The sequence below is a fragment of the Miscanthus floridulus genome, chromosome 8 (genome assembly GCF_019320115.1).
Source record: "Miscanthus floridulus cultivar M001 chromosome 8, ASM1932011v1, whole genome shotgun sequence".
NCBI classification, from domain to species: Eukaryota; Viridiplantae; Streptophyta; class Magnoliopsida; order Poales; family Poaceae; genus Miscanthus; species Miscanthus floridulus.
This window is the reverse complement of record NC_089587.1, coordinates 194,264,983-194,334,347: the sequence shown is the minus strand read 5'-3', so window position 1 is coordinate 194,334,347 and position 69,365 is coordinate 194,264,983. Positions and strand designations below refer to the sequence as shown.

At 45.1% G+C, this 69,365-nt stretch overlaps 6 protein-coding genes, 1 long non-coding RNA gene and 1 pseudogene across 10 annotated transcripts; 6 read left to right on the top strand and 2 right to left on the bottom strand.

Annotated features, from left to right (window-relative positions):
• Positions 1-9,988: 9,988 nt before the first annotated feature.
• On the top strand, positions 9,989-11,509 carry LOC136474419 (CBS domain-containing protein CBSX5-like; annotated as a pseudogene).
• Positions 11,510-17,889: 6,380 nt separating this feature from the next.
• Positions 17,890-22,699, top strand: LOC136477822 (expansin-B16-like). Of its 2 annotated transcripts, XM_066476082.1 has the most exons (5): positions 17,890-18,338; positions 19,560-19,866; positions 20,506-20,635; positions 21,705-21,825; positions 21,908-22,699. In XM_066476082.1, the coding sequence occupies exons 1-5, from the start codon at positions 18,137-18,139 to the stop codon at positions 22,156-22,158; spliced, it is 1,011 nt and encodes a 336-aa protein (XP_066332179.1). In that variant the 5' UTR covers positions 17,890-18,136; the 3' UTR covers positions 22,159-22,699. The 2 variants fall into 2 exon arrangements, with proteins under 2 accessions (XP_066332179.1, XP_066332180.1); XM_066476083.1 differs by lacking the exon at positions 21,705-21,825 and having other exon boundaries at positions 17,898-18,338; positions 21,908-22,691.
• Positions 22,700-25,244: 2,545 nt separating this feature from the next.
• Positions 25,245-32,101, top strand: LOC136477821 (putative nuclear RNA export factor SDE5). Its single transcript, XM_066476081.1, has 11 exons — positions 25,245-25,341; positions 27,067-27,702; positions 27,792-27,817; positions 28,043-28,117; positions 28,614-28,887; positions 30,073-30,158; positions 30,278-30,334; positions 30,586-30,653; positions 30,756-30,862; positions 30,945-31,015; positions 31,660-32,101. Exons 2-11 carry the CDS (start codon positions 27,093-27,095, stop codon positions 31,762-31,764), a joined length of 1,479 nt encoding a protein of 492 aa, XP_066332178.1. The 5' UTR covers positions 25,245-25,341; positions 27,067-27,092; the 3' UTR covers positions 31,765-32,101.
• A 302-nt stretch (positions 32,102-32,403) lies between these two features.
• On the bottom strand, positions 32,404-36,154 carry LOC136474418 (E3 ubiquitin-protein ligase RMA2-like). 2 transcript variants are annotated; one of them, XM_066471994.1, is made up of 2 exons: positions 35,998-36,154; positions 32,404-33,436 (listed from the first exon to the last, which is right to left on the bottom strand). In XM_066471994.1, the coding sequence occupies exon 2, from the start codon at positions 33,334-33,336 to the stop codon at positions 32,578-32,580; it is 759 nt and encodes a 252-aa protein (XP_066328091.1). In that variant the 5' UTR covers positions 33,337-33,436; positions 35,998-36,154; the 3' UTR covers positions 32,404-32,577. The 2 variants fall into 2 exon arrangements, with proteins under 2 accessions (XP_066328091.1, XP_066328092.1); XM_066471995.1 differs by lacking the exon at positions 35,998-36,154 and adding an exon at positions 33,528-35,983.
• An 8,535-nt stretch (positions 36,155-44,689) lies between these two features.
• Positions 44,690-47,553, bottom strand: LOC136474417 (thioredoxin M1, chloroplastic-like). The gene is made up of 2 exons (XM_066471993.1): positions 47,219-47,553; positions 44,690-45,162 (listed from the first exon to the last, which is right to left on the bottom strand). Exons 1-2 carry the CDS (start codon positions 47,424-47,426, stop codon positions 44,840-44,842), a joined length of 531 nt encoding a protein of 176 aa, XP_066328090.1. The 5' UTR covers positions 47,427-47,553; the 3' UTR covers positions 44,690-44,839.
• Positions 47,554-47,900: 347 nt separating this feature from the next.
• LOC136474416 (elicitor-responsive protein 3-like) lies at positions 47,901-51,676 on the top strand. The gene is made up of 5 exons (XM_066471992.1): positions 47,901-48,198; positions 48,729-48,794; positions 49,610-49,736; positions 49,912-50,026; positions 51,343-51,676. The coding sequence occupies exons 1-5, from the start codon at positions 48,132-48,134 to the stop codon at positions 51,397-51,399; spliced, it is 432 nt and encodes a 143-aa protein (XP_066328089.1). The 5' UTR covers positions 47,901-48,131; the 3' UTR covers positions 51,400-51,676.
• Positions 51,677-57,524: 5,848 nt separating this feature from the next.
• Positions 57,525-60,558, top strand: LOC136474415 (uncharacterized). 2 transcript variants are annotated; one of them, XR_010762923.1, is made up of 4 exons: positions 57,525-57,818; positions 59,841-59,960; positions 60,097-60,174; positions 60,288-60,558. It is a non-coding gene; the product is annotated as an uncharacterized lncRNA (long non-coding RNA). The 2 variants fall into 2 exon arrangements; XR_010762922.1 differs by lacking the exon at positions 57,525-57,818 and having other exon boundaries at positions 58,764-59,960.
• Positions 60,559-60,852: 294 nt separating this feature from the next.
• LOC136474414 (potassium transporter 18-like) lies at positions 60,853-65,762 on the top strand. The gene is made up of 8 exons (XM_066471991.1): positions 60,853-61,006; positions 61,233-61,318; positions 61,394-61,494; positions 61,849-61,932; positions 64,606-64,863; positions 64,950-65,002; positions 65,279-65,393; positions 65,467-65,762. Exons 5-8 carry the CDS (start codon positions 64,653-64,655, stop codon positions 65,604-65,606), a joined length of 519 nt encoding a protein of 172 aa, XP_066328088.1. The 5' UTR covers positions 60,853-61,006; positions 61,233-61,318; positions 61,394-61,494; positions 61,849-61,932; positions 64,606-64,652; the 3' UTR covers positions 65,607-65,762.
• Positions 65,763-69,365: the final 3,603 nt, after the last annotated feature.

Here is a 69,365-nt window from a genome sequence, read left to right as displayed (position 1 = left end):
CCCCGCGCGTTGCTGCGGTATTTAGAAAGTGATGTCTTATGAATGACAAATGAATTAATCATGCAAGAAACTGCTTTAGAATTTCATGAAAATGGTACCTTGAATGCCATTGTCGACTTGCACAAAAGTGAAATAAAACGTTATAGTATTACAGGTGAGTTGATCCATCAAAGTAGTACATATACATGAAGATCAATGTCAAATAAGTCAAGTAATTCCCCAGGGCTGAAGCTAATTACAACTATGAAATGACCCAATAGGATTGATACGAAAAGTTACGTGGAAGAAACACTAACTGTTGAAAACTCTTACAAACATATCTATCATAATCTTCCTGAGATGCTGCAACATGTGTGGGCAAGGTACTTCTCCTTGTGCTAATTTTGGCCCTGGGAAACAACAGTGAAAAAAAAGAACCATCAGCACAAAAGTAGAATTATCGATCTCACACCTTCAAAACTCTGAAACCAACATGAAGAAGAAACATAAGCTCTAAGCATTTGCCTGTGGTTTGTCCCCTTCCTTTTGTGTGTAGCACTGTATATATAGACTGAGAAGCTGAATGAAGTATTATAGTGGAAAATAATGGCAGCTGGCCATGCATTAGTGGAGGAAGTGGAGGAGTGGAATTGCATGTTGCATGCGTAATAGTAGATAGAATATGAAGATCAAACGTAAACCATGAAAAGGCACGATGAATTGTCATGCGGCAAGAATGTAGCAATAGAATAGAAAGGCAGGATGGAAATTAAATAAATTGTCAGTGCATGCTGCATGCATGTAGCAGTAGAATAGAAAAGGATTCTACATAAAGCATGCTTGAGTTAATGACACCAAGTGCTAGGAATAAATTATTCGTGCCATCGTTAACAATTGTTGGAAAAAAGGATTTTCAACAGGTGGGACAAGGAAGGCCTTTGTCTAGTCGAATGCCCTGGGCGAAGGTATGAGAAGCGGATGGTGGGCTCAAGCTTGAATAGGGTTTCAAAAACTCATCTAACCACACCTTGTACAGAGTTTTGGTCCCCTTTTATAGGGCACTGCTTGCTATGGCTACTCTTTATAATTCTACCCCTCGTCGGTTATAGTACATTCTCGGAATATTCCTATACTAATACAACCCGCTAGAGGTACTTTGGGTACCTTCTTTTCCAACCGCCTTTGCTTGATGGGCCGCTATCGTGAGTCCGTTTGCGGCCCACGGCCCGGCACCGCCTGCCCTGCGAGAAGGCCCCCGGCTCTTGGAACCTCTGCCCGATCCTTCGCGCCGACTCCTGTAGCCTCCGCAGGTATCGCCCGAGCCTTCGCCTTTGGCCCTATTCGGGCGCCTTCATCGCAGTTCCCGGATCTTCGCTCATGGCGCCTGACCAGGCGGAGGTTCTGTCCTTTTCCCTACACAATGCTCACAGAGTCATGGTTAATCGTTAGTTCTTAGCGCCGCTGCGATCCTTGGAGCCTCCGTGGCTCGTAACCGTGTCCCAACAACAATAGAGGTGGAAATGGAAACTGAAGACAAATGATGTTCCTGATGAGTTATTTCTGTTACATGTCATGAGGTGGAGGTAGATGCGTGTGCCAGCAGGGAACGATGATGTGGAGGGCCGTGGAACAAGAAAAATAGGCCAGTGGGGTTTTACTTTATAAGAGTTTAAGATTTGAAACGGAAAGAAAGTTGGAACTGTGGTGTTGTGCCTGTGCGTCCTTCTGCGGGCCAAGAGTCCGTTTGGCTGGGTAAAATCGGCTGGCTGGGCCGCTGTTCGCTGGGCTGATCAGCCCAGCCATTCGGCTGGCCCAAGTCTAGCCGAACGGCTGTAAAGCCAGCATCCCTCCGCGTCCCTGAGTCGCTCACTCACTCACTCCGAATAGGCAGCGTAGTCCTCCCACCCTCCCTCCGTCCCCCGTGCCCCCACGCCTAGGGTTCTCCGTTCCTTCCCCGGCGCCGTCGAAACCTCCCACACTCTGGACTCCACTTCGTCCCCGACGAGCCCTCCACGCCGATCTAGTACTCGCTGCTCCCTCCCTCTCTCTCCTCACTCCTCTCCACACCACTGCCTTTCTCTTGTTGATCCTCGCAAGAAAAAGGCAAAAAATCCTATGCAAATCCATCATCCTCTCCCCCACCGAACCTTCTGGGTCCTCCTCGCCGCCGCTACGTGTTAGATCTGCTTGCCGGCGTCGGTAAGTAGCCCAAAGATCCCTGCTTTTTTCCCAAGTCTTCTTGTCCCCCTCGTTGGTTTCCTTGTACTGTTTTCTTCGAGGCCGTGGGGGGGAAATGGTGTGGCCGGTGGCTGCGCCCGCGGTTCCTTGCTCCGTCCCTATTTTCCGGGTAGCTATGGGATTGGCGCTTGCTCGGCCAGCATAGCACGGCGCGGTTCAAGCGGTTAGGCCTTTAGCCTTTACCCCGCAGGTGGTTTCTCTGTGACCCGCCTTGCGGATCCGACGCCGCCGTCGTCCCCCCACCCCCACCCCCACTGGATCTAACACCCACGTGCTCCTATTGCAGCTGAGGCCGCCCCGTGCCCACGGATCCACCTGTCAGTTCGCCGGATTCGCCAGCCTTCTCGCCGGATCCGACACACTGGCAGCTTCGTCCGCTTCGTCCTGCTCCTCTCCTGAAGGCAGGCACTGCATCCACCATTCAAAACGCGCGAGGACTTCTGGCAAGGCAAGTCCCCTTGCATTACAACCTAAATCCCCTGTTTGTCACTATTACAATTGCTGCAAATTTGCTTGTATGCTGCAATCATCATAGCATACAATTTCAAAATGCCAACAGATGTCCACTGACCGTGCTAACTGGGATGAAGCCACCTTGAGGATCTTTCTCGAATTAGTCATAGAACAGAAAAACCTCTTGCACTGGAGCCAACGAGGCCTCACGACCGTCGGGTGGAACAACCTGTACCCATAATTCAAAAACAAAACAAAGTTGGGTTATGACAAGAAGCAGCTTCAGAACAAGTTGAGTGACCTGAAGCGGTCATATTTCGCTTGGCGTGACCTTCAAACCCACACTGGCCTGGGCCGTGACCCGATCAAAGGAGGCGTCGCAGTTGACCCCTCATTTTTTGAGGATGGCAACGGGGTACTTCCTTCAACCTTTTTTCTTTCTAACCCACTGACTACCAAGTAGTACGGATGGTCCTATTCTATTTGGCCTAACTTGTGGAACCATGGCACGTGTGCTGAAAACTAGCCAATCGGCTGCGCAGCGGACCAAAGTTCCCAAATGCCTTGACCTACTAGTCACTCTTTGGGGACGCACCCCCCGTGAAAGGGGCACCCTGCTCGCTGCTGGTGGCCATCATCGCGAGAGGACACCGAGTACTCCTACCAATGCAAGTCCACATGATATGTCCCAAGAACCTATAGGTACACACAGTGTCGGCCAGTCCTCCAAACGAACCAATAGAGAACATTCCATCAACAGCCCTCCTAGTAAGAAACTGTTTCCATTGAAGAGTGCCTTGAAGACCTGACCCAGTTCATTAAGAACCAGCAGCAGTAGAAGGCGGGGTCAAGCAAGCACGAGGAGGAGATGGCCAAAGTGAAGCAACTTATGAAAGAAGATGGGGTCACCGAGTCTAATCCTGCGTTTGCTCATGCTTTAGTTGTGTTCAAGAACACAGTTGACCATAGGAACTTTCTGACCATAGAAATGAAAGAGGGCCGCATGAACTTGATTGAGGCCTGCTGGGAGGTTCTGAGAGCTAGATCCAAGTAGTCGTTATCCCAACAAACGTTCCTACTGCGGCAGTCTATCTAGTTTTATGTTCGAATTGTCCATGTTGAGGATGTATGTTTGCCCTATGTTCGTTTCATTTTATATTGTCATTTGTAATGTTCCCTGGACATTGTTTGCTTAGTTGCATCGATGTGTTGTGGCCTGTGGCCTAAACTTTGTGTACTCGTTTTTTTTCGCTAATCAAAATAAATTGTGTTCTGTGATGTACATGCGTTGGTTGTAGGTTCACCTACAACTTGTAACAAGACAAGACTCTATTAATTGGAGTTGTATGTTACCTTGCTAACTCTCTTATTGTGACTTCTCACATTATCCTACTTATCTAGTTTGTAGCGCTGGTGCTGTTTCTCTGGGCCATCCCCTCGGCTGTTGTGGTGCACTTTGAAAAACTAAAGGTATTTGTGTCTGCAGTGCCATTCTTAAGCAAATCCAAAGTATTTCAGTTTAGTTTCATTATTTTCATTGCCTTTTAGGTCAGTGTCAGTGTGGTTGACGGGGAGCACATTTAGGTATGAGTTCAGATCCTTGCTTTTCTATTTGCTTTCTTTGTGTTTCTGTCCATGTTGCAATAACTTCTTTTTTGTGCTTTGCTCTTTTTTAGGTCATCAGCCCAAGGCTTATTGCTTTGGTTTTTAGATCAGCAGTCAGTCACAGAAATTAATAATATTTTGTTCTCTTCCTCACTGTTGGGTGTGTATTCATATACAGTTCAGGTATTATTGTCTCAACCATTGTCAGTTTACTGAGACATATTAGGTTCAGCTTTATTCTCTCAATTAAGTTCAATTGTCAGTTTTATTTTTGTTCAGTTTCATTATTTTTAGTTATCAGTTTTTCAATTGTCATGTTTTAGTCTCAGTGTGTGGTGTCATCACTGTCTTTTATTTTCCCTATATTTTTCCATCTTGTTTTTTAGTATCTGTTAGTATTTGTCAGTATATGTCAGTTTTTAGTATTCAGTATGTCTAAGTATTTGTCGGTAGTAGTCATTACAACATATTTTTTCTCAGTATCTTGCACTGAAACTGGACTAGATTCAACCTAGATTGTACTAATATGCACAGCTTAGCAATAGAATGCTTGTGGAAAGGTGTTGTCAAGCCGCTGGCTCGACAGGCCCTGTCACCGTCAAGCAACAAGGAGAATGTGCCACCAGTGGGAGCTGTGAGGGGTGCACCAAAGAGGAGCCTGACAATTTAAACGTGCTTAAATTTACAGAAATATTCAGTAGTCAATAAGTCCAGTTAAATCTAAATTTATTGTTCTCCCTTTTACTTAATGTTATCCCTTTCAATATTGGCAGTGATTTAGATTTTGTGGCAATTTTATCTTTATGTTGAGAAAATCTGTGTTAGCTACTTTCTGGACTGAACATTGACTCAAAATGTGCTTACTTGTCTATTTCTTTTAATTTATTGTCAGAAGTTTTATACTTAGATGTATATCATGCTACTTTGTGGACTGCTATTTTGTTTGTCAGCCATACCTAATTTGTAAATCATGCTCTTGCAGATGAGCAGCTCTGAGGACTCCGACATCAGTGACACCTCGAGCGAAGGAACGGCAACTTACAACGTAGCGGTTGCTGCTGTCCTCCTTGCACGGTTAAAAGCAGCAGTGGACAATACGGTTCCAATGGTGAACCCAACCGTCCCCTTCCCAAAGATGACCGGGCGTTAGTGGATGGAACTCAATCTGCAAAACGAACAAAGGTGCAAAGAAAACCTGCGTATGTCTCCTGATGCTTTCCTGCATTTGCACAACATTTTAGTTGAGTATGAATTGAAGGGTACACAACAGACTGGATCCATATAAACTTTAGGTTTGTATGTGTGGACTTGTGCTCACAACGGGGCAGCTAGAAGGAGCAAGGATAGATTTGAACGGTCTTTAGATACAGTAAGCAGGAAGGTTACTCAAGTGGCTGAGATTGTTAGTAGATGGGCAGATAGTATTTTAGTTCCAATTGATAGTACTTATGCTGGAGTGCACGCTCAGTTTGCAACATATGCACCATTTTTTGATGGGTGCATTGGGGCGTTGGATGGAACTCATATTAAAGTGTCGGTGAACAAGGAGGCCAAACTTGACTACATAAACAGAAAAGGAGATGTGACAATTAATGTTTGTGCCATTGTGGACATGGATATGCGCTTCACGTTTGTGGGGGCCGGGATGGCGGGGTCAGTGCATGACATGGCCGTACTAAGAGAATGTTGGCAGCAACCATCATTCCCGCATCCACCAGTAGGTTAGTAAGTAGTGCCATGCAATACTTGTCCCATTTTTGTTACTTGCCTTTGAGGAAACCAAAACTGTTTCAAACTTACATGTTGCATGTGTTGCAGGACGCTACTATTTGGTGGACGCTGGATATGCGCTGGACACTGGCTACTTGGCTCCATTCAAAAATACAAGGTACCATCTGGACGATTTTAGGGGTGTAGACATGGTCACATTATCTAGACAAGAGAAATTTAACTTCACTCATTCAAGCCTACGCAATGTCGTTGAAAGGTCATTTGGGGTTCTCAAAGCCCGTTGGCATATATTGAATGGGGTACCGTTCTGTCATAGAGAAAAGCAAAAGATGATTATTATGTCATGCTTTGTATTGCACAATTTTTTACGCAATCGTGAGATTGGAGTTGGTTCGCCTACATACCCACCGTCGGATTGGGTTCAGATCAATGCTAATTCCACTATGACATTAGTGAGGGAGTACATATCTGTGGCTCTCTGAGGGCCAATGATGCACCACAGGTAATTTGTGTCGTCCCATGTATTTGTGCCATTCATAAAGACTGGGTTATGCTGCCCTTAGTGGCCATTAATATAGGATGGGTTCTTCTTTTGTTTTATAGGTTGCCCAGGAGACACTTGTGGTGCTGCATAGGCTGCTTTGCAAAGGTGATCCTCATTCTGTGAATAGTTTCCTTTTTGGCTGTAGTTGCATTTTGTACACTTTCGGTGTTTCATGGTTTAATTAATTCGACTCGAATGCTTGTCTAAAGAGGGGGTTAAAGGTTTAGTTACCAGTGTTGATAGGTGGTGCATTATTCGTGGTTCTTGTATATGTTACTTTTCAACATGAGGCAGCGCCCATTTAACTATCAACTATGTTGTGTTTGTGAGTGGGAATGTTCTCCTGTTTGTTGCATTGATACGAATTTGGGTGAAATGAAGTCTATTAAAAGATGCGGAAAATATGGGTGCTTTGTTTTGCCAAATCTTTGTTATCATTGACGTACCCAAGTGGACTGTTAACCTTTACTTTATCAATGTATCATCTTTGAGTGTACCAGCTCTTTTGTTTTTTGCCACTGTCATGTTTGTTTGCCATTGTGACTTTACTCAACGTAATATGTTTTTGTCCATAATTATATAAAATTATCCCAGCATTTCTTATACATAATGGTAATTCATCTAAAAAGTAATTACATTTCTAGGATTTTGCTCTCTTCGCCCTAAGGGCATTACTGAGTACAGACAAGCATGTGTTTATCCACTCATGTTCGTTGTATCATAGTTCAGTGGGTGGAATATGCTGCTACATCCAAAGGAATTATCTCGTTCTTGAGAAAACAAGTGTGTCTAAATGCAATGTTGTTTTGAGTTGTTTTTTTTTGGCACCACAGTGAATTAGATGCATGTTTGACTTAGTTTTCGACCAATCCTACCTTGGCTTTGTCAGTGGTAGCCATTAATTGAAACATTGTACTTTGTGTTTGCATGTGTGTTTTTTTTGCTCTATTACAATGACCTGAATCTGCTAAACATAATTAGCATCTTTGCATGGACATGTTAAAGGTTTTGTTTATTGTTCCCATGTTAAAGTTTGGAAATTATACCGCTACTTGCTAAGCATACATTGTTCATGAAATATAAGATGTAAACCATTTGTGGCAATTGCATAGGTTGGGTCACAAAGCAGTGATAATGCATTTCTCAGTTCTTCGACAAACACCTTTGCAAGCATAATGCATTGCTCAGTTCTTTGCTTGCAACCAACTGAGCATCTTGTTTGTGCCATGCATCTTGATCGGTTAACACGTCGTGCTCATGGATTCTTGTTTTACTCCTGATTTCCAACAGGCCATGGTTCCTGCAAGTTCTCTATCTCGTTGGAACGTTGATTGCCTGCCTTAGAGGACAGAGGTGGCAAGAAGACGGAATTCGAGTCTTCATTTTTGTGTAACCTGCAGTCTATATGATTTGTGAGCAAGAATTGTAATTTGAATTGTTGTGTGTAATTTGAACTATTGTATAAGTGCTTGCAGGCATCAGTTATGTGTAGTGAACTTGTACTGGATTAGCTTCTAATGGACTGTTAGTAGCCCCCAAGTTGACTGTTATTTGAGATGTTGTATTTTTATTTGAATGGATGCTGGGTTTGGCGCCATTGAATGGAAGAGCTGTTGGTGCCATTTTTTTGCCGGGGCTGGATGTGCTGTTGGCGCCATGTGTTTGAAATGAGCTGTGCATGTGTGCTGGCTGGATGGAACTGTGATGGCTGGTTTTCCCTGTGCCAGCTGGTTTCCAGCACCAGCCGGTTCTTACCAGCCGAACAGGTTGCAATTGTCATGGTGCTCATGCATGGGCCCATCATGGCCCAGTTACAAAAATGGTCTGCTGACCAAAAATGGATCGGATGGATTTGTGGTCTTCCTAGGGCGGGCCTACCGAGCGGCGTGAATTGGGTTTCCATATGATGGCCCGTTCTAGATTGGTCGGCATTGCCTCTCGTCGTCTCCCATCGTCCATCTTCTGTGTCAATGTGTGCCGTGTGCGTGGCTGCTGCACGTACTCACCTCGCTTGGGGGGGCTTGCGTACGGGAGGCACGGATCAGGTGGATCAGGGGAGAAGCACGGCTCCTTATCTGTCACCTCTCGCTCTCGGAGACTGGACGGACGATATACCTCGCCGCCCACCTGAACACGGAAGGCAAGGGAAGCTCCGCGGAAGGCGATAAGCGCCTACGAGGCTACTATTTTCCGATCCAACTCACGGGTCAGTAGGCATGGTGTGTGTGTGGAAACGTGGAAGAACGGGGACCGAGCCGAGCCAAAGATAGAGGCATCTCGCATCGCGGCGCCGCCGTCCCATCCCTCGTCGCGTAGCGATACGGCAGCTCAAGCCCCTCCAACTCCAACCGCAGCCATGTGATCCGCCGGTGGCCGTCTCGATACGTACGGCGCGCCAAGCTGTTCCCGCACGGCTCGCCGACGTGTCCCATGGCACCACCGCACCAGGGCTCGGCCGCTTTCGAAGACGCCGCAACTTCATCTTGCCGCCGAATTTTGTATCGCGCTTTCAGTACTTGGGGGTTTGGAGGCTAATGCGTTTCGGGGGGACAGGCGCATCTTTCATGTGTTTAGACAGCGGATCTGTCGTGACGAATGGAGTATTTAATTAAGTGCTTGTAACAAGTTTCAACCAGCCCCGTTCGGCTGGCTGAATTTTAGCTGAAAACACTGTTCTGGCTGAATTGTTGTGAGAGAAAAGCACTGTTCCGGCTGAAAAAGAAGCCGAACAAACTGAATATGGAGTAAGCCGAACAGATCCATGTATAAGCACAGCAACACATGCATAAAAGACGAAAGAATTAGGTCTGCTTATATAGCCTGTAAATGAAGGGCCTGAATGCCATGTGTGAGACCACGTGCGTGCATGGTTGAATACTGAAACCTGACGGTGTGTTTATCAAATGACATTCAGCTGCGCTATCTGTTTTTAACCGTCGTCTCGTCCAACTGATCGTGATAGAATTACCTCGATTTTGATGACGGCATGTGTCCTGTTCGCTTGGCTGATAAGTTATGGATGAAAGTATTGTTGGTTGAGTTGTTGTGAGAGAAAAATACTATTCGTTGGCTGAAAAAGTACGGCTTATAAGCCAAGCGAACCAGACGATGATCGATATATGGGCACATTGTGAATTTGTGATTCGTCATGGTAAGATGGGATGTTCATGTTCTACAGTAACAATGTATATTTCTCCACCTCACGCAAGGGCATACTTCAAGGTATTCATAAAACCGATCGAAGAACATTATCAGAGATTGACAAAGATATAGCATATCAGCTATACCTAACCTACTACCGGCCAAACACGAGCGTCGTTCCAAAATTACAACTCACTGCCCACCGGACACCACGCCAGCACGTTCGTCTTCTCTGCCACTGCCAGTTATTATAAATAGCCTGCACTGGCTCATGCGCTCTCCAACACACCACACGGTTGCCCAAGCACACACACGGACACACCTTCTCTTCTCCGCGCGCAGCAGGTGTCTTCGCTCCCTCTCCCGCCGCGATCCGTCCCCCGAGCGACCTGAGCGTGCATGGCGGCGACCCTCCTATCCCACGTCGTCTCCGACCTCTGCATCGGCAGGCCGAGGGTGCTCACGCTGCTACCGTCCACTCCCATCACGGCGCCGGAGCCGCCCCGTTCGTCTTCGTGGACGCCGAACCGACCGCCTCCCGCGCGAAGACGACCACGGTGTACGTGAAGGTCAGCGTTGCGGACATCCTCTGCTACGTCTGCGGCGACGCGGGCAACCTCAGGGACCCCGCAGCCGCGCTCGGCCGCCCCGTGGCTGTGGTCGTCGCGGCCGCCGTTGCTGCCGGCCACGGCGTCACCCACCGAGTCGACCCCCAGACAAGGTACGCGACGCAGCCGGCGCGCCATCGTTTCTGGTTCCTGTTTTGTTCCGAGTCCTCCTCCTTCTCAGTCGTTGACTACGAGGACACTATACTAACGACGGCGGCTATACTGTTTGGTCAAACTTTGCAGGCTGCTGGACGCCATTGACGTGCTGCTGACCGACGGCTGCCAAGGCCTGCTCGTCCCTCTCCCCGCGCGCGCCCGCAAGAGGCACCACCAGGCCCCCTCCTCCGATGCCGCTGGCGCCGGCGCCTTGGCCACGGCCGACTGCTGCTGCGTGCTGACACGGGAGGACATCGTCCGCCACCTATTCGGCTCCATCTCCCACTTCTCCCCGGTGGCCGCGCTCACCGTCGCCTCGCTCGGCCTCGTCCGCCGCGACGTGCACGCGGTCCACGTCGACGACGACGGGCTCGACGTGATCCCGCTCCTGCGGAGAGCCGTCTCGGACGGCACGGCCGTGGCCGTCGTCGCCAACGACGACAGCGCGTTGATCGGCGAGATCTGCCCCGGCGTGCTCGCCTCGTGCGACGTCGCGACGGTGTCGACCGCCTTCGCGGCGCTCTCCGCTGGCGACGCTATGGCGTACATCGACTGCTCGCTCTCGCACTCGCCGCCGGAGTTCTTGGTCCGCGCCATCAGAGCCCAGCTCGCCGGAAAGGGACTGGACGCCATGGCCGGGCTCATGGAATGCGCTGGGAAGGACGCTGCCTCCCTTACCTTGTCCCCGTCGTCGTCGTTGTCGTCGACATCATCCTCCGACGAGGACTCGTCGCCGTTGGGACGCGCACGACGCCCAAGGAGGATGTCATCTGGGAGCTTCGGGTGGCGGTCCACGGAGGACGTGGTGGCATGCCACTCTGGGAGTTCGCTTGTGGCCGTCATGGCCCAGGCGCTTGCGCACCGTGTAGGGTACATCTGGGTCGCTGATGAGACCAGCGGCGCGCTCGTCGGGGTAGTGAGATTCGCCGACGTCCTCGCCGTACTCCGGGAGCATCTCCGGCCACATCCCAGGTGCTATGCAGATAGGTAGCGATCTGCGTTTCAGCACATGTTCGCCCAAGAATCAAGATCCCCAACGCTTAGACAGTTGGTAGTTGTTTATATTCTTCCGTGTCAATCCGTCCCGGTCAAATTCGAACTGAAGATGTGCAAAGTTTGTTTCGACGAGAGCGAGCTGGAACTCGGCCGACGAGCACTTTTAGCCCAAAGAAGTTGGAAAGGCCCAAGATATCGATTCCCCGGAAGGCCGGAAGCCGCAATACGGCCCCGTGGATCGTGGGCTCTCACTTCTTTTGTGCAGTGGCGAAGCCGGGGAATCACCAAGACTGGCTATTTGAAATTTCAATTACATACCATTTTTTCTGAGAAAAAGAGTATTTTTATTACTCAGAAATCAGTTTAAAAAAAACAATTACTCAGAAATGACAGTGTTATGTTCCCGAGAAAGTATTTACTCAACATATGTTGGCACGTTGAAATACCACACCACATAGTACCCGTACAACGAATAAGATGAAAGCATACAGACAGTGATAGAAAAAGATCTAACTAATGATGAATTGGTTTATTCTCGTGTCTTATATCTTCATCAATAATACTCCATGTATTTCAAATTATAAGATACTAGAAGATACCCTCACGTTGCTGAGGGGTTGCAAAGAATTTGAAATGAAATTAAGTCGAGATGACGTGGATAGCTTGTATTAATTGTGGAAGTTAGTGGGATGACATGACTATTAGTAGAAGATGATATGGATAGTTAGTGGGAGATGATGTGGATGGCTTGCATGTTGAGATAGATTTCTAATGGGGATTAGCTTTCTAAGAGATATATATTTTAGATTTTCTAGATAAATCGCTTTAACTATATGTATCTAGAAAAGCCAAAATATTTTATAATTTAGAACAGATGGAGTAGTATATATATGTGGAGCTAAACCTACACACTTAAGTAGGGTGTGCTTAAAAGATTTCTAATGTTATGAAAATTTGCAAAACTAAAATAATCTCTCACATCAGCAATGAATATATCAACTTGTTGTCTAGATATGACTAAAAGGTCTTGCTGCAAAAAGTAAGCATCATAAATCTTAGCCAATTATATATTTTTTCCTTTATAATATCTGGCAGAAGAATTTCTTAGGTTTAGACAAACATTGCATCTCAATAACTAAATAGACCTTTGATCAAAGTGATTGTTCAATTCATTTGTCATGCACCACATTAATAAAAAGGTTTCGTATGTTGAAATGGACAAATGGTGAGAGTAAGTCTTCCTTCTAGACCCACATGAGCGACAACTAATTATTGCTGTGTAAGCCATATTTGATATGATGATGTTACGCTGGAGACAAAAAGATATTTACCTCCTCAAATACCAAACCATTATCATGTATCTCATTAATTTTTTTACAACGAGGCCCAGTCAACCTTACAAGTTACAACACAAGCAATGTATGCTTTGATCTTTCCTTATGTATGCATTGTGAGAAATCATTAGTTTCGTCCAGTAATTTAGTCATAGGTTGTACAATAAGCACAAAATTCAAAACTCTCCATCAGTTGCAACAAACCCGAAGCCATATGTTTTATTTCCTCATCAGAGCCATCATCGGCCACATTACCTAGCACCTCAACAACGATAACCCACATTAGTTGCTCGCTCCAGCATGAGCATCATTTCGGGTTTGTGCACCACATTCTGCTCCAACATGAGCATTTCTTGCGCTCCGTACGAAGGGCCCGCATTATGACCTTGTGTATCTATCCAAAGGCGTTTTCAGATCGCAGGAGCTAGTGAGACGAAAGTGAGCACACCGTGCCTCTTTTGAGCACAGCCGGTCAAATTGTCGCGGATCAGCCGGTGACTGCCGTGCCGCAAGCACGCCAAAAGCCGCTGCACCCGTTCATCACCGCCGCACGCGGCGCCGCGCTCTTTTGCTCTTTGCCTCTTTCCCAACCAAAAAAAAGGGGCTAAAGGGCATCGCCCCCCAGCTGTGTCTCCTTGACCCGAGGTCCCGAGCCAGAGAGCTACTACTGCGCGCGCCTCAAGCAGCCCCGCCGGCGGCTGTGGAAACCCGTCAGAATTCACACGAAGTACCGTCTCATCTCGGATAATAAAAGAAACAACGCTGTGAAAACGAGCCTCGAGTGTCCACGATCAGATCGAAACATCTGCATCATTCGGTTTTCACGTGGATACACGGCAGGGTCACAGGGATCGATTTCGAGCTAGCCGCCCGTGCAGCCGACGTGCTCGGGAAAAAGGACGGGCCGAGCACGTACGGCATGAATGGATGGATTCACGCGGTGGACCCTCCTTCCTTCGTAGTGTCGTCTTCTCTAAGAAAGCTCTCACTGTTTTCGCGGGAGAACACACCACCACCATTTGTTTGCACTCAGCTCACGTCGTCCTTGCCGAGTTTAATTAAGGGAGCTGCCTGAACAACTTTGCCGCTGTCGCATTTACTCTCCCTTGCTTATTAGTGGCTCGGTGACTCGGTCCAGAAATCTTAACCGTGCTTGCAATGCAACCACGAAAGCAGAGCTAGCAGGGACAGAGGACTTGGAAATGGAGGCAACCTGATGGCACTTCCATTCCAGAAGCTTGGGAGTTTGGAGAGCTTTCAGCTCGATGATGGTGTGGGCCTGTAGATGCAGGTGCAGCCTTGAGCCTTCATTGTGCTGCGTCGTTCTGGGATCTGACGATGCCTTTGACAGCAAGTTAGGAGTACACGCGCACCAGCTGCCATGCATCATCGTCCGTCCGGGGTCCGGCGTAGTAGTAACTGCGCAGCACCGACTCCCTTTTGTCTTTTCCCTTACGCACCAGTAAAGTCTTCTTCGGATCGAATGAACAGCATGCTGCGATGCTGCATGCAACGCAATTGCCTGGTCCCAGAACATGTGCTGTTTGGACGTGACCATCTCTGCCGACAAATGCAGTATACTAGCAGTAGTGGACGATGGTGCCGTTCTTCTGATATCAGATTATAAGGGCCAGGGCCAGGTAGAAACTAAACTACAATGCGTCCAACGAAATTAAAGGTTAGAAGAAGGATCATGAAAGGGTTCCATTTCTGAATGCTCAGCAGCTGCTAGCCTGCAATGAAAATCAGTGGCATGGGAAGTGTAATAATCCAACCCTAGGGGCGTGGAGCATCGAACGATAATTAGACAGAGGAATTTTTTATTCAACGGACGACTGCATAACGATCGCACGAATCTTATCCAATAATGCCAGTGGCAAAAGCAAACCGATAATAAACTACTAAAGTAAACGATTCGAATAAATAATGGAGTGGGCATTGTAAATAATTAGACAGAGGAATTTAATTTAGGATAAAGCTAATACGACACGTAGGGAACACCATCTCTTGGAACACTGTTGCCGCTTGCCCGATCGTTTTTTCACGGGGTGAACAGGTAGGCACCACAAACGTACCCTCACTTACCTACCGTCTTCACTCGACTATACTCCCCCCGTTCCCGTATGTGCACGGGCAGCTGGCTGTGTAGGATAGGACTTGCCCAAGCTCCGCGGCAGCTTCACGTCTCGAGCCCGGCGGCAAGACGAACAAAGCCCTTGTCGGGGGTGGTGACATCGACCCGCCACCTAACCCGAGCTCGCCCCGACGTCCCCCGGCTCCAACGCTCCCGCGGCCAGCCCCCCACCAACCACCGGACCACGGCCACCAACGCGCGCGTCGCGACTCGCGCAAACACCCGCACCCGGCCACGGGCCAACACCCCGCGCGACGCGAGCACCCGCGCCACGAGTCCACGACCGACGCTGCGGCCGCCACGCCCCACGTGTCATGGGCGCTCGGCAACGTTCGGGCGAGCGGCAACCCCGCGCCGTCGCCGATACGGCGGGGCGCGCGGATTCTGGACGGTAGCAGCCGCAACGGGCGCTCGCACATGGGGGGTGGGGAGAAGCGGCCGAAGGGGGCAAACCGCGACGCAACTTGACAAGATGGGCGCGGCACGGGTCGGAAGCCTAGGAGGAGGGTAATAACAGCGTGTCGACACTGGTGCTTGGCCCGGTGGCCGTACACGTGCTTGGGCCGCGCCTGCATGCGCCACCATCCACAGCGTCGTCACGCCGTGCTTTCCCAATCACATCATGTTGCACTCAGATTTGGGGCGTTCGTCCATGCTTCCATCTGCCTGCCATCCCATTCTGGAATCTGGATCTGGGTGGATTCATGCGTGCGGCTTTGATGATATACGAGTATACCGTTGGTTTGGGTACGTGTGTGTCTCGCGCCTTTACCACCGGACTTCAAGGTCTTGGAACCGCAGCCATATTGGATGGCACAACTCGTCATCTTCTACTTCTGATTTTGAAGTACGTAGGGGTAACTTTTTTTTATCACAAACATTTTTTTAGTGGGTGTGGCAGTTGATCAAGACTCCTCCTCCCGTGTGTTTGGTTTGCGGGTTCAAGTGGATATCCCGGGTCCGTCCCATGATCTGCTGTTTGGTTGAGGAATCATGTGGGTTTGGGTCCAACCCAGAAGGGAATATATCCTCAGATACGGGTTGGAATGGTTCCTCCGATTCGAGGGGACGAGCTCAACCCACATCGATGCCGTTCTGCTTCCGTCTCGTAGGGGCGACTGGCCGGCGCGGACGCTAGTGGAGGTGGCGTCGGCCCGGGGTGCTCGGGGAGGTGGTGGCGGGCGCGGGCGAGCTCGGGATGCACGGGCTGAGTGTCGTCTGCTAGAGAAGGGCAGCGCGGGGCAGGGCGTGGAGGCCAGATGCGCAGAGCGAGCTCGGCCCTCCGGCCATGGCGGCGTGGGGCGAGCTCCAGCCCCAGCCATGGTAGCGCGCGATGAGATCCCGACAAGCCGTGGTGCGGGGCGAGCCGGCGTGGGTCGAGCTGGCGGCGGCGCGAGTTTGGCCTGGGCCGCTGGAGCTGGTAGCGGCGTGAGTCCGGCCTGGGCCACAGCGGTGGTCTATTGTGCAGTGCTCTGTTCGAAGTGAGGTGGAAGAAGATGGCTCCATCCCCTAACCAAACGCGAGGTGGGTTCAACCCAACCCAAAAAAACTGGAATGGATCCAACCCAAAACTTACGGCTCATCAATCGGCATGAGGACTTGTATCGAGAAAGAAATATCTGCTCTTTGTACAGAAAATCTTGGCTTATTATATGTAGGGCCCAAAAACAAAAACTACTACTGGTACCTTTGTATATGGTGCACAGGTAGTATTTATCCGCACTAACTTTGCATTGACAATTGATTTAAGAAAACTATTTTGCCCCTCAACAACAAGGCGCCGTTTGGGAACAATTGATTTAAGAAGCAATGGGACCTGGCAGGTTACCGTCGTTTAAGGTCGCTGCTCGACCTCTGTCGCTGAATTCTGTTTGGGAATTAACTAGCTGTCCTTTTCCTTTCTAGAGCTTGCTTTCTGCGTTTCTTTCAAATGTTTATTTCTTGGGGTTACCTCCTATTGCCGTGCTTTTAACTCGTTGTAACTTACACTTTCACCTCTTAATGAAAAATGTGTCTCATGGCACGGTTGAAAAAAAGGTGTAACTTGTCAATCTCAAAGTTATTTGGCTACATTTATTGAAATAGGGTTGTATGCTCATATAATCATATGGGTGAGTGCGCATGTCAAAAAAATATAATAAAGTGAGCACATGAGTAGATTTGTCTATCTTACAATATCAAATAGTCACTTCACCTATTTGCTTGATAGATAATGCTGGTTGTGCGAACCAAGCACAACTTAGTTGGTTCAACACTTTTGTGGTGAAGCCAGCTCAATAGGATTAAGTTTTAGATTTGGCATGGGTGCTCGTAATTTTTTATAGATTTTTATTCAGAAAATAACACTGTTCCTTTAGTAGTATGTGACATAGACGTCAATAACAAGAAGATTGTGGTGACTCACTATCTGTGGTAACTTTGTCAGTCTCAAAATCCGATAACATGCCATACTCATAGGGGCGGGCAGAGTGTGCTTGCGTACGTTCTTAGAGTGAGCGCGTATATATGAATGTTTGTAACTTGTACTTTGTTTCACAAAAATGATGAAATCTACCTGTTGTTGATCATCTTGGTGTCCAAAATTAATATTATGTTTTTCGAACGAATAAAAGCACGGAGTAGTATTCTTTTGGAGAGGTCAACACCACTTGATTACTTGTTTAAAAGTAATGGAGTAGTTTACCTTTAGTGAAAACTTTAACCTATGGAAACCATGCATGATGTGCACCAACAAGCAAGGCCACTGGCCACCCCTCATCACGTGGCAAAGGCCAAGAGCTCTCCAATCTCCATCATAGCAAAAACAGAAACCGGATGCCACTGGGACTGGGCTGTACTCGTATCAAACAGCTAGCCATGCAGAAAAGCTAAAACGCTGCTAGTCTTTCACTACGGCCCTTGCCCTTGTCCACATTATAAGTCCAGGCACAGCTCACCACCACCCTAGTACCCTACTCGTGCATTCCCATTGTCCCTTCCCGGCTTCCCCGCCATTTGTGCAGGGGGCCAGCTCTGAGCACTCAGCACGTCGGGGACTGGGGCTTCTCGAAGCCTTAAAAGCCATCCCAGAGAGAGGAGGAAGTACCACCACCACTCGAGCGACTGAGCGAGGCCGGCCATTTCTGCACAGGACAGCAAGAGTGTCGGTAGGGTGTTCGCTGCCTGGCTGTGCCGCCGCGGCTGTTCTCTGCTCTTCACGTACGTGCGCGCGCGCGCCATGGCCGGCGCCTCCTCGAGCTGCTCTGCCGCCTGCCGCGGCTTCTCCATCCGCGCGGCGCTCCTCGCGTCGTCGCTCGTGTGCGCCGCGTGCCTCTTCGGCTCCGTGGAGGCTTCGGGGGCGGCGCACAGGGTGGTCGACCCCGAGTGGCACCCGGCCACCGCCACCTGGTACGGCAGCGCCGAGGGCGACGGCAGCGACGGTAATATATATACCCCCATGGCTCTATGCTCAATTCTCATTTCCCACCTCCATCGTCCTGGATAGAAGAGAGTATATGATGACACTCTCTCTATGCAAAGAATTAACAATGGCGAATGCATTGCACTTGCACCTTCACTGCATCCAAACTTGTGATCCTTTTTTTTATTTTGCTGTAAATGAGCAGTAAGCATTACACTTAACCTTTCGATTCGCAGCATGACTAGTATTTTTTTTTTCTTTTTCTTCCAAGTAAATACTTCTTCCCATTGCCACATTTTGGCGTTACATCGGCCGGCGTATCCCTTGAAGTCCGATAGAGCAAGGACCGTGGCTTGCCACGTAGATTAAAGACAAATATTGTCAAGCGGAGAGAGCCTTTAAGATTCGTGCATAGGATGGTGGCCGGCAATGGAGCCTGTAGCCAATAGCCATGGTCGTGCTCCACTGTGTCGGGTCCTTAACTCGCCGCTTTTACCAGGAACCAACAACGACCGTATCGCGTCGGGTTTAATCCACCGACACTCCGACGACGTATTTTCAGCCTGACACGTACAAAATGGGCTGACACACTGACAGACATGTATATATAGAGGTGAATTCACTTGCAAGTCCAATATTACTGCTATATACGGAGTACTATATACTCCGTATAGCTTTTGTTACGTACGAGTACAATGGTCAATGGATGAACTGCGGAGTGCGCAGACGAGAGTACTGAGTTCACTTGCAAGTCAAATATTACATGTATATATTGAGCTTGTTCGCTTGTTAGTTTCAGCCAGCCCAAATCAGCCAGCCAACAGTATTTTTCTCTCACAATAAACCAGCACCAGCTAGCCTAAACCAGCCCAGAAACCAACCAGCGAATATGCCGATTTTTTTTATTACAACGAGGCCAGGTTGCATTTCAGTATTTTTATTTTTTTATTTTACCCTGACCATGTGAACCAGTGTGGGAACGGTCCAATTTTCGATCATTTCTCAACGGAACTGCTGCCGTGTCCATACCTGAGAGCTAGCTGCATTTCTCTGCGTCCTTACAAATATTCTGTTGCCCGTTTGGCTAGTGTTGGTTAGATCTGGCCACGCAGTAAGTAGGACCTTTTGTCCACGTGCATGCCGCGCTGGTTTCACCTTTTTGTAGCTTATTATATATGTACTGTACGGAACTGTCAATAGTAATTACCGTGTTCATTAACAATAATTAACCACGCACCAGGCGGCGCGTGCGGGTACGGGACGCTGGTGGACGTGGTGCCGATGAAGGCGCGCGTGGGCGCCGTGAGCCCCGTGCTGTTCAAGTCCGGGGAGGGCTGCGGCGCCTGCTACAAGGTCCGGTGCCTCGACCACGGCATCTGCTCGCGCCGCGCCGTCACGGTCATCGTCACCGACGAGTGCCCCGGCGGGGTCTGCGCGGGCGGCCGCACGCACTTCGACCTCAGCGGCGCCGCTTTCGGCCGCCTCGCCGTGGCCGGCGCCGGCAGCCAGCTGCGCAACCGGGGCGAGATCAACGTCGTGTTCCGCAGGTACGCTGAACCAGCTGAACATGCATCATGCATGCGCAGATCTGTTGTTACTGGTCGTCAAGGCAACTGTACTATGTAGTACGGCAGAGATGAATGCTGCAAAGGGTAAAAGCACGCGAAGGGGACGGCTGTAGGTCAACCGTATCGGGGGGCGAACTGCATTATGCCTTGCTTCTGACGTTACTAGAAACGCGGACACTAGAACTCTGTCAAAACGAAAAAAAGAGATTCTACAGTCCTGCATTCTTCCTGGCCGGCAGTGGTACCGGGGTCCGGGGGAGCCGGGGAGGGTAGACAGAAGGTTAAAAATGTGACGCTGTCAGATGAGGACCACCATGGGGGCCGGGTATGCAGTAGTAGTTGGATCTTGGAACGTGCCATGGCCATGCCATGCATTCCCTCTCTTCGCTGAATTCAAAGAACACAGTGGGCACGCCATGCCCAAGCAGAAATCAATGTGCGTCAGGACAGCCGACAGAGCTCACACTGTCCGTACTCGCTCATGGCGTGCGATGGAATGCACACAGAAGCGGAGAAGCCACAGTTGTTTACAATGAGCTAGCAACGACCCCTGCCGCCGGTGAATCGTACGTACCGACGGATGGGGTTCATAAATTTACCGCCGGTGTTTGTATGCAGGACGGCGTGCAGGTACGGGGGCGAGAACATCGCCTTCCACGTGAACGAGGGCTCCACTAGCTTCTGGCTCTCCCTCCTGGTGGAGTTCGAGGATGGCGACGGCGACATCGGATCCATGCAGCTCAAACAGGTAATAACGCTAACACATCAATGCAAGCTTGCTTTTTCCTTCACAGTTCACACCACATCCATAAGTCTCCACTCGACCACGGCACGTCGGCACCATGGTTGCGTATAGCGGTGCAGTGCAACAAGGGCTTTTTCCTCAGTGATATGTGGGAAGGTGTTGGCGTTTCTTTCCATAGGGACGGACATGCGGGTGTTTGTGGGGCAGTGCTAGTGCTGCAGCATGCCAGCATGTGAGTGGGATCCCCGGCTTTTTCACATGCGGCTAGGGACATGGGCGATGGTTTTCTGGACGCCTGGGCCGCCGCAACTAGGCTTCTGTCTGTTTCCCTTGTGTGTCCCGTCGCGTCCATTAGCCATTGCTGGTGGGAATGTGTCATCTAGGGTTCTAGAATCACATGCATGTATGTCCTCTCTCAGTCACACAAAACAACACCACGGCTAGGAAAGGGAGCTATATTAGCTAGACTAACTTGATACTGTCTGCGGCGTTTTGCCGTCAACTCTAGTGGTACGGCACACGTCAGAGTTTTGCTATCTTAGGGCCAGTTTGGTTGCCAAAAAATTTAGCAAAATGCTACTGTAGCGTTTTCGTTGTTATTTAGTAATTAGTGTCCAATCATAGTCTAACTAGGCTTAAAAGATTCGTCTCATGGATTTCGTCTAAACTGTGTAATTAGTTTTATTTTTTATTTATATTTAATACTTCATGCATGTGTCCAAAGATTCGATGTGACGAGGAATCTTGAAAAATTTGGCGTTTTGGAGGGGAACTAAACAGACCCTTATTAGTAATAAACTGTAGTATCTTCGCCAAAAAAAAAGTAATAAATTGCAGTACTAACTAGTTTTGCCAAAGCCATGATTATCGGTTCAACTCCAAAGAACTTCAGTAGAAGTCCTTCACAGCAGTTCGGTTTATTTTTCCTGCGACGGTGGCAGCAGCTGGGTTGCCAGTTACACATGCATGCCCCTGTTCATTTTGTCAGGAGTTAACAATAATCTCTTCCTTTTTCCCTACAGACTACAGTGTGTGCTTCTGCTTGTACAATAATTCTAGTATCTTTTAACAGTGCTACTCCATCATGTGGCCGGGTGAACCTGTCCTTCTGGTCTCACAAGCAATGTTGTCCCCACTGCCTGTACCAGCATTGTCAAACTCTGTGCTTATTAATTACTCTAGCTGTTATTGGAGTAATTACTAAAACGAAAACTATTTCTTTTTGTCTTCGGTGTTATTTGGAGTGACTGAAGTTGGCCTTCGATGTGGACGCAGGCCAACTCGGCGCAGTGGCGAGACATGCAGCACGTCTGGGGGGCCACGTGGAGCCTCACCCCGGGCCCGCTTGTCGGACCCTTCTCCGTGCGGCTGACGACCCTGTCCGGCAAGCAGACCCTTACGGCCCAGGACGTCATCCCCAAGAACTGGGCCCCCAAGGCCACCTACACCTCCCGGCTCAATTTCGCGTAGAGGGCGCCTGCCGGGCCCGCGTATTATCGGCCCGGGAGGTGGTCGATTGGGCTTAGATATCGTCATTTGGAGGCCACATTGTTCTGTGCAGTTTGATGTCGCGTGAAAGAAGTGTGTGAAGTGAAGAAGATAAGCAGGTATAGTAGTGGATAAACCTGGTATTATGTCCCAGGTAGCTCCTCTCCAAACTGTAGAGAGAGCGTCTGATTGGTTGGTGTGGGCCGCATGCTTCCTGGAGGCTGGAAATGGGAGCTCCGGTGAAGAGCGGCTGGGGAACCAAAGGCGTGGCTCCTCTTTGATGGACTCATGCAGTACTTATTTCTGCGTTTTCTCTCATAACTTAATCTATTATTGTTATCGTGCCCTTGGTACATGGGTTGTGTAACTTGTGACTTATGCACCGTAAACTATAGGGTGCTTAAACTATAATCCTGTATTGATCGTTCATGTTAGCTATCAACGACTGTTTCCATTTTGATTTTTTTTTTTGCAAACTCAAATGATCATTTGTAATACTCCGTAGCTCACTGTTCAGGAACCAGGTACCTCTGCTGTTTTATGTATGTTGCCGCCTAGATGTTTGCAATTATGTAAGTGAAATGGAGGACTGCCTTTTTTCACACTTTGGTAGCTGGAAAGTGCTATCTAATTACGACTGAAGCCAAGTTTCCGTGTCCTTCACTTCCTCAATGAATTGAATGGGCACATCAAAATCGTATAAACCGCTGTAAATTAAACTGAGATAGCAGTGTCACGTTATGTGTGCACTGTGCAGAACTTCACCGGGAATTGATCCGTTCCTCGTCACTTTCCAGTGACCAGTGCAATCACGCCGGATGCGCTGCACACGTACTCCCTCCATATCATATTTAGATGATGTTTAGGACATGAGTACGCTTACCAAGGAGAGATTAATTAGGGAGTAATTTTCCATGTCTACCCTTATTAAATGGGGCTGCAGTTGTCCCCTGTACAGAAAAGATGCGTTGCTCTAGTGGCTAGCTCTTGGGTGCCCAATGAAGCAGGTCACCGGTTCGAGTCCCCGCAGCTCGCTTATTTTTTATATGTGATGCATTTTGCATGGCACTGTACATGAATGCATTTCGTTTGCCGTGGTGGCTGCTCGTGCGCGCGCGTTTTGGCCGTCGGCGGCAACATTTTGGCCGTCGGTCTCCATGCCGAGCGTGATGTGAGGAAGATGAACTGGTGGGCGACTTTGCTGTTAGGCGGCGAGGGATGGCAGGAGCGTGATGGATGGCGGGCAAGCGGGCTGCATGCGGAGATGAAGGAAGGCGGCGCGCGATTAATGCAGTGTCGAGCGGATAACCGGGCCGAGCGTGCGAACCCAAGCGGCAGGGGCAAACGAGTCAAAATTCCATCCCACGAGCCGCAACGTCTTCCTTTCGCGCAAACGACTATGACGCCAGAACGTCATCTAAAACGGATACGGAGGGAGTACGAGACTACGAGTCAGTTCCTACTCTGGTACAGTGGTACTTCCTCCGTAAAAATAAAATAATTATGACTTCCGACTCGGTCAAACTAGCTAAAATTCAACTAAATTTATAATAAATAATATTAGCATCTACATCTTTAAATAAATTTATTATAAAAATATATTATACAATTATTTTAATAGTAATTATTTTGTATCATAATTATTACTAGATTTTTTTATATAGTTTTGGTCAAAGCTTAAATCAGTTGACTTCTTAAAAACGATAATTGGAGGGAGTATGTTGCAACCGCTGCTTATGTCCTCATCAGCCTGGCAAATTATAGCCTTGATTAGCTGCACTACTTCAGCTGCTGCTGGCCTGATCGTTTGAACTTATCAGCCGGCTTATCAGCTAGAATTTATAGTATTTTTCTCTCACAACAAATCAGCGTCAACCGGCTTATCAGTCGGCTTTAATACCAGCCGAACAGGCCGTTCACGAATGCACTGTTACTTGCTATATTGTAGTACTAAGTGCAACTACAACTGGAGGAGTGCTGCCGATTAGGGTGTATATCAATGGCGAACGCACTCACGGCGGAGTGGTAGTACCTCTCTCGAATAGCAAATGATGCATGTAAACATCACAATTGTATTCTCTACAGAAATTTTCCTCACTGAATCCTCCTTTTCTTACCTAGTCTCGGAATCCCTTTTCTTTTCCAAGGAGGTCCGTTTGAACAGGTTAAAGATTTTGGGATTTTGATTTTTTTTAAAAAATTGTGCCCTATCCAAACAGGTAAGATAGTGAAGCAGATTCTTAAGTCTTACCCCTCCAAGTTTTAAAATCTTAGAATCCTCTTGGTACTAGATAATCCAGATTTCTATAATCCTTTAGGGCGCACGGAATCAAGTCCCGGAACCGATCCGGCCTGGAACATTGTTGTATTTTATACAGCCAAGCATTAGAGCCTCTTTGGTTCCTGGGGTTTCGTGGCCTGGAATCACTCTGGCCAGGATTGCTTCGGTGATTTATAGTGAGCTTTCACCGGGAATAATTCCTCCCGAGAATCACCCCTAAGGCCTCATTCGCTTCATGGGGAACGAGCCCCCAGAAGAATTGTGGCCTGAAACCATTCATTAATTTATATAAGATTTTCATGTCCAGAATACTTCCTCCCATAATATCGGCTAACCGAACGGAGCCCTTACTTGGAACCGTTCTGGCTAGGATTTAGCCTAACCCAACAGGCCCTTAGTTATCCAAATCCAATGTTCCAAACAGCGTTTGAGGCGTCGACCTAACAACTCCGTCTTCTGCTTAGAGATTTCTCGCCGGTCCGAGGATCGGGACATTATTGACATCCTGGTTCTAATGCGAAAATAACTGATAATTCTTTTTTCGATTAGTTTTTGTTTTTGTGTTTCCATGCTGGAAACTGAACCGTGGGTACAGTGAACCCAAACCGAATGACAGCTATCACCTACTATCACAGTACGAACAGCGGCAAAATGGGGAAAGGCGGAAAGCAGTCCCGAATGAACACCTAGACCTGGTTCAGTAGACCACGATGGGGTCCATCAGATTCCCGACGCAGGCGCACAGACGGCTTGGATCACCTCGTTTTGTAGACCTCGACCACCACCTCCAGGTGGGCCAGACCCCTTCTTCTTCTCCCTTTAAATCCCCGGCGTACACGCGAAACCAACCGGAAAGGGCCGCGGCGAGCAGCAGCGAAGGCGGAGTGGGCAGTGCCGCAGTGGAGCGGCCCGCGTGCGGCGAGGGTCGCCCCTAGAAGCCGTAAGCCCCCTCCCTCCCTCCCTCCCTCCAGAACCTTCTAGAATGCACTCGAACGGTCGAACCCCACTGCGGCCTTGCTTTGTTTGGGGGTGGAGGTTGATCTCGTGCGCTTGCTCCGCCATGGTGTCCCGTGTTTGGTTGGTTCAATGTCGGGGTTGCCGGCTCGTTTCCGATCGAGCCCGTCTTCGTCGGTGTCGATGGGTCATGCTGTTTCGTAATTTCTCCGATTTTAGTTTCCAGCGGGGGCTCGATTTCAGTTTTGGTGCTCGTGTTGTGTCAGTGTGTCCACCCGTGGTCGTTTGGTTCGACATTGGAGGGTTTGGGTGTGGGTTCTCTTATTAGATGGCACCCGCGGCGGTTTGATTCGAAACTGAAGGGTTTGGGCATGGGTTCTCTGATTAGATGGTTATATGGCGCATCGGAGTAGGTGGCTAGTGTTTTTTTCCCCGTCTCTGGGTGACTTGTAAATAATTTTACTGCCCAAGCAGGCTGAGTCCTGGCAATGTCGTTTCTATCTGCTTTGATTCGGCCCTTGTTAATTAAACTCTTGATCGATCATTCGATTTGTCACAGTTTTTCCCCCATTTATGTTAAACTATTGGACCCAAATTCTGTAAGAAGACGTGTGAAGCTGTGGTTACATTTCATTTGTTGGTTATTTGCGTACCCTATTCGGACATGCTAGTATTTCTGATGCTTGGATTCCTCTCTTATTCGACTGTTCCGGTGGGTGTATTTGTAGTTTGGGTAAGGTTAGGCCTTACGGAGTGGGTAGTGCTGCGCTGCAACATTGCTTGCACACTTGCATTGGAGTGTGATGATCATCTGTCCACTAGGAATTTATTGCTCACCTGTGCTTGAACCATACAGAGACAAACTGACAAAGTGATATCCAATTTTTCCATGTTGCTTGGATTTATCCCTTCTCTTTTCAATTTTAGATTTGGGTTTGTTTTAACATTTTGATTACCGGTCCTGTTACTTACTTCAGGAGGCAACTCTATCTGCCGTTTTCTGATCCTGATTATTCTATACCAATTTCGGCAGTATTTATCTCCATCGATAGTGTTTTCGTTAATGTGCGATTAGTTGATGAATGTGTTGAGAGGAATGCTTATCATGCTTTTACTGTGACCCTTCATTTTTATCTGTGATGATTTCTAAGATCATGTCAATTCTTCAAGGATTAGAAGTTGCTTCCCAGAAATTATGATCACAGGCAAATAGTCTGTACTTTGCACAGAGTGGTTTGATACCTTCAATTTTGCTATTATACCTATGCACAAGTGGTTCCTGTACCATTTTCTCAAACCAAAAAATACCTTAAAAGAACTAAGAAACACAACAGCTTATCAGACCCTGTTGAACATTTTCTGCTAAGCTTAGTTTGTTAGCCTGTTTAGTGTCTTACTCTCTCCATTCCAAATTATAAGACATGTTGGCTTTTCTAGATACATAGCTTTTGCTATGTACTTAGATATACACTATGTCTAGATACATAGTAAAAGCAATGTATCTAGAAAGGCCAAAACGTCTTATAATTTGGAACGGAGGGAGTAATATATAAATCAGTTTACCATGAAATTGGCACTTTATCATGTATTTAAGCAACTCAACCATCGTTGTTCACAATTCTCAATAGTTTCTTGTGCTGATAAGTGATAACGCCAATGCTACACTTTGTGTCATACTTATCATGTGATGAACACTTCTTTTGTTGGGCAGGTCTGACAGTGGATCTGTCCCATGCGATGACTTCATCCAGTGACGATGAAACCAGGGCACTTAGTACATTGCTTGATGTGTTCAGCTGTGCCTTTTCACTTGATGATATAGCTGACGCATATATCAAAGCAAATGGCGATGCCAACAAAGCTGGAGATTTCTTAACCGACCTTCAACTTTCGTTGCCTCATATCAATGATGTTGAGTCAAGTGTCGAGACTAACCTTTCCCATACTGACAAGGCAGTTGAAGAAAACTGTATGGACAATTCAAGCCAACCAAGAACTCTTCCCTGGACTGAGCAGGCAGTTGAAGAAAAGCATATCGAGAATTCAGATCAAACAAAAATGCCAGAAAAGTTGCATAAGTCTAGTGCTGCATTTGGTACTGTCTCCAGCATGTTAGGAAAAGAACCTACCAGGGCTACAACAACAGCGAGTACAGCATCAAAAAGAGACAAACCTCTTAGGGTTGAACTGCCAGAGTACATGCGGGATGATTTTAAGATGAAATCTGATGAATCTGACTCTGCACCAAGGAGAGAGACTGTGAATGACAGGGATGTTGAGGAGTTTTTGTTTTGCATGCTTGGTGAAGGATTTAAGCTCAGTATGGAATTGATCCGTGAAGTTCTAGGTTAGCATGTCTTCTATCTGACCTGTATTTTCGCCCATTCATTTCATATACCAAGAAATGTCTTGATTGTTTAAAATTTCCTTTTGCAGGCAGCTGTGGATATGATATTAAGAAGGTACTGATGTAATTGTTGTTTATTATATATTTTCTGCCACTCCCAACTGTCGCAAATGAGTGAAAGGGTTTAACATTTAGGCTTTATCATTTAGAGTTTATAGGACATAGTTTCATCTGTTATTACATTTTCCTTTTGGCTTACTAATATAGCTGTGCATACATATTTCAATTTGTTATTTCATTTCTTATTGGCCTACTAATGGAGCTGTGCTGTTGTATGTAGAGCATGGAGGAATTGATGTCATTTTCGGAAAAAGATCCAGACAAAAAGGCAGAAAGCAAACATGACGCGATACAAGTAAGACTACTTCTGCCTCTTCACCTGTATACTTCTGAACTGTACTCCTGTATATGTGCAACTTGTTAATCACTCTGTAATGTTCATCTGAATTCTTTTGAGGACTGTTTGTTCTTTACATGTTTTGATTCTTTATTACATGTTTGGTGTTTCGTTGACCTGAACTCTGAATATAGCATTTTACTTTCTTTCTTTCTTTCTTTCTTTTTTTGCCAGATTGGATTGATCAGTGTTCACCATTTCTTGTGCTGATATATTGATCTTTAGCATATATCGCTTAGGTCCGCCCTTTTTAGCCTGACATGGTATCTGATTTGTCACGTGAGTTATTTTTGTTTTAATTTCTTGTGTCCTTTTAATTTTTAAATGGTAGCTCACCCAGTCAACTTCTACTGTGCTAGTTTATATATGAATTTTCATTTGAATGCATTTGGCATTTGTTTCGTTTGGTATAGGTGTTTGAATGATTGTGGCCCGTAATATATTGATGGTGCAGGATGTGGCAGTAGAATGTTCTGTTCCAAAGGGAAGATGCTTAGGCTCGCAGTCAACAGAGGGAACGCAGAGGTCAAAGCCAAAGATTTCTCCAGGAGAGTTGATAGAAGCAATCTTCACTGTACCTGAACGATTGGAGGAGCCAAAATTAAAACGATATGAATTAGGCGCAAATCGAAACAGAGTCCCATATCAGAAACCAGTCCTGAAACCTCTTGAGGACATTTCAACATATTCTACTGAGTTTCCCATCAAAGTTATCTTAGGTAGCAAAGGTATACTCAGCTTACTAGTGCTCTCTTTGTTTTCAGAATTTAGGTTTTTATACGAACATACTGAGTGCAAAATCTTTGTCCAGTTGTCTGCTGCTTTTTCTACATTTTCAATCTTTTGTGCCAACATATTCAGTTAAGCCTGTAACACATTTTCTGTATAGACTTGAAAACGAACAATGTAAGATCTTTAAAGTGAGCAGATAAAACCAACCATAATACAACCTTATCGATGGCTTGAAACATTATGCCGATGTATTCTAAACGCACAATGAAAGCCAACATATGTATCCTCTCAGTCATTTAGTTCTTTGTATCTGCATTTTGTACTGAATTTATGTGTGATCCATTTACATGCCCACTCTAAACGCACAATGAAAGCCAACATATGTATCCTCTCAGTCATTTAGTTCTTTGTATCTGCATTTTGTACTGAATTTATGTGTGATCCATTTACATGCCCATCCACTTGCAATGTGTGGTACGAAAAAGTAAAGTTAGTGTTTGTTTCTTACCTGTTGTGTATTTAACCAGTTGAGTATTGATATCGTAACAAAATGTTATCTGAACGCTTAGTTATCTGCAGGGGCTTTGGCTAAACAAATTTCATACTTTCCAATGACAAGTTACAACTGTGGGATATGTAGGATGGCTTTTTTTTTTCTACTGAAGTCTGGAGGAACTTAGCAAATACTACCTCCTGTATCGCAGTGACATTTTGGTTTTGCCCTAAGTCAAAATATTTTAAGTTTGACCAAGTTTATAGAGAAAATTATCAACATTTATAACACCAAATAGATTTTCTATGAAATTTATTGTATGATGAATTTAGTGATATTTATTTGGTATCATAAATATTGATATGTTTTCGTATAAACTTGGTCAAACTTACGATTGTTTGACATATGACAAAACCAGAATGACACTCTTTGTGGGACGGACGTTGGAGCAAGTTCTAATCTGTGTTCTATGCTTTCTCAAAGTGTATTAAGGTTGCTTGTGTTTACAGCACAAAACATGTGTCTCGAATCAGAACAAGAGCTTAAATGTTTTTTTAGCAACATGTTGATAACTTTTGAGATAAAACAGCTAGCATGAAATCCCCTAAAGAAATGTAAAGCCTATGTTTGTACTATGTATCATAGCGAAATGTTTAACTTATTCTGAGTTGTTTGGATTTATATGTAGCACCATCTGTGAATGAGGAGGAATACCAGAACTACCGCAGGGCTGCAAAGCAGCATTGGGATATGATGAAACAGTACTATGAGAAGGTGGTTCCAAGATGATGTTGATTTTTTTGAGCACACATATGATGCCCTTTGTTTAATTTGTTTCCACTAAATATATTGTGTTTATTTATTGCTTGTGTTATGTTCTGCTGAAATTGCAGGCTACTGATGCTTTTAGGGAGGGTAACCAGAAAGAAGTCGATTATCTTATACAGGAAGTAAGTGTCACACTTCTTTATTTTTTTGGGGGAAAGATAATGTGTGGAGATTACATGTCGAAGAGTTTTTTGGCCTGCTTAATACCTTAGAGCTACACGATTCTAATAAAAAGTGAATGATGTGACTGTGGTCATAATTATTAAATATAAAACATTGGAAGGTTTTGTCTGCTTGTTTTATTATGATGGCTACATAGAGACCAGAATTCAAGAAAACATATTACTAACTAAAATACTCTCTGGATATCAAGGGCAAGCGCTGTTATCAGATGGCTCGATGGGCTGATGAGAAATCTGCTGGGGAGATTATCAAGCCCAAGTAAGTGTAATGTTTATGTCGAATGGAATTATTGGACTGTTTTTTTATTTTTTGTAGCCTCAGAATGTGTACTTATAAGATCAAGTTATCGGCTTCCTGCAGGGAAACAGAGTCAAAAAATGAATTTTGTCTTGATCTACGCAAACAAGATGCAGCAAATGTATCTAATCTCTTGAGACTCCATCTTAAACAGTTGGCAAACATTCCATGTAATATTGGTTCATGACTCTTTGAGTTTATCAGTTCCTCTGTTGGGAATTATCTTATTTCTCTGATGTTTCGTGTTTACAGCTTTTGATTATCTGAAAGTTATCATTGGTGTTGATGACGGCAGTTTCAAGATGGGACAAAGAAGAAGAAAGGTGTGAATCTGCTAGCTAACTATTACTTCTGATTTTTGCACTATACCTGCTGCTTAGCTGGATACATGATTTTGAAGTCAATCCTTGGGTTGCACCTTGAGTTTTCATCCGAAATACTAATATTGACATAAAACTCCTACTTTATTATGATATTAGTAAAATGCTTCATACCAACATTTTATACTTCATTCTGTTTTGCACTTTGTACAGTATCCTATTAAATTCTTCATTTCGATCCCTCTTGCCCATAGCTATATAGAGAATAGGTCTCTAGACAAAGTGTGTCAAGAAAACATTACATATTTTGTAGCACGGAAATGAATAAATAAAACATGCTACATCTTTAGCATATATCTGTGCATAGTCAATATACAGGTATTGTATATGGTATAAGTCTACTGTCTACTCACCATGATTGATGTTTCATGCAATTTTGCCTTCACCCTTCTTTGTCTTCCATTGAATGGACATGGATGCGTTGTATCGAGGTTTTCCAGAATCAGATGTTCTGTCAAGTATGTGGCATTCATACAGAATGCCTTAAAATTCTATGTTTAACAGACTCTTGTGTAGCTCACATTGATGCTGTTTTAGGTCTTCACCTGAGGATGATGATTTTGACTGTTTGACTTTGAATATGATAGGTGATGAAGTATGTGGAAAAGAATTCACTCCATTGGACTGAAGAAGAGCCCCGCTCTGGGAACATCCTTATCCGGATTAATCAGGTGGAAAATCAGCAGGGATAGGTTCATGTATACAAAGGTGGCGTGACACAACGTGACAGAAGATGATCATAGACCGTAATACATCTTAAGTGCCGTTTTGAATCAAGGTGCTGTTGTTCTTTTGGCAAAGGGAGTCATGTAAGCTGCCATGAATGGCATTCTTTTTGTGCACACATTGCAGACGTTTCGAGTTAATTGCTGCATTGCTGGTGACCACAGAGATAGTGAACACAGGTGATCAAAGGGCTGAAAAGGTAGCGTGACAGTTAGATACTCAAACATTGATCTGACGCTCTATGTTACCAGTACCTTATGTGTTACTGTTTGCGCATGAACATGTGGACAATGGTTTCTGATATACCTCAAGGGTCCTTTGCAGTTTCGAAACCGATTTCTTCTTTCTAGGATCAGAACTCAGAAGCTGGTTTTCAATTTAACATCTTGAACGCCGTCACGCAACCACAAAGCTCTATTACGGCCTTGTTTAGTTTTAAAAAGTTTTCCCAAAAAGTGCTGCAGTAGCCATCACATCGAATCCTACGATACGTATATGATAATTAAATATAGACGAAAAAAAACTAATTGCACAGTTTGGTTGAAAATCGTGAGACGAATGCTTTGAGCCTAATTAGTTCATGATTGAATACTAGTTGTCAAATAAAAATGAAAGTGTTACGGTAGCCAAATTCTCAAATTTCACCCCACTAAACACAGCCACATTTACATGACCCTACGCACATACGTCACTGCCGCATCATATTCATATCGCACCGTCAACCCTTTACTATGTACAGAGCACGTCACATGGCGCGCATTCATGCCCTGCTTCAGAAATCAGAACAAGAGCAAGCACAGCGCCACGAACACGAAGAGGAAGAACCATAACTGATGCAGGGACCTCTCTACCTCCATATGCCACCGTCTCTGCCTGGGGTTCATCAGATGGTAAGTGCCCGAGTAGTACATGCCCGGCGGCTGCGCCTGCCCACGGAGCACCAGCGGGAGGACGGCCACCGCCATCCCTCCGAGCATCCCTCCGGCCGTCGAGTGCATCATGCCGCGGTCCCCGAACGGCGTGGGGAGGAGGGCGTCGAACTGCGCGGCGTGGGCGTCGGCGGGGTGCCGCGGCGTCCGGGCTGGCGCGTCGGTCTCGGCGTGCCGATGGTGGTGGCCGCCGTCGCCGCCGCTGTCTTGCGCGCTCTGTCGCAGGGCCGGGCGGCGCGGGATGCTGGCCAGGCCGCGCGGCGGCTTCTTGGCGTCGGAGCTCCCGCCGCGGCCGTAGAGCGGCACGAGCGCGTCCGGGGACACCGCGGCCTTGCACACGGGGCACTGCCGCCTCGCCGAGCTCATGGCGTCGGCTTCGGCGTCGGGGCGCAGCCACTCGTAGATGCAGGGCCAGCAGTAGATGTGGCCGCAGAGCGTGACCACCGGCTCCGTGGCGCACTCGAGGCAGATGTTGCAGTCGAAGCAGCCAAAGCCAGACTCCGCCGCCGCCGCCGCGGGCACGTCTGTGCCGATGATCCTCTTCGCCGGTTCCTCGCCGGGAGCCCCCCTGGGCTGCTCACCGGCACCGCCCGTGCGCGTCTGCTCCATGTACTAGTAGCTGACTAGTTCATGCACTTCCAGGGAGCACAGGGCTGGTCTCTGGCACTCCGTCTCTCCCTGTCCTCTCCTCAGCTGTTCGTTCGCGGCACTGCAAAACAAAGCAGGAAGGCCATATATTCGATCACCATGACGAATCGGAGCAAATAAATACAAGCATCGGTTTGAATGCCGAATCTCACCAATCAAGAAATACGATCGAAACTGTCCGAGGCGAATGGTCAAGACCTCAGCAGCAAAACAAAGGAGAAAGATAAAGCACGCCACGTAACTGACTGCACGTCTGTGGGCTGTGGCCTCGCCGCCGTACTGGGTGATGTGCAAGATGCACTATGTGCTGTAGTAGCCTGTAGCACGGAGTGAGTGCGCGCGTGTGGGGGTGTCACCTAAAAGGAGGAGCGAATCTATCTATACAAGATGAGTAGCGATGGGATTGATGGGTCCAGAAACTTTCAGGTTCAGTCAGATGTTGTTCAGCAGCCTATCCACAATTCAGAGGGCCCTAATCAAGCATTCATTCAAGATACATTGCTCCAGATGAGTAGACAGCAACGCTGACAACTACACTGCTCCAGGCTAAATGGCCAATGGTAATTTGCCAAAGAAGACGTGTGTTAACGGTAATCATTCTTGCTGACGCAGAGGCGTCCTTGATTGAAACGATTAGGATCCACAGGCCAGGTCAACACTCGACACCTAGCAATCAAAATTTACTACCTCGAGATGAAAGCAGAAGAAAGGTACCGGCACTCTACTACTCCTTGATCCGATCGGTTAAACATGTCCTCGTGATTTGATTTCGGACAACGATGTTGGGCAATTGGACAGTGACAGGATTAAATCCTAGTTTTCTTACGGGAGCAAGAAAAGACCAATGGAGCAGCGTTGACCACACAAACAACCGGTGGGAGGGAAAAGATAGACCATGCATCTGCACTCTAATCTTCAACTTGATCCTAGTCATTAGTCAAGCAATTATTTCTATAGGAATAATTGACAAACAACGACAAGGTACGACGCTTAACTACCCCTAGGTTGTAAACAATTATTAGTATGAGCTAACTCGAGTTTGGAACACTAGATATTCAACGGAGATAAGCGCAACAAAAAGGCTCGTTTTTAAGCATATCTACTGATCAGAGAAGACAATAACAAAAGGCGAAGATAACGATTTCCAGCTTGAGATAAGATCCCGAAACAGGAATATTTTGCTCAACAACTATGATGAATTTTTATTCCTTGGACCGTAAAAGCTCCATACTCACATAGTCACAGTGCATACACGCTGACAAAAACAAAAGTGTGATAGGATCGGGAAACCATCAATGATTTGGCCAGCAACTTGGAGGAACTTTTCTTAAATAATAAAAGATAGGCTCCACACCCGTATAGAGGCATTCAGCCTGTTCGTTTTGGTTTATTCGCTCGTATCTGGGTTATAATCCACGGATTGAACAATGTTTTTCTCTCACACCAAATCAGCCAGCAGTACTTTCAGCCATGGCTTATAAGTTAATTCAGCCGAAACGAACATGCTGATTGATTTAACTGTCAACATAGTAGATTTTCGTTGTCTTATCCTAATTGTGCATTCTCCATTGCTATTCTAATCCAAGGAGTAACTCGGAACAAGCAGCATGTACATATATTGTAATCGACTAGCGTTTTGACTTTATGATGAATCAGACGACGACAGATCAACAGGCGAAGCACACGGATTCAGTCAAGTTTGATGGCTTACACAGCTAGTTAATTACCAAAGGGCAGATAGTTTAGTGCACTCGAGATACCAAAACCGATGCATAGAAAGTTATAACCCACACGCATCACGTTTCATGGATTTGTATCTAGTTAAGCTTAGCAGTTAGCACACGGTGCCCGCAAAACAAGGTACCGTTAGCCTTTCAGCTTTTTGTTTGGCGCACTCAACATATGGCCGATCCGATCATTTTTAAGAATGAAGCAACATCCTGAAGCTTTCCTCTACTCTAGTATATACTGTGGAGTCGATTGCATTTCATAAAAAAAAATAATGCATAAACAAAAGCACGCACAATTCAATACGGCCTTTTCAAATAGGATGCGAATCCATACATGAAAAACGTGATCATATTAAAGAAACTCGTAAGTATGAACTGCAATGTACCGAATGGTAGTTGCCAACAGACATTTGGTTTCCTCGCGAAAGAGAGAGACAGAGGAGAGAAGACCAACATTTGGCGTTGACAGAGAGAGATTTGCTGCATCCCTCGAACAACAGGACCAAGAAAAGAAAGCTAAAAAGAAGAGCCACTACTAGAGCAACAAGTGAGATGACAAACCGAGTTACCAGATCCATGGCGATTCGCTTGGAAGCCAGAAGGTGGGTATCGAAATGGCGCAGGACCTTTGTTGGGAGAGGCAATCATGTCCAAAAGGGGACAAGAACAGAGATGGAAACAACCCCACGAACACCCCTTGAATGGAAGCAATAATAGCACTGGAGCAGCCAAAGCAGCTGATCTACACCATGAACACAGGCAGAGCACCCTGGATACTACATATCAAGCAGCGCATACTCGGATCGTCGCATCACCCGGAGCCAATAAGAACACGAGAACTGACCGCAACCAAGAAGAACATGAGAATTGACGGTGGCGAGTGGCAACTGACCTGCGGCGGCAGGATGCAGAGTGCAGCCGACGTCCCCCTCTCTTTCTGTTCCCGGCGGGGGTCCAGGCTGAGGACTGACTGAGGAGTTGGCGCAGGCAAGATCACAACAGTGGCGCACAAAATAGGCTAACAGCTTTTATGATTGCCCTTGGGGCTCGCAAGGAAGAGATGAGATGAGGAGGGCGGCGGCGGATGCGTCGACGTCAGTAGGGGGCATGGGGGGTGTTGGATCCGAGACTAAAGTTTATTTCTCGTCACATCGAACGTTCATATACTAATTAGAAGGACTCAATATGAGTTAATTATAAAACTAATTACATAGACGGAGACTAATTTATGGGATGAATCTATTAAGCCTAATTAATCCATCATTAGCACATATATTACTGTAGCAACACGTTGTTAAATCATGGAGTAATTAGGCTTAGTAGATTCGTCTCGATCTATACAGTTAGTTTTATAATTAGTCTATATTTAATACTTTAAATTAGTATCTAAACATCCGATGTGACAGGGACTAAAATTTAGTTCGTGGAACCAAACACCCCGAGAAGAGATGGAGGAGCGGCGGCGGTGCAGGCAGAGGAGGCAGAAGCGGACGCTTCGCTTGTTGGAACTCGGGAGCAATTGGTTGGTTGGATGGGTGCAGATCCTCTCCTTTTTTCACCTAGATATACTAGACCTAGTAATAGTATTATTCTTTCTTTTCGTAAGCAGCAGTTTCGGGGGTGATTTTATCGCCCAATTTTTTTTTTTGCTATTTGGTCTTTTTTTTGAAGAAAATTTACGTTTAGCTCTCTGGGAGATGTAAACACGTCTTCGGACCCTTGAGGTCGGCACCAGAACTCATGGCTTCGAGGTAACACGTATCGGCGTCAGTACCTATGGCGCCTAGGTTCCTGGCCGCGCACACCTGCGCATGTGAGGCGGCGCTGACGTGGCTGGTACCTCGGAGCCACAAATCTTGGCTCCGAGCTCGGCACCAAGATCTATGGCTCCGAGCTCGGCACCAAGATCTATGGCTCCGAGCTCAGCGCCGTGGATCTCGGCTCCGAGCTCAGAGCCGTGGATCTCGGCTCCGAGCATGGATTCAAAACCCACGGCTGCTTTCATTTCTTCCTCCTCCCTCTCGGGCTCTTCCTCTCCCTAACCCGCCTAATCTCTTGAATCGACGAATTTGACCTTGGATACTTGAATTTGATCCATACATCTTCGTAAGCAAGGTATCCTCTCTCCCCTTATCATTTTATGCATTGATTTGGTATATATTACGTCTATTTTACAACCCTAGATACGTTATTACCTAATGTTTGAAGTGATTTTTTATTTTTTATATTATGTAACGGTAGGATGCCAAGGCGTGGTAAAACTAGTAAGCCAAGGTAATCTCTTATCATCGTGTTATATTATGTTTTCATTTATGTGCAACAAATGAAAAAACCCTAGGTTTTGGGTTTAATATTCATTGCTTTCGGTTCTTAGAACAAATTTGGTTCAATTGTAGTTATGGTCAGATGACCAGAAATGTCTTCGACCCATTGCCTCTGCCTAGTGGTGTTCCAGTGCCCATGTGCTGGTGTGGTAATCCTTGCATGGTAGCCAAGTTCGATGAAGAGGACACGTATAGACAGATGTATTGGATGTGTGCCAATTTTGCGTTTGAGCCTACACTTCGTCAGCACCGCATTAACAAGATGGTGAGAAATTGATGTTGTGAAATAATTATTTTGTGTCAAATGAAGTCTTACATGATTTATTTGTTTTGTAACAATTGCATTTGTTGCAGACCCCTCCACCGCTCTGTGATTTTGAGCAGTGGATCAACACTGATATCAAGCCGGAAGACAAGGAGTGGATGCAGAACTATTATGGTGGGAGGCAGAGGATAAGGAAATGATGGAGAAGAGACGCAGAAAGGAGGCTCTAGAAAAGGAGCACAAGGAAGAGGAGGAAAGGAGGCATGTTGCTGCGTACAGGGAGGAGAGGGAGAGGAAGCTTGAGCGTGCGCTCCGAGCGAAGGCAGCGATGGAGGAGAATCCCGATGCCCAAAGAAAGGGAAAGTAGCCTCGTTGCACTCAGTAGTCTTCATGACTTGCTAGTTCTATGGTTTATTCATAAACAATGTGGTCTAATATTGGACTTTGCATTGTGTTGTCATGTAATGCACTTTAAGTATGGACGTACCTAGGACATGTTCTATGTTATTTAGTTTATCGTCATGTACTTCAAATGTTGTTATGTTGATTAATGTGCTCTATTATTGGACCTTTTATAGTGTTGTTGGTTTCATTATTTGTTGTCATAATATTAAGTTTAATATTGCATAGGTAGTGAAACGAGCTCACGTAGTGCAAATAAAACATAACGAAGTAGTGGATTACCTAATACAACACACACAACATGTCGGGTTCATAAATCAGGGGTCCCTCATGGACCTGCTTCCCAGCAAAAGGTCAGCCCAGCAAACGACATTGCGAACGACACGCAACTCCTGGGCTGGCTCCAAATACCTAACGATAGGACAGAAGGGCGATCCAAACTCCGACCGGAAGGCCTGGCTAAGAGGAACGGTGCCCGCTTCCGACTCCGACCCGCCTCTCCGACCAAAAGGTCTGGCTGAGAAGGAACAACGCTTGCTTCCGACTCCGGCCTGCCTCTCCGACCGAAAGGCCTGGCCAAAGGAGGAATGTCGCTCGCTTCTGACTCCGGTCCGCCTCTCCGACCGAAAGGCCTGGCCGAGAAGGAACAACGCTCGCTTTCGACTCCGACCCACCTCTTCGATCGGAAGGCCAGGCCAAAGGAGGAACGTCGCTCGCTTCCGACCCCGACCCGCCTATCCGACCGGGGATGCACCGAACCTTTGCTTACAACTCTTCTCAAACTGGCACAGTCGGAGCCGACTGGGACCAACCGACCGGGGACGCCCGCTCGATGAGGACCTAGAAAACGGATGGAGCAAGAAAGGTAGGGTGCTCAAGTCAACCACAACACCAAGGACCGTACCCTGTACACCTGCAGTACCGACAGGACATGTTAGAAGGGTGCCCTGCAACCTTCTAGGCATGTTAGAACCCAAGCAGTATTGTGGGCACCGATGTTTTGCCCTACAGTGTTATGGGCGCCATCAATCCCCATACTAGGCAAACATGGTAAGCCTCCCCACATGTCTCTGGGCATCAACAGTGTTATGGACGCCGTCATTTGCCATACATGGTGAATGCGGTAAAAACCTCCCACATGCGTCTGACATAAACAATATTGTGGGCGCCTACCATCATCTCGTACCCGACGGCATGGGCAACAAGACTTAGTAGGCATACTCTCTCTCTCTCTCTCTCTTTTCACTTGTAAGGTCGTCCCCTTCATCTATAAAAGGAGATGCGCTCTCTCCCAACACGGAGGATAAATCACACAGATACACAGAGCACACGCTCGAATACTTAGCGCATGTAGGAGCTCCCGTTACTCTCGGTCCTTCAGTCCGGAGTTCGACCGGGCCTCTTGCACCCCCGATCTTTCTCCATCTCGTTTGTAACCCCACAACAAACTTTGAGCACCTGGGCTCAGGAATAAAGTCACCGATCGACTCAAACTGGACGTAGGGCACGTTGCCTGAACCAGTATAAACCCTGTGTCATCGAGTGCTAGGCCACATCCGATCACAACGTACGACAAAACTATAAATATTTACGTGTTGGTCATTTTCAGTACCGACACAACACATGAAATAGCATGTGATAACATGTACCAAACTATGGTACAGAGGTCCTGGACTAAACCTAACATGCCTTAGGTAATTGAAGCAAAGAACAAGCACATGAAATAACATGTGAGAACATGTGCCAAACAAGGGTATATAGTTCCTTCTCCTTAGGTGATTAAACAAAAAAACACATGAATGTGGCCCGTTAAAAAGATTGGTTTGTCCTAGTAGTGTGGCCACATAGCAAACTGTGTTGCATCTTCTCTACAATATCCTTCTATTGTTGGTGGTGGTGGCGACGGGGGTGGCAGCAGAGGCCCCTTGTTCATGTGATTAGGGCAGGTGCAATATGGATCATTGCAGAGTGTCTTCTGTGAACCGACACCATTGTTGTTGTTGTTGTCCTGTTCGTCGTCCTTGTAACCGCTGCTAACTTTCCTTTCTAGATCGAAGATACGGTCCTGCATGTAGTAGATGTACTCCGCATACAGATAAATAGGTCGAGGATCCAAACCTCTACTTGTGCACGTCATAATATTCAATAAAATATACAACAGTTCAAAGACGCTTACTTGTGCAAGTCTATTGACGTCGAGAACGGCTCCACGGGCCACTCCTGCCTCAACCCAAATTGGCGTGCAACCCGACGTGGCAGGTAGAACTCAACCGCGTAGAAACAGATCAATGGGCACCGCATTAGTACATGTCTTCGTCCATCTTACACATGACGCTGAACCCAATGTGCTCGTACTGTTCGTCGTCGTACGAGTCCCAACTAACCCGCGTTAGATTCTTTAGTCAAGTAGTGCTTACATCGGAAAAATAAATTAGTATGTGAAATACAGCTAACTCATCAGCCCTAACGTGAGTGCATTGAGCTCGTTCGCAAACTCGATGTAGGCGCGTTTACTCTGGGCGAAGAGACCCTTAACCTAGTCCCAAAGGTAGGCATACGTTGGCCGACGTCGAAGGCCATGCACCTCGAACCAGGGACGAGGATCAAGAACTTTGAGCCGACCGACAGGTAGACAAGACTACACGTACTAACTAGCTAACTAAATTAATAAGTAACTAACTCCCTAATTATGTCTCTAACAATCTAATCTAACTAAATAAGCTACATACATATATTCCAAAGTATATAATATAACTAAATAAATAAGCATCTAACTTTCTACCTATGTAATTAAATTTGCTAACTAAATTTGCTAAATATTCTAAAAAAATTACTAACTAAATTACCTAAAGTAGATTAACTAATTTAACTTAACTAAAAAATTACCTTGCTGGAGGTACCGGAGGAGCTGGGGGCATAGAGGAGTGGGGCGACGATGCGGGCGCCGGAGGGGCAGGGGGGCGTAGGGCCCGGAGGCCCGCCGGCCAGCGGTGGCGGGCCGCCCTCATCGTCGGACAGCGAGGAGGGAAGGGGCAACGAGGGTGGCCAGGAATGGCACGACGATGGGGGGCGCGGCGGCGGCCTGCTGCGGTGGAGCGGGCGACAACCTGGGGAGGAGGCGTGGGCGACGGCGGGGCTGGCTGGCGGCGGCGCTGGGAGAGACAGAGAGGGAGAGACAGAGCCGCGCGAGAGAGAGCTGCGGCGGCCGCGCCCTGTTTAGGATTTGTATCTCGGCGCCAGAGTACGTGACTCCGAGCTCGGAGCCACAGATCTTGGCTCCGAGCTCGGCGCCAAGATCTGTGGCCCCGACCTCGGAGCCACGTATTCTGGCGTCGAGGTACCGGCCACGTCAGCGCCGTCTTAGATGTGCAGGTGTGCGCGGCCAGGAACCTGGGCGCCATAGGTACTAGTGCCGATACGTGTTACCTCGTAGCCAAATTTTCTTTAAAAAAGGACCAAATTACAAAAAAAAAATTTTGGGGTTTTATCACTCGGCGATAAGTGACTGATAAGATCTTTTTTGGTTGGTGCTGGAAAACCTTTTCCTCGAGTGATGATGCCAGGAGATAGCTTTGCGTCCGCGTACAAAAGCACTTCCCTTGTTCCGTTCCAAAAAAAAACCACTTTGCCTTGCGTGAGAGCCTGGGCATCAGTTCATGCACGCCACTTTGTCCGGCTGCGACGCGCAATAATACGGTAGGGGATTCAGCCGATCAGCACAGCTCGAGCGCGCCGTGCGGCCGCTTGCCCGCGTCATCGTCTCTCCTCGCTGCAACGGCATCTTTCGGTTGGCAGCTCAGCTCCGCGCCGCGCGCGGCTGCATCAACGTCATCGCCCGCACTGGAGTACGTTAAAGTCGGTCGCCTTTTCCACTTTGCGCTGCAGGTCCCACGGATCACGACTTGACGAGCGACAGCGACCCCAACCCCGCCCGGCCGCCCGACCCGAGTGCACAAGCAAAAGCTGAACCAACCTCAACCGGTGGGCCGCCCATGCATTCTCCGAGCGGAACCGAACCGGGTCGCTGTCTGCGATTTCCACCAGCCGCTCTTCGCCGATCGAAACGGATCATGTTCATGAAATGATTGAACGACGAGCAGACTGCTAACCAGTAGCCATCGTGGTTGAAAACTCCATCGCACCGCACCGAGCACCGTCCACCGACTCCGACAGAGAGAGAGAAGAAGACAGCACTAGTAGTCTAGTACAAGTCCGGTGACGCATCGCCAAACTGCCTAGTGCCTGCTCTACGCGGCTGGCCTTGGGGCGAGGCCCGGAGGTGTGGCAGTGCGTGCCCATTTGCGCGAGGCCGAGGCGTAGCTAGGGTGGTCCAGTGGAAATGGAAAGAGTCAGTGACAGGGAGACGCGAGCAGCAGAGCGCATGGCGACGGCACTGCCCACATCCACGTGATCCACCCGTATCTGAGCCAGCGAGCCTGACCGGAGCGCATACACGCAAATCGAAATCGGCAAATGAGGATGACGGTGAGGCTTGAGCTATCGCCCCAGGTTATCGGACTTGTTCAACTTGTAAGCAGTCCAGTCAGATCTTTATGCTGTCCTATGGGTAGGTTCAAGGATAAATGATTCAGTAGACCGTGCAAAATCACACCGATGGTTAGCCGATTGCGTCAAGCAAAATCCCTTGCTCGTTGAGGAGTACGTGCTCACCCCGAACGCTAAGCGCTCAGTTACCAATCGTTTTATTAGCCAATTAACGAGCAAAACAACGATCAAACGGACCGGACAAGCTGACCAGTGACCACCGCGTAGCTAGGTTTTTAATGACGCGACTGAAAGGCAATTTAGGCAGTAGGCACTGGACAAACACTGCTGAGCACTGTGCTTGGTATTGGTGTGTTCGCGAATTTTCGGAATTTGGCTACTGTAGCACTTTCGTTTTTATTTGTCAATTATTGTTTAATTATGGACTAATTAGACTCAAAACGTTTGTCTCGCAATTTTCAACCAAACTGTGCAATTAGTTTTTTTCGTCTATATTTAATGCTCCATGCACGTATCGTAAGATTCGATGTGATGGCCACTGTAGCACTTTTTTGAATTTGGCCGAAAACCAAAAATTTTCAAGATTCCCTGTCACATCGAATCTTGCGGCACATGCATGGAGTATTAAATGTAGACGAAAAAAATACTAATTGCACAGTTCATCGAGAAATCGCGAGACGAATCTTTTAAGCCTAAATAGTCCATAATTGAATAATTTTTGCCAAATAACAACGAAAGTGCTACAGTAGCCAAAAGCCAAAAATTTTCGGAACTAAACGCGCCCTAAACAAGCACGTAGTCGTTGCTTGGGTCGCTCTCCAGCGCGGGCTCTACTTGTCGCTTATTGGTCTTTGTTAATTTGTGGTACTGTACTGAGTCTGCAGCTACCGTCCTGCTTGTTGTGGCGGTTGCTCTCTGGTTGCAGGCACTCTCTTGTTTGCTCACTGAAGACTTGAAGAGGCACGGAGGTGGCCCCGTTCAGTTGCCAAAAAATTTTGCATAGTAACTGTCACATCGAATCTTGCGGCACATGCATGGAGTACTAAATGTAGATAAAAAAAAACTAATTACACAATTGGTCGAGAAATCGCGAGACGAAACTTTTGAACCATTAGACACTAATTACCAAATACAAACGAAATGCTACAGTGAGCCAAAATCCAAAATTTTTTTGGGATCTAAACGCACCCTAAAGCTCGCATCGGTCTGTAGAGAGGAGCGAGGGAGATGCGGCAACGATGGAAGATGCAGAGAGAGACAACGGTAGTGGACAGAGAAAGATGCGAGCGACCGAAGGAAGGGGGTGAGATAAATGAGTGAGCAGGAAAAAAAAACAAGACATATTATAATATGTACTTTTTAGTTTTTTTTTAGCTGTAACAGTGTTTTTCTCTCCCAATAAATTAACCGGGAACGATGTTTCGACTTGTTTTTTCAGCGAAGCGAACGGCGCCATAAGGAAGGGTGAGAGGCAAATGAGTGTGGAGAAAAAAAGGAGAGAGAATAAATTTCTCATTCGGTGTGTTCGCTGGTTGATTTCTAGGCTGATTTAAGCTGGCTAATATTGGTTTATTATAAGAGAAAAACACTATTAACGGTTGAATAAGTCCGACCGAAACCAAACAACATGGCCACCGCGCGGTGCGGTATCGCGAACGCGATCTCCACCCACGGCATGGAAAATGCGAGAGCTCGTTCAATCTCACAATCACGTGTCTTAGGCGGTAGAAAGAATCGTCGATAACGCAAGATATTTAGCGGGATTTTTTTTATTCTCATTGGGACGACCACAGATTCTTTTAATTCTTACTGGAACGACCACATGTCCGATTTTAAATGGTCCCAACCACGTCCTTTAAGTAACCCCCAATACCACCGACAATACACAGCTACACATACTATCACCAATACAACATTACACATTACTTTTGGCCACAGCTCCTGATCCATGAACTCATCAATCGAGAATAATCAGATGGAGATTCAGATAAGGACCATTAGCTCCATACGACTTAGCAGATCATCTACACACAGGAACACAACTGAATGAATGAAACATGGGACCTAAAGCTAGGCCAGAAGCAAACTTTCATCCAGATGACTTGCCATCCTTAAGTCACATTTATTGGAGTGAGAATCATATTATTATCTACATACAACTACTCAACAGCAGTTCAATAAGAACGGTATACACATACCCATCCATCTACATATGGAAATCCAAGCAGATTGAGATTTCACCTCCCACCAACATACTTGTCGATGCAGGTGACCAGGGTGCTCTCTGGCACGGCTCCAATCACCGCGTCCTTCTTCTCACCGTTCTTGAATATCATCATGGTGGGGATGCTCCGGATGCCCAATTGGGTCGCGATATCGGGGTTCTCGTCAGTGTTTAGCTTGTAACATTTCAGCTTTCCTTCGTACTCCTTTGAGAGCTTGCCAACGATGGGGTCTATCATCTTACACGGTCCGCACCATGAGGCCCAGAACTGAATGAGGACAGGAAGCTCGCTCTCCACCACAAGTGATTGCCATGTGGATTTGCTCACATCAGGAACTGGAAAAGAATGAGGTTTAGAACATATATAAGTTGGCACATCAACTTCTTTTTTTTTTTTAAAAAAGAACTTGTACATCAATCACTATAAAACAGGACAAAACAAAAACTATTACATGAGGCTAATAAGGCCAATGGGTCTAAATTAAAGTTGATGTGTAACCATTCTACAAGCATGATTCAGGAGAAATGTATCACTTTAACAAGCATGATTCAGGCGCGTGCGCGCGTGCGGAGCAATGACTTGAATATCTGCAATTTAAGGTTTTGAAAGTTGAGATACAGTTCCTACTAATGCATCCACATTTCCAGACATGGATATCAAGCATGTCATTACAAAGAAAATGTTAAATAGCGAACACAAAAGGCATGAACAACAACTAATCTCCAGGGGCTAAAAGATATACAATCGTTAATATTCTAGCTTAACCACATAATTTCATACATGAAAATTGCATTGGAGACTGCTTAAGATGCAATTGGATAAAGAAACATTAGGCAGTGACTAAACGTAGCAGATAAGGAACTTACTATTCAACCCAATAAGCAATTCATAAGCCTTTTTTTTCAAAGCTCACACAAATAGGTCTTATTATGCAAATTTATTGTGTCTTCTGTCAGGCATATGGGATAATCTCTTTCCAGACAAAGCAAATAAGCATGGCTATGGTACGCATTCAATAGCACAAGCCTGAGTAAATTCATCCGAATATACATTAAACTTGAAATTAGGAACTGTGCGCAATTCCAAACAGAGTCTCATATTGGTATCCACAACAAGGTAGGAAAATATAAGGAGTAAATGACTGTTGTGACAAATGAAAGTGCTCATGACTCCATACGGCCCATTCTCACACAAGGCAATTTCAGGCTCCACTTGGGTTGAGAAGAACTATGGTACCATATACAATCTTTATGAGAAAGCAAATAGAGGTCCTAACTTATTACAGCAACCACAAACTCCATACAAATCTACTTACCCTTACACTTAATCTAGCACTTTTACCTTCTTAATGAATGTCTGGCAGCTCTATTGCAGTCACTTCTCATATATGAAAAGGCATAAATCCATCTAAAACTACCACAGAATAATGCAGAATCAACATTCTGCCAGTCAGAACCCTAACAATAACAGTAACTAGTATCCTAATTTTGAAATAGGAGAATGTTTTTGTTGCTACATCTCACTATTCCAGTATGGCAGTTAGTTACATACATTGAATGTAATGAGACTCAATAAAGATAGATTCAGAACAATATCATGTTTCAATAAGTATACCTACGACTAAAGCATAATTAGATAAGATATCGGATGCAGAATGCAGTACAGCATGTATTCTGCCGAACTTTAAACGGCATACATTCTCATATTATTGGCATCATTTGTCAGTATAAGCCAGCTGTCAGAAATTGCAATGTTCAATTTAAATCTTTCCTAGCAGATCACGACAAAACGATTCCATGTGACGTTAAATGTTAATAGATTCAAATTCGAAACTAGCTTTCGCGCCAACGCAGTCAGAAAATGCTACACAATGAGCTACGTATTATACCTTTGTGTACATCTCCTTTTAAGTTTGATGCGCATATAGTCGCATACATGCATTGGACTATTGGTGCACTGCACACAGTCACACAGGTCTGCACTGTGCAACAAGATGCATGTGATGCAACATGGATATCTATCTATCTATACAAATACATGAAGGAATACACACATACACAAATAAGCAGTCATGCCTTCGCTCATTAACTGCTGCTTGCTTCACTACGTCATCTTTAGAACTGCCGTGCCCTGCTATTCCTACTTCCTATTCGTCTCCAAAAACAAACAAGTCCCTGAGTTATGAGGGGGTAACAGTTGCGAAAATCCTAACTCCACCGATACACTCTGAACGACACGGAAGATCAGAAAACCCAATCATCTCAGCGGCCTATTCGCATCTCCAAAATCTAGTAACCCAGATCAGCAGCCGAGCGCCATTCCATGTCAGATCGAAACGCGAATCGGAGCCTAGCAGCAGGAGATGAACCTACGCGGGCATAGAAGATATACCTTGGATGGCGGTGTCCTGGCCGCCCTGGGCCTGGCACACGACGGCCGCGCCACGGGATCGCGGGGGGAGGGCGGTGCGGAGCGCGCGGCACGTCGGCGGCGGGAGGCCTCGGCGGAGCGCGAGGCGCGGCGGGGCGACGGTGGCGGCCGGGGAAGGCGACGACGCGGGCGCGACGACGGAGACGGAGACGGCGAGGCGGGAGGCCATCGCGGTGGATGGATGGGGACGGGAGTGAGCGGGTGGGAGGGAGGAGGCGTGGGGAAACCGGGGGCGGTGCGGAAAGGGAAGGTGGTGGTTGGGAGGGAGTTGGAGTGGAGCCGTGGAGGTCTGGAGGAGCGAGTCGCGTTGCGATTGCGAATGAGGCGGGGTGGGGCGGACAGATAAGTACAGATCGGCCCGGGGCCCCGCGGCGGGGGACGTGTGGCGCCGCCGTGTGCTGCCGATGTGGACGCGCGAGTCGTGACTCGCCCGTCGCCATCAGACCAGATGATCAGAAGGAAATTCGCACAAAATCTCAAGCCATAGTTTTGGTGGGCCGGTGTCGTCCCGAATCCGAGGTGAACAGAAAGCCCGCCAACGCGAAGAATGAGCCCAGTTATCCCAGCCCACATCGGTGTGTATCAGGGTCAGCCAGTTGCCGGCCGCAGGCAGGAGGTGGCGTGGTGCCTCCACGGTTCCACTTCCATTCCACCACCCCTGACGCGCGGAACTGGCGGTGGCGGGCGAAGCTAATGGCCATCCATGCCATGCCGCTCCGCCTCCGCCTCCGCCTCCATGCGAGGAAGGTAGCCAGACGCGTATAAAGGGCAGCCAGAAAATCGGATCCACCTGTCTGCGCGCGTCTCCGTTCGTTCACGCCACAGGCAAGGCGCAGGGCGCTTGTGAGGGAGAGCGAGGAGAGGGGAGGAGGACATGGTGCACGGGACGCTGGAGGTGCTGCTCGTTGGGGCCAAGGGCCTCGAGAACACCGATTACCTCTGTACGCATCGGCTAAATCTTCAACATAGTCCTTTTTCCTGCTCTTTGTCCATTCTCCATGTGATTTATCGTGGTCCATTGTTTCCATGGGGATCGGGGCTTCTGGGATAGTAGCAATTGGTCAATTGCTCAGTTAACATTGATTGGTCAATGGATTAATACTATTATTTCGTTGCTAATCTAGATTAATTTAACTAATCATGTTATACTTGTCAGTTCTTCGTCCTTCAGTGGGAAGTGTTAGAAAAAATGATTTTATGAGCTATTTTGTTTGGCGTTCAATTGCTTACGTGAACTGTTCGCACTTGTTCTTGTTAGCATAGGAAGCCCTCGGGACATTGTGGATTTCACATATGCTTGTAGATTTCAGGGTCGTCAATTGTGGATTTGTAAAACCGAAGTTAGCAATACGTGCTCAAATTAGCCACATTACTTGTTCAGTTGCTTTGTCAGTTGTATTTTCCCAAAAAAAAATTCTCCAATACTGGTGAGATTCCTTGTGATGAGTATTTCCTTGGAATGAACCCGCAGGTAACATGGATCCATATGCAATTCTCAAGTGCCGTTCACAGGAGCAGAAGAGCAGTATTGCAACTGGTGGATATCTATTTGATTTTTCCTCACAATAGTTATTTTATCTCTCTGTTCTGAGTATAACTTTTTTCCAAACATTTGGATCTTTTGCATTAGGAAAAAATGATTTGACCTCAATCTGGATATTAGAATTCAGAAGTCCACTGAAACATTGCATTCTCTCATACAATATGTTTTGTGGAATACTGTAATCAGGTAGTCCATAGTATGCTTAAAGAATAATACACGTCATATAAAAAGCTGTATTGTGATGCAAGTCAAATGATATTGTAACAAAGTTTCAGGAAGCGATTTGCCTTTTTAAAAGGAATTAGTTCATATACATAAGATAACTCATCACTCAGATAAACAATACTAGGAGGGCAGTAAATATTGCTAACAATTAGGAAGTAATTGTAAGGTAAAAATTACCCTTTTACATTGTGTTTAACCTTGTATCCTGGTCATACTCACATAAAACGGGTCAAAGCCATCGACCCTCGGCCGAGTATGCGGGTCATTTTCGACTCCACAGTGTAAAAAAACTCTAGTAAGTAGGATACCACGTTCCTCAACCCCGTCGGCCCGGGAACTTTGTGACTATGGACCTGGTTTTAATTCCTAATTAAGGCAAATGGTTCATAATTCAAATGCATGTCAGCATATTTTAGTAAAAAAAGATAGGGGGTTCAATTCTTTTTGCAGTGGCCCTAAAATGTAAAAGGAGCATGCTATCTTTCTGACATTCAAGTACTAATATAAGACCTTTAAGGTACTGTCTGATACTAAATTATGTTGCTTCAATTCTGCTAGCTACACTAACATGATCATGCATGCAGGAAAAGGAAGTAGCCCTGAGTGGAATGAAAACTTTATCTTCACCGTGTCTGACCGGACCACAGACTTGTTGATCAAGCTTATGGACAGTGATACAGGCACAGCAGATGACTTTGTTGGTGAAGCAACGTAAGTACACACTGTAATTCGTGTCTGCAATTCTATTTTCATTTTTGGAAGACAGCAAGCAGCTGTCCTGAAGTTGCCATTCTTACTTGTGCCCTTAGATTAATGTAACTCAGCAAACTGTAGTGCTATTTGGTGATTTAAATTTTAAAGAGCCCTGATGAATTGGTTTTCACAGGATTCCATTGGAAGCAGTGTATACTGAAAGGAGCATTCCACCAACACTCTATAATGTTGTGAAAGGTGAAAAATACTGTGGGGAAATCAAAGTTGGTCTCACATTCACTCCTGAGGTAGATTCTAGAAATCTGCCTCTATGCTTATATTTAGATATGAATGTTGAAATTATTTAATCTAATTTTAATTTCAATGCCTTTTGTTATGTGTACCGTCCACATCCATTCTCTTTTGATTGCCATTTTGGAAGTTAATACAGTCTCCAATATTTGAAAATTGACCATAAACATATAAGTACTTTCCTTTTTTTCCTCAATATATGCCCATGCTGCCATGCATATAGAAGCATTGGTTGGTACCTACTTCTACCAAGAATGAAGCAAGATATGAACATTGAAATTATGAATTTAGCAGTTAGGTACAGTAAATTGTATTGTTTCATAATCCATTAGCATTTTAATCTACCACCTGCTTGTACATCACGGTGAAAATATCTTTGTCTTTACTTTTATAAAAAGCATTGGTGGTGGTTCTACATGAGGACACTTGTGTAGTGATTTGTGTATACGTATATGTGTCAGAGGATGCATAGTTGCATACTGCATACAACATTCTCCACTTCGTATCTATGTGGTTCTTTCTGGTTTAATCCTTTGCATAACTCAGGATAAATAGTGTTTGTAATATTAACTAGCTCAGTTGCTAGAGTATAGAACTTCATTTTTTTTTTGTTGAATATAATACATCTTCTGTTATCCAAATTTCTACTAATTGGTGCTAATTACATGAAGAAAGAAAAAGATTGCATAGACTGCGAAATGCAAACGACCAAGGCAAGCATTTCTTTCGACGAGTATAGCATTCTGGCATCCCTGTTGTTGAATCAATACAGGCTGTGATGAGTTCCCTAACATTTAGGTCTACTCCATAACTGAACATAATAACCTCAGCGTCCGTATGGTGTCTACTGTCTAGTCATGTGATGCCATGCCGGAAATGCAGTGGTGGTGTTGAGTACAAGTAATTATACATCTGTTTTGAGATACAGTTGGCTGTACTGCACCTTTAAAGCTAGCTACTGGACCATTTGCCTGAAGATTTTCACTGGATATGCAACGCAGAAAAGTAGGATTCACCTAAAGTCCCAAACATGATTTTTTTTTGTTTCCCTAAGTTCTGTTTTTCGTTAAGTAAAAAACTATTGCTCTTTATTGGTCAAGAATTGCTCACATGGAACCTGTTTGCCACGATAGGCTGCAAGAAAAACTATGCTGCTCCGCTGTGTGCGTTTGGGTGTGTTTGTTTTTATGTTGTGGGGGTGGTTGTATTTGCAATTTCTTTTCCTCTACTTAATACATGATACTCAGTTTTCCCGAGAAAAAAACTCTGCTGCTTTTTAGTAAGCTAATGCTAATGGTTATTCTTTATGTAGGATACTCACCAGCGGGGTCTCCCAGAGGACTTTGGTGGATGGAAGCAATCATCTTAGACCTAGAACACCAGAGCACAGCGACAATTCATGCGCTTGGAGTCTTCAGCCGTTGAATACTTCATGCTAATGCAGAATTCAGTCGATTTGGTATTTCGAACTTCCTGCTAAGAAACTGATAGATCGTACTTGTCTTGCCTTCTTTCATTCTCCGTAAGGTTATTGAAGCTGCACTGCTGCAGAACAGCAGAAGGCTTCTGGTGCAAAATGTGCAACCACCTTCTTGTAGGAGTTGTGATCTTCATATATATAGCCGCGCTGGCAATTTTTCTACATATATACATACTGAATTCAGTAATGCTGTCCCTTCCGGCTTCAAGCAATTGAACGAATTGGTGTTGTTACTGTCATTTCGGACACTGAAAGACCATCTTTCTTTGCTTTAGGCTTTTTTTGTCCCGAAAGGAGGAATTTTGCATGAATAAGTACATTCTTGAATGAAATTCCTCCGTTCCAGCAGGAACTAGTAATTTCAAATTTGTTTCCTTATTTAATGACAAGACGTAACAGAAGGTCACTGCCTCAAAGACAGTGCGCACGGGCGACACCAGTCTAGAGCAGTGGGCGTTGGGAAGCTGCAGCTGGTGAGATGAGACAACTCACCAGAACTTAAGCCTGGACCTGGCCAGGTCCCCATGTCCCTGTGCTTCTCTGATCTCAACACGCGAGACCACGTGAGTGTCACAAGGGCCCTCAGAAGTCAGAAATCACCACATCCACCACCGCCACAACGAGAAGAAAGAAACCGGTCTCTGCTCAAACTTTGAGAGTTTGAGTCGAATTAAGAAAAACACGCAGAGGGCATTTTTCTAAACAAAACCAGGCTTTATGAGTGTCATATTAAAAATAGGCAAAGCAGATGCAAGGTATTTTTGAAGCCCCGTTCAGCTTATCCTATATCCGGTTTGTTCGGTTTTTTTAGTCGGAACAGTATTTATCTCTCACAACATTTCAGTCAGAATAGTGTTTTTCAGCCAATTTCAGCCAAGATTCAGCAAGCCAATTTCTCTCACAACATTATTAGTTGTCGCTTGTTTAATTGGATGAAACAAACCTTTTAGCTTTTACTAAAAGCCATGGTATACCCATAATCTTTTTAGAGTTCAAGAAACAGCACTTAAAATCTCTCTCTATCTATACATATATAAACTACGATTTTCACACGGTTGCTTATAAAACCAACCAAAGTTTCTTGTACCACAGTTTTTTAGAACTAGTACCACACTAAAGAGGCCCTAAGTATTACGAGGACTTTCAAAGAGGCAACGAAGCATGGATTGGCCCATTGGGTATGACTTCACAACCTTTGTGCTACTCGATATTGCTCCCTGCATTATAAATTATAAGTAATTCTAACTTAGAATCAAAGCATCTCAAATTTAATTAAAATCATAGAGAAAATTAAAAAGTTTTATATGGTATACTATAAAAATATAATTAATAAAGAATCTAATAACACTTAGTTAATATCATAAAAATTATTGTTTTATTATATAGATTTAGTCGAACTTAGGATGCTTTGACTTAAAAAAGCTGGAATAACTTATAATTTGAGATGGAGGGAGTATATGGCATTAATACAACAATCTTGTGTTATTATGACCTCTATATTTTGGAGGAATTCTCTGTGAGTTATTAAAAAAGATCGTAATCCCCTAGAGCTACTGGAAAAGTTTAGCGATCTTCAGCGTCACTGCTTCAACTTTTTTTTTGCCCTCCATGCCACCGCCGTCAGATTGGGCCCTAACGGTGTCAAACTTCAGGTGTAAAAAGTCAAAAATACCCTTAAGTCTAAATATAACATTAATTTTTAAGCATCTTAACGACTTTAAATGGAAAAACTCAAAACTAGAAAGTTGTAAATCTCATCGAGATCTATAATTTTCATATAAAAATTATCTTCTTTTAATACCGTAAAAAATATATGATGTTTCTAAGATATATTAATCATATCAAATCATATCTTTTAATACCGCAAAAAAGATATGATTAAATGAAGATATGATTTGATATGATTAATATATTTTACAAAAATCATATATTTTTTGTGGTATTAAAAGAAGATAATTTTTATATGAAAATTATAGATCTCGACGAGATCTACAACTTTCTAGTTTTGAGTTTTTTCATTTGAAGTCATTAAGATGCTAAAAAAATAATGTCATATTTAGACTTAAGGGTATTTTTGACTTTTCACGCCTGCAGTTTGACACCGTTAGGGTCCAATCTGACGGTATTGGCATGGAGGATAAAAAAAAAGTTAGAGCAGTGATGCTGAAGACCGTCGAATTTTTTCAAGGATTGCGATCTTTTTTAATGACTCACATGAAATTCTCTCCTATATTTTTGCTCAGCGCTAACTAGTTACAACAACGAAATGGCGAAATGTATGTTGCTTGTGCTCGTTCGCAAGAAAACGTAAGGAAAACACGAATTGCAGTCGTTGTCAGCACGACAGAGCACGTACTTACGGTTGTTGCAGTGCCTGAAAGCTGGCTGGGGCTAGTTAATTGTGCAGTGGATTGGGGCCCTGGGGAACCAGCCTCTTGGACTCACCCTGTACCGCCGCCCTCGCGCCCACGTTGCCGCCCACATCGGGCGCCGTCCGCGGCGGTGCGCGCACCGTCGTCCACAGCACGGCGCCGCCGCCGTGCCTCCGCGCCGCGGTCGCCGCATCGGGCTTCAGAGCTCTGCAGCTGATGTAGGTGACAGTGGCCAGCTCGATCCCCAGAAGCAGCAGCAACAGGAGCATGGCCGGCGATGGAGCGTGCCTCATGGCTGCTAGCTTCTCCGACTCCACCAGGAGCAGCTCTGCAACTGCAAGCACAAGCTAGCTACGAAGTGGTGGGATTTAGGCGCTGCTTGTGCTGTCTGCTGTGGCGCCCCTGTGTGGAGAGGACGAGAGGTAGTGGGAGATCACCAGATGGGCGCCAGGAAGTCGATCAGCTCATGGGTGTCCAGATGTCCCAGATGACCCATGGGCTTGGAATTGGGCCCAGTTTAGTTCTAAAATTTTTGGTAAAATGGACACTGTAGCATTTTCGTTGTTATTTGACAAATAGTGTCCAATCATAATCTAATTAGGCTTAAAAGATTCGTCTAAACTGTGTAATTAGTTTTATTTTTTATTTATATTTAATGCTTCATGCATGCGTCCAAAGATTCGATGTGACGGAGAATGTGAAAAATTTTGTAAAATTTTTTGCAAACTAAACTGGACCTTGGAAGAAGGCAGCACATGCTTATATTTTCCTCGGTTCGTGTGGTCATTTATATGCATTAAATACGCTGGTGCCGGTGGTAATGGTTCATTCGGTACAAGCGTGTTAAGAGGAGAAAATGCCCCTAAAGTTATGATGTTAACGCTAAGGGTCTGTTGGATCCATGCAGCTTTAGCTGCTAAAAATTACTCTAGATGAGGTTATACTTGGATCCTCTACTATTTAACTAATAATTAGCTATTAGTTAATGTTTTTTAGTGCCTAATTGGTTCGCTAATTTGCCATGCCAATGATTTGACAAGCTATGATTTTGACCAATATTTGGGTTGCTACCAAAAACTTGCCAAATTATCATATTTACCTTGCCAAATCTATGGCAATAATTTTGCTCAACTTTTGGCTTACCAAATCTTTGGCATAACAAATTTTCAATTTTAGATATAAACCAAGCATGCCCTTAGCTAACACAACTACGGAATACTAGTTAGTTGGATGGATCCAAACATGATCTATTCTTCCATATTTTTGTCCTATTTATTTATTATTTATTTAGAGCGGCTTTCTTCATATGGATGGCAACGGGCACATTACCCGCGGGTAGAGGGTCTACAAACCCGCACCCGCGAGGCAAACCCTGTGCCCGTACCTGCGCCCGCGACCCATCACGGGCACGAAATTGAACCCGCACCCGTCACCCACGGGCACAGTGTACCCATGGGCACACCCGTCAATGGCGATAACCTGATTACCAGGGAGAGCTTCATCACAGGGATGGAAGCCTACGAGACCTGCTCAGGTTGGTCACTGCTCCCAGGAGTCTCCATCACCAATGCAATATGTAGTCCAACAACATGGCACAAGTTAACTACATATCACCAGAATTGAACCATCCAAAAAGCTACTGACAATCACAAAAATAGCTACTGACAATCACAAAATCATTCATTCAATCTAGACAGAACACTGCCTATCACCATATCACAAAATAATTCATTCATTCTATCTACTGAACACTGCAACCACTTAACAAAATCACCAAATCATTCATCCAGTCACAAAATCGTTCATTCATTCTAGACAATCACAAAATCACAAACTAGACATGACATATCACCGGATCTAGCATTAATCAATGGCAAGGCAAAAGTGTAGTTTATGGATCTATCATTCTACTGAATAGAGAATGAAGAAAAAGTGAGAGGACAGTGACTGACCTGGGGCGGCTATGGGAATACAGGCGCCAGGCAGAGCGGCCTTGCTGGCAGCGGGTGCCGGAGTGGGCGGCGGGCGATGGACCGGGTGGCGGCAGGGAGGTGGGCGACTGGGCAGGTGCCGGGCAGAGCAGTGGCGGCGAGGGGAGCGAGGGCGGGCGGAAAAAGTGGCGTCTAGGAGGTGGTGGCCGGTGGGAAGGGATGGCAGAGGGCGAGCGGCGGCCGGAGGGGAACTGGCGGCGGCCGCCTGGGCGCGTGGCATGGGAGGCTGGGAGTGGTCGAGCGGAAGCCGAGGGAGGCTGCGCCACTGCGGCCAGGCGTGTGGGAGGCTCCGGGATTGCGGCTGTGCGGGGGAGGATAAGGGGAACCCTAGAAAATCCTTTATATACTTATGCAGCAGGCCTACATGTCAGGCGGGTTCGCGGGTTTGCGGGCACGGGTAAGATATTTTCATGCCCGCAAATTTTTTACCCGCAGACACAAAATCAAACCCGCACCGGTGCCCGTGGGTACAAAATCGTACTCGTATTCTCACCCTAACGGGTTTTTATCCGCGGGCACACGGATAATTTGTACCAGTTGCCATCCATATTTCTTCAGCTGCGGCACTTGCTACAGTGGACCATGGAGCAGTCACAGGTGTGGAAAAAAAACGAAGTGTACCGGCTCCCTAGTTATACGGGGACGAGAGAGAAATAGTTCCTACTGTACTTCGTGTTACAGTACGCATGCGAGGAGGAGCCAGAGTCGTATACTAACAATTACCGTACTTCTTTTGACCTGAAATGTCAACTTGTATATTGGCATGGTTTTAATATGGCATTTGAATAATACTATAAATGAAAATATGCTGATGGATATAAATATATATATTGCATTATAAAAGTAAATTCTATGATGAATGTAGTACTGCCAATGTATCATTATAGATTATGGCCTCGTTCGGCTTGCTGAATCTTGGCTAAAATTGGTTAAAAAACACTGTTCTGACTGAAATATTGTGAGAGAAAAACACTGTTCTGATTGAAAAAAAGAAGCCAAACAAACCGGATATGGGGTAAGCCAAACGGGGCCTATGTGAAGTTTTAACTATTATAGTCAAAAGAAATGAAAAAGGCATTTTTAATAAAATAATCCAACTTAAAAACTTAAGCTGTCTTATATATATATATATATATATATATATATATATATATATATATATATATATATATATATATATATATATATATATATATATTGAAAAGCACTAAACTAGTTTATTTGAAACGACATTGAAGTATCAGTGGTCAATAATAATGATTTTGTAATTAAGAATTATAGAGAAACCAAGACTTTGCATGAGTGTAGTTGCCATATTCGATATCAAGGGCACAAAGCTAGAAATGCACTCAGGCTATGTTTTGGTTCAGCTTCCGAAAAATGTTTCTCCTACAACTAAAAAGAACAAAAGTAAGATTATTTTTTCGTGCAACTTTTTTTGGGGTCGCTCTTCCCTTCCATCCATGCGACAATCGCTTCGTCGGTCTGCACCTCCCTTGTGATACCGCGCGTAGGCAAACATGATGTATATACTACGGTCCCTCCTCTCTCTCTCCCCCCCATCGGTCTCTCCCTCTCCACCCCGACGAGAGCAGGGGCGACGGGCGGGTGCGGCGGCGACGGTGGCTGCCCTCCTCCTCCTCCTCCTCCTCCGCCCTCCCTCGCCTGCCTCTCACCTTCGTTTCTCCCTCCCCTTCCTCTCTCTCCCCTTCCCTCCTGATGCTACGGCAGGCGCGAGGCGGCGACAGGTGCCAGGCGATGGCGCCCCTGCGGGTGATGCGCCGCAGCGGGAGGGGCTCGGCGGCCCCCTCCCTCTCCCCCATCCTCCATGCGACCGCCTCAACGCCTCCTTCCGCTGGGGAGCTTGTGCTCCTTTGCTCGACGAAACCCTAGGTGCTTGTGCTGCGGCGGCAGCGGCGGTGAGGCTCGGCGACTGGATTTGACGGTGACTCACCATCTTCTTCTCCTCCTTCGTCCCATGGCTCCTCCCCCAGATCCTCTCTCCCTCGCATTTTTGGGGAGCGGCAGATCCTCACAATAATTTCTATGGCAATTGAGAACAGTAGATTCTAAAGCTTTTGCTGATTTTATTTCCTTTAATATTTTATTTTCTATTACCTGAATTAAAATCTGCTGGTTTGTTCAAAATAATACCTCTAGGTTAGTAAAAATGGTTACATGTACAATCTTGATATATTACTGTGCATTGATTTGTCATCTTCTCGTAATGGATTGTGTCCATTCATTGAAAGAGCAGGAAGGCCAGTGACCTTTTTATGCCATTTTTTCCTTGTGTGATTTACGATACTGATTTGTTAGTGCATATGTCCATGTCCTCCTTCCAGGAGATTCCTGTTTAACTGAAACCAATGAGTTTCCAGAAAGAATGATGCTCTATTTTTAATGTCATGCCAGTTTTATCTCTATCTACACTGATGGACTCCATTTTCTTTGTTTCCTGATGTTTCTTGATGTGCATACCATTTTTGATCCAGACATTTTTACTAAGTGTAGTTACCTAATACTTTAGTTTTGAAACCAATTTTATTTTTCATAATAGGGGGGTTCGCTACTTGCAAAGAATTTATATGGCAAGAGTTTGATTTCCAACTATGCAGTTTCTTATTTAACAAACTCTGACATTGGAAACTGATGGCTGATTGAATCTCAGGACCATAGGAATTGAAAAATCATTCATGTCTAACTCTGATTAGTTTCACTTTAGAAGTGTGAGGAAGTTGCCTTAAGCTTCCTTGAAAAACAAAAACATTTTAAGAATTTACCATGTTCTGAACATTTTTGTTAGTCCAGAATCTCATCCTCGGATGGGTTTTCTTTAATGATCTAGAGAGAACAAACAAATTAGTGCTGCACATGTATGACAGCAACAACCATTCTTCATGAACCCTTTGTTTCTGTAATTTCGTTTTGAATGAAACTGTTGAACTTGCCTAAGTACAATCACCTGAATTTGCAATTTAATTTTTTGGAGCCATTTGGTGCATAAGTAGAATTTCTATAGCATACAGTCTTCTTGCTCAGGTCTGAATTTTGAGTTGTAAGCAAATGTGAAATACATAGTTGAAGTGAACTCACTGACTACTAATTACTCAAATACAGTGAATTAGAATGCTTGTGACATTCTCTAATCATGTCTGCTTTTTTTTCTTGGAGTTCTACACATACAAGCAACACTTGAGTAATTATTAGTGTGTTACTGTACTGATAAGTTTCATGCACCAGTGCCGGCTGGCATGCAGCACCGGCCATTAGATCACTCATATAAATGTTGTCACATATCTCTTCTCTAAGCCCACGAGAACTGTTTTATGGATTTTTTATTGTATCGTTAAGGCTATAAAAACGAATGCTTCCACTATGGTCGTATGGTCTAATTCTAATAAACCTGACCATGGGGCAGGACTCCTGCTGCAGTTCCTAATGCATAATGTGGATACCTCTCTCTTGCTAGATCTTGCGATGTTATTTTGTTTTTCTTTTATTTACATGCTACACGAATTTGATGACGACTATAGAGTTTCTCTCAAATTTTTTAACTACTGAAAGCCTCGGTTGCTTGAACTTGCTCCAATTTCGTTTTATGAATTACCCTGTTTACTTCTGTAATGTTGGATTGGGTGACATGGCTTATCTTCATGCGAATAACTTGATACAGCTCAGAAATCTTAGATTGACCAATACAAAACAATCAAGATTACATAATTTATTCAATGTCAGTCTTTAGTAGGAAAAAAATGAAAAGGGCACAAAATGCTAACATGGTTGTTGTCAAATTTTTTACCCTGCAAATTAGTGAGTACTCAAGTTCTAAGATAATGAGTTACTACAAAGTACTTGCTTGTGCCACTACTGCAACTATAGGCCATTATTAGGCATTTGGATATCTGCAGTGTTATCTCTGTCAGTACTGCCAACATCTTTCTTTCTTTTTTTTGTTATATCTCAGGGACCAACCTTGTTTGGGGGATACACCGTCTGAATCCATGCACCAATCGTCGAGTGTTGGCATGCAACGATCATAAGAAACAGAAACTAAAGCACGGTCTGCCCACAGCCAAGTAGTCAGGTATATGAAATAATGGTCATTCCCTGAATATTTTCAGGATTATAATTTTGTTGTTTAGTGATCATCATATCTGCTTACAGAATTTCACTTCTACTTACAATTACAATTACTAGCTACTTCTGCAATTGTTATTTAGCCTGGTTCAGGAGGACCATGTCACAGAGAAGAAAGAAGAAGAAACCATATGCCTCGATGCATTTTAACTGATTTTAAGGTCAGCGGGCCTAAATCTTGGAATGTTCAAATTGCAATGTCTGTAAAGCTTAGGTTGCCATGTTTTTCTAAGGACATACAAGCATGGCTCTTACATGCATTTAATATATGTAGGTTGGTGTCCCCCCTTCCCCAGCATGAACTGGTGCAGATGCTCCGCGCAGAACCGCTGATCGTCGTTTCGTCGGCTCGCAGGTTCGCTTCCTCTCCTGCTCCCCCTTTCTCCTTACCTCTCCTTACCGGACCTGCCTCTTCCAATGCTCTCAGTCCTCATGGAAGCGGTCTTCCTGACACCTTTGTGCTTTTTCTTTTTTTCTTTGATTATCTTCAATTTGATATACGATTATAGTTGCTCACTTTTTTTTGATATACGATATGGCTCATGTTTTTTTTTGTAAATTCGATATACGATTATAGTTGCTCTTAATGTTAAAAAAGGTCTGTGGCATTTTCATATCGTCTTGCCAAAAACGTGTCTGCTTAAATCTATTAGGTATTTTTTTTTCAGTTTTACGGTAACCGCTGAACAAATTTCTTATTACATCTTGATTAGCCTTCCTAGTCAATTCTCATACACATCAGGTTAAGATTTGCGATTTTGGGACTACTAGCAAATTGGTACACTTCTCTCTTTTAGTTTATTCCTGCTAAATATGTTCATGGGTTTAATAAAGTGAAATATCCATTTCAATTCCATGGCGAGTCTAACATATCGTACATTTGCTCGCAGTATTATAGGGGGCCTGAACTAATATTTGGAGCTACAGAGTATTACTGCTGTGATTGATATCTGCTCTGTTGGTTGTGTATTGGCTGACCTTCTAATTGATCAGGTATAGCATCTGAATCCTAGCTTCACCTTTCCTTCAGGCTTCGAACTGATTATTATGCCAACCATTTTCTGAGAGGGAAATAATTTTGTTTTACGGTTGTAAAATCTTTGTCTTTTTTTAGGGTCAAATATTACTATATAAACTACAAAATTGCATTTTTAGATTTCATGGACATTAGGATTTGATTAGCTCACTATTAATTGAGATACTTTTAATCCGTTGACAGTTTTGTTGATGTCCACTGGGTCCCTCCAATTGCAGCCTTTGTTTCCCTATGGAAGCGGTCTTGGTCAGCTGGTGCAAATAATAAAGGTTTGCATCTGCTAACGAATTATGTCAGCAAATACTTTGTACAATGAATGTTTCTCCTTTTCTCTTTTATCCAAGAGTTTGGGTACTCCAACAAGAAAAGAGATCAGATTCATGAATACAAAATATTCTGACTTCAGGCTCCCTCAGATAGCAGCCCTTCCATGGCACAATGTTAGGTATCTCTAATCTCTATGGTATTTTTCATTTCAGCTGTATTCAGTTGACCAGCTCACCTGCGTTTGTTTTTCTGTCTAGCTTTTTGGTAAGTGCATGCCACCTGAGGCTGTTGAGCCTGTATCAAGGCTACTTCAGTACTCACCAAATGTGCGCTGCACTGCTATAAGAACTAATTTGATATTATAACTAACCAATTAGCGAATCCAAATTAGGCCAGATGTGTCACTATTGATACTAAGCTTTATATTTTCCCTCGGTTGAAATATTATTGTTTCTTGGTTTCATCAAGTTTGAAATAATAATTTAATCTGAATTTTGAATATAAATCTGAAATGTGAATATAATTCTTGCAGGAATAAAAGTCGACACAATTTTGCGTAAGCTGCAGAGATGTGGAGAAGGTTGACTGGAGATTGCAAGAATATGACTGTGCAGAAGTAATGTTCTGCGATTAACTAATTATCACATGCTGTTTATAAAGATTAATGTTACAGAGTTGAGAGTTCCATTACTGTTTTCTTCCTGCTTGCCCACTGTCTGAATGTATACATGTATGATGTATCTGCAGTATGTTCTCCATGAGCTTGCATCTTCTCCAGTAACATCTTCCTATTGTACAACATTTTTTTGAGCTTTCTGCAAGTGTTCTATTCATATTATATTCAACTTTTTTTTTCTCGAACTACGTAGGAGAGCTGCGCGTCATTTCATTAAGATAGAAGAAAAAAATGGGTTTGGGTAGCCCCTACCCAGTTACAAAACACACACCAACACATCAGCAGCCATTATACTCAGGCTGACAAAACACACACCAACACATCAGCAGCCATTATACTCAGGCTGCGCCAGGATCGGGAAGAGGTGACCAAACAGAGAGCACTAGCTCTTGGAGCTTGGAAGCCCCAGCCATGCACCATAGGCGGCCCTCAGTGTTTATAGCCCTAAGAACCTCCTGAGTGTTCGGCCTGACCTTTTCAAACACACAATCATTCCTGTGTTTCCAAATCTCCCAAGCGACCAGGATTATCAGAGAATTAAGGCCCTTACGCATCTCTTTTGGTACAGCCAAGAATGTTTTCCTCCACCATCCAAAGAAACGGGTCTCGGGAGATTCAGGAGCTAGGTGTATCAGACCCAGGCATTGGAAGATCAGCACCCAAACCTGGCGGGAGAACACACAGCCAACCAGTAAGTGGTGGATTGTCTCCGGAGCTTGGTCACAAAGGGGGCAAGCCTCCGGATGAGGCAGACCTCGCTTAGCCAGGCGATCAGCGGTCCAACACTTGTTGTGAAACACTAACCAAATGAAGAATTTGCAACGCGGAGGAGCCCAGCTTTTCCAAATCCTCCTCCAAGGCCCAATTCTGACAGAACCCTCAAAGAAGGCAGCATATGCCGATTTACTGTTATAGGACCCCGATTGACTTAACTTCCATTTGTATTGATCTGGAGTATCTTGCTGCAAGACAACATTCTCCACAATATCCCAGATCTGAAGGTACTCATACATGACCTGAACTGTACGCGCTCCCTTGATGTCACCCACCCATCGATTATTTTGGAGCGCTTGAGCAACAGTCCTTCTTTTGGTCAATCTTTTAGGGACCGTGTTGAACAGATTGGGAGCAATTTCATCCAAAGTATGACCATCCAGCCAGCGATCTGTCCAGAACAAGATTTTCTCCCCATTACCAACTATTGCATCCACAGCAACATTAAAAAGGGCCTGAGTGTTTCTGGAAATCTGTACTGGGAGATCAGCCCATGGCCTAGAAGGGTCTGTCTTTTGTGCCCAAAGCCAGCGGGCCCTTAATGCGCAGCCAAGCAGTTCCAGGTTAATAATTCCAAGTCCTCCATATTCTAGAGGCCTCTGCACCTTTTCCCATGCTACCAAGCAATTACCGCCATTGGCCTGTTCCTGTCCTTTCCACAAGAAGCCCCTTCTTTTTTTGTCTATAGCCTTGAAAACCCATTTTGGAAGATCCATGGCTATCATATGATAAATGGGAGCAGCGGTTAAAACCACTTTTACCAGTACCAATCGCCCGGCTTTGTTTAGCAGGGAAGCTTTCCATCCTAGAAGATAATCAGCCACCTTATCCACTAAAGGCAGCAGTACTTCTTTGGTCGGTTTGCCAATTGTGAGTGGAAGACCAAGGTAGGTACAGGGGAATGCCTTGATAGAACAGGACAGAACCTCAGCCGTGAGAACCAGCTCTTCATCAGTACAGTTGATAGGAGACACTGAGCTTTTTGATAAATTGGTTCTGAGTCCCGAGGCATGTCCAAACAGGTCAAGGAGGTGGCGGACTGTGTTAAGATCTAAACTGTCAGGTCTCAAGAAAATAACAGCGTCATCAGCATAGAAAGAGACCCGATGCCGGGCCTGCTGAGTGGCTAGAGGTTGAAGCAGTGCCTCCCTGGATGCATACTCAACCATTGAATTCAACTAAGATGCATGTAAGTATAAACATTAATTTTTTTCCTCGAACCAAAGTATAAACATTAATTATTTAGCATGATTGTATATTGGCTTCTTTATAAGAAAAAAACAATGATAAAACATAAATATTGGATAAAATTAAGAGTACTCCATTTGTTCTAAATTTTTAGTCATTTTGGTTTTTGTAATTACATAGTTTTTGCTAGACACCTAGATATACACCATGTCTAGATGCATAATAAAAGCTATTAATTTAGAAAAGCCAAAATGACTTACATTTTGAAGAGACAGAATAGTACTTCGACTTATACAATTAGCTCGTGCGTGCTCCAATAGAGTGGAACATGGCCTATTGGCCAAACCGAAGAGCCAAGACCCGATGAGAGGCGGCTGTCAGCTAGCGCTCGCTCGCTTTTGTCATATATATATATATGTGCATTTAGTTACTGGATCAATCTTAGAATTATCATGGTTGCACAGCGACTTATCTAGGAGAAGTTTTTGTTGGTGGGGCTATACATTTGCCCATTAACTAATGTTTGGACAGTAATGTAGTACACTGAATAGTTTTGTTTAGTGTGGCTGTTTTAAAAGACAGATGATCATTGATCATTATACTGAGATCAGTATGTGGATGACTGAATTCTTTCATTTTTTCCCATATCAGATGTGGTTGTCATCATCTCTGTGGTCATATTGATTGGATTATTCAGCATGCAGCACTTTGGTACTGATAAAGTCAGTTGGCATTTTGCTCCAATAGTATTTATTTGGTTCATACTCATTGGAATCCTGGGCGCCGTAAACATTTCCAAATACGATCAATCTGTTCTCAAGGCTTTTAATCCTATTTATGTATATCGATACTTTAAGCGAGGGAAGACTAGCTGGGCTTCTTTAGGAGGAATTATTCTTAGCATTACAGGTTTGAACATCTTTCCTAATTTTATAATAATATTGTCCTTTGTTTAATGGCAATTACCAGGACTGAAATATTGGGCCATGTTTCAGGGACAGAAGCATTGTTTGCTGATCTTTCATATTTCCCTGTACAAGCTATTCAGGTAGTTTATTGCCTGTCTTTGTTACTAGCTGTGAAAATGTTCTTATGATAACCAAGGAACCTTTTAGAGGCAAATGTACATTTTTACCTACTCTTCTCACATGAGTACAGAAGTAAATCCTTTTGCGCTGGACTTAAATTTTTACTGTTCATGCTGGAATGTTGTGAGAGAAAAACACTGCTCCGACTGAAAACTGTAGCTAACCAGCCAGCCAAAAAATGCCATCCGAACACAGCCTTGGCTTGCCTGCTGATGACATCACATTTTTGTGTGCAGATTGCTTTCACGGTGGTTGTGTTTCCATGGCTTCTTTTGCAGTATACGGGCCAAGCTGCCTATATAGCTCAGAACAAAAACCATGTCTCCCATGCCTTCTATTATTCCCTTCCAGGTAATGTCAGATAGAGGGAGTCTTCGTTTACCATATATACATGAATGCACATTGACACTATTATTTGGTACAGATTCTGTACTTTGGCCATCATTCATTGTTGCAACAGCTATGTGCTGTAATCAGAAGAGGTTTTGGTTACTATATTTTGTATGTCACAATTGTGATAGTTTACTATATTCTTATATGATAATTCAGGATGTAGGCCATTAGAATTGCAGCAGAAAATAGTTGATTGGTTACAACTATATATTTTTATTGATAGAGTGATTTTCATGACTTATCACTGTAATCCGAAAAATGAAAGTGGTATGGTCAACTTAGCAACAGATTTTTTTTTTTCTGATTAGGTTTCTTCTATAAAGGTGTCAATGCTTTGTCCTTACCTGTAGGCAAGTGACCTATTTCTTTGTTGGGATTAGCCATGAATTCAGTTCCCGCCATTTGATTGACCCGTGATACTGATTTTTGGCATGTGTCCATTGTTCCTAAATATGTTGTGTTATTACGCACATTGTTTGGAGTCCGACCACATATATGCCAAATAGCATGTTTATCACCTAAATGTAGGTTCATGTGATGTCATTATATAGCATCGATTTAGTCACTGCAGCCATCTCCCTTGAATATTTTTTTGCCTCCAAATGGGGAGACTCAACTTGGTGGTGATTATAATATTTTGGTGGTTTAAATATCATCGTGGCCTTAGCACGAGTTCATTTAGGATTGATTGAGGTACAAGCGTGCTTTTTCTTTTTTTTTTGGCAATCACAATGTGCTAAACACAGTTTGTGCCTTGTTTTATATTAAGCTAGGACTTATCACCCTCTTTCATGAATCATAAGTTTTATTGCTATTATTTGGTGGTAATAGACTTGAGAATAAGTAGCTCAGCAATAGGCCTGATCTCAATCAGAAACTACGAGGTTTAGATTGGTAACATGGATTGCATATTTGGATGATATGAAGGGAATGTTTGGATCTCATCCTCATAGCGATATTTTAGACTCTAGATTGTGAATCTGGATTCTAGATAAAATTATGAGTGTTTGGATCTTATTCTCACAGTGATTATTGCCTTAGCATAGTGCAAATCGTCAAATAGTAGAGGTTTGTTGTAGAAGTTGGATTTTACAATCTAATTCTAGAGTCTAACTGTTTAGATCGCATTCTCATTTTTCCACCATATTTTTATTTTTCTTAAGACATCCAAACAGACTCGAAGTTTTCTCGATAAAACAACGCAAAATGGAAACGTCTAGCAACACAGAGATATGAACTCTAAATATTTTAATTTTGGCTTGACGGAGTCCTTGAATAATACCAAGCAACATACATCACGTGAAATTTTTCGTTGTTCCCGTTGCAACGCACGAAAAGGTCTATACAGTAGAGTTGGTGAGCCTGTGATGTCGCGCTCTCCGTAACCGTATTAATTTTATGAACTTTGCCTTTTGAATTAAATGTCACTTTAACGGCCGTATTTAATTTTACAGTATTGTTATCTTATCATGCGATCCGTGTGTTTTTAGTACAAAAGTTTAGTTGTCCCGTAGTAACGCACGGGCATGCTACCTAGTCTACTCCTAAAAGGCAAAAAGCTAACAAAATAAGTAGAACCTAAAGTAGATTTTTCAGAAGTAGATTTTTCAAAAATAGTTGGTTACGTGTAGCACAGTTTTCATAGCACCTTAGGCTTTCTGATTGTCCAAATGAGTGAAATAAAGAGACATTTTATAGTTGTTTCAAAGGAGATAATGATAGAGAGAGAGAGGATAGGGATAGGTTTCATAGTTGTTTTAACCAAACAACTTACAACCTTTTTAAAACACATAACTCACAATAGTTTTTTTTTCATAGCTCACAACAGCTTTTTTTCATAGCTCACAACTGAACAAAACAGACCTTCAAACTAGTTTAGTTGAAAATAGCTTCTATATTACTATTCAATACCGGAGAAATGACCTTTAGTTCCAGTTCCCAACCCCCTTTAGTCCCGGTTTTGGAAACCGGGACTACGCAATCGGGACGAAAGGTGTTTATTGAGTAAAAATGTGTCTCAAACCGGGACGAAAGCCTCATACACTGACACGCCTTGGTGACCGTTACAACCAGGACTAAAGAGTAGAATTAGTCCCAATTTGTATTACAAACCGAGACCGAAGGACCTAGGCCTCCCCTTAGTTCCGGTTGCAATTTTAAACTAGGACTAAATACTTTTTGGTCATCGACGAAAGGTTGTTTCTCTGCTAGTGATTGTTTGCCTAGTTGTATATAAAATAAAATGCATGCATAGTGACTTTGTGATGACATACTCAGCCACCGTAGGAGCATGTTAGGGCATAGGTAGCCACCATATAATGTGTTAATTAGGGTAGCCGCGCACATAAAAGTATAATTAGGTGTTATACCGAGCTGTTTGTGGTAATAACTTGTGTTGAATCATTGTGCAAAGTTAACGATCTTGGCTTTTATCAAATGTTGGCTTTGTCGCTTGGTCTAGAAATGGTAAGACTGGCTTCGTTGCTAGGGTCTAGAAAGAGTGAAATACCATCGTCACAACGTGGTCTCTACACATAATATTAAAACATTAAGAAGGAGAAGAGGCTAACTAGGTAACTAGTAGTTGATGTAGAATAAATCAAAGGTCTCCTCAATGGTATATATAATATAATTCTCCTCTAAATTCTGCGTCAGCTCCTCAAAGAGAAGCGGCGGCCATGTCACCCCAATTAATCTCCTCTGTTAGATCTTTGATCGTGTGGCCGTCATTGATTAGAGCGGGTTCTTTCCGAAGCGGCTTCCCGCGCTTCTTGTGAACTTCTCCGGCTCCTTCTCTGCTTTTGTTCGGCTTCTCCGGCTTCTCGTCAGAATCCATAAAACCAAAAATATACTCTAGCTTCTGCTTTTACTTCCACATGGTTCTCCTTCCCGATTCTTCCCGACCCCAACGCCTCTCATCCCACGAGCGTCGCCTCCACCGCGTTCGCCCCCACCTTCCCTTCCTCCCTCTCCCTCCCCTTCCCTCTCCCTCTCCTTGTCTCCCCCGACAGCGACGACGGTGGCGCAGCGGCCTCTGGTGCGTTCGCCTAGGCGTGCATGGCCCTAGCGCGACAGGGGCGTAGACCCGACGTGGTGGGTGGCCACCCCCTGCCGTGGGTGCGAGCGCCCCCTCCTCTGCGACGCGACCGGGCCCTGCCAGTGGCTGCCTCCCTAGCGCCACCCCCTCCCTCTACTCCGCGTGCGGTCTTGTGCTACATGAACCCTAGAGGTCGCGAGCGCCCAGCATCGAGCCTGCCCCCGCCTCCTTTCTCTCCCTGTGCCGTGTGCAGCCAGATCTAGTGCCCCCATGGCTGGAACCGTCGTCTCCTCGCCGGATCGAGGGCGGCGGTGCCATAGCAGACGGCCACGGACGCGCTCCTCTTCTAGGTTCGTGTGCCTTGCTTTTTGTTTATTGATAATGATTGCTATTGGTTCGGAGGTCATATCGTCCCAGTGCATTCTTTCAATTGTTTGAACTTGATTAGACCTTGATTTTGGTAAGCATCTGACAAAATGCTATGAGTTCAGGATCACTTATGTAAAACATATACAACAACAACAACAAAGCCTTTAAGTCCCAAACAAGTTGGGGTAGGCTAGAGTTGAAACCCATCAGAAACCATCAAGGTTCAGGCACGTGAATAGCTGTTTTCCAAGCACTCCTATCTAAGGCTAAGTCTTTGGGTATATTCCATCCTTTCAAGTCTCCTTTTATTGCCTCTACCCAAGTCAACTTTGGTCTTTCTCAGCCTCTCTTCACGTTACTATCCTGGCTTAGGATTTCACTATGCACCGGTGTCTCTGGAGGTCTCCGTTGGATATGTCCAAACCATCTCAACCGGTGTTGGACAAGCTTTTCTTCAATTGGTGCCACCCCTAATCTATCACGTATATTATCGTTCCGAACTCGATCCCTTCTTGTATGACCGC

What these genes read in the sequence shown, in the direction of transcription:
- LOC136477821 (XM_066476081.1), top strand. Translation starts at nt 27,093, where the DNA reads ATGACTTCATCCAGTGACGATGAAACCAGGGCACTTAGTACATTGCTT. An exon ending in GTGGATATGATATTAAGAAG is followed by an intron (nt 27,818 to 28,042) that starts GTACTGATGTAA and finishes TGTTGTATGTAG; the next exon opens with AGCATGGAGGAATTGATGTC. An exon ending in AGTTATCTTAGGTAGCAAAG is followed by an intron (nt 28,888 to 30,072) that starts GTATACTCAGCT and finishes ATTTATATGTAG; the next exon opens with CACCATCTGTGAATGAGGAG.
- LOC136477822 (XM_066476082.1), top strand. Translation starts at nt 18,137, where the DNA reads ATGGCCGGCGCCTCCTCGAGCTGCTCTGCCGCCTGCCGCGGCTTCTCC. An exon ending in CGAGGGCGACGGCAGCGACG is followed by an intron (nt 18,339 to 19,559) that starts GTAATATATATA and finishes ACCACGCACCAG; the next exon opens with GCGGCGCGTGCGGGTACGGG. An exon ending in GATCCATGCAGCTCAAACAG is followed by an intron (nt 20,636 to 21,704) that starts GTAATAACGCTA and finishes ATCTTTTAACAG; the next exon opens with TGCTACTCCATCATGTGGCC.
- LOC136474418 (XM_066471994.1), bottom strand. Translation starts at nt 33,336, where the DNA reads ATGGAGCAGACGCGCACGGGCGGTGCCGGTGAGCAGCCCAGGGGGGCT.
- LOC136474417 (XM_066471993.1), bottom strand. Translation starts at nt 47,426, where the DNA reads ATGGCCTCCCGCCTCGCCGTCTCCGTCTCCGTCGTCGCGCCCGCGTCG. An exon ending in CCAGGACACCGCCATCCAAG is followed by an intron (nt 45,163 to 47,218) that starts GTATATCTTCTA and finishes ATTCTTTTCCAG; the next exon opens with TTCCTGATGTGAGCAAATCC.
- LOC136474414 (XM_066471991.1), top strand. Translation starts at nt 64,653, where the DNA reads ATGCAGCACTTTGGTACTGATAAAGTCAGTTGGCATTTTGCTCCAATA. An exon ending in AATTATTCTTAGCATTACAG is followed by an intron (nt 64,864 to 64,949) that starts GTTTGAACATCT and finishes GCCATGTTTCAG; the next exon opens with GGACAGAAGCATTGTTTGCT. An exon ending in TCCCTGTACAAGCTATTCAG is followed by an intron (nt 65,003 to 65,278) that starts GTAGTTTATTGC and finishes TTTTGTGTGCAG; the next exon opens with ATTGCTTTCACGGTGGTTGT.
- LOC136474416 (XM_066471992.1), top strand. Translation starts at nt 48,132, where the DNA reads ATGGTGCACGGGACGCTGGAGGTGCTGCTCGTTGGGGCCAAGGGCCTC. An exon ending in CGAGAACACCGATTACCTCT is followed by an intron (nt 48,199 to 48,728) that starts GTACGCATCGGC and finishes ATGAACCCGCAG; the next exon opens with GTAACATGGATCCATATGCA. An exon ending in GACTTTGTTGGTGAAGCAAC is followed by an intron (nt 49,737 to 49,911) that starts GTAAGTACACAC and finishes TGGTTTTCACAG; the next exon opens with GATTCCATTGGAAGCAGTGT.